This window comes from Python bivittatus, unplaced genomic scaffold, assembly GCF_059951505.1.
Source record: "Python bivittatus isolate LINGU-HERP-01145 unplaced genomic scaffold, Pbiv_v1 ctg000690_np1212, whole genome shotgun sequence".
NCBI lineage: Eukaryota > Metazoa > Chordata > Lepidosauria > Squamata > Pythonidae > Python > Python bivittatus.
Genome location: NW_028277096.1, coordinates 5,917,316 through 5,987,058, shown reverse-complemented (window position 1 = coordinate 5,987,058; position 69,743 = coordinate 5,917,316). Strand labels below are relative to the sequence as shown.

At 42.1% G+C, this 69,743-nt stretch overlaps 2 protein-coding genes, 1 long non-coding RNA gene and 1 other non-coding gene across 8 annotated transcripts in view; 2 read left to right on the top strand and 2 right to left on the bottom strand.

Annotated features, from left to right (window-relative positions):
- TMEM248 (transmembrane protein 248) overlaps nucleotides 1-13,495 on the top strand; it is a 16,001-nt gene extending 2,506 nt beyond the window's left edge. For 3 of the 5 annotated variants that reach the window (XM_025168094.2, XM_007420881.4, XM_007420880.4), the window contains 5 exons: nucleotides 7,319-7,495; nucleotides 8,235-8,520; nucleotides 8,936-9,086; nucleotides 9,570-9,753; nucleotides 10,010-13,495. In XM_025168094.2, the coding sequence (XP_025023862.1) occupies nucleotides 7,337-7,495; nucleotides 8,235-8,520; nucleotides 8,936-9,086; nucleotides 9,570-9,753; nucleotides 10,010-10,246 (1,017 nt within the window). In that variant the 5' untranslated portion in view covers nucleotides 7,319-7,336 and the 3' untranslated portion in view covers nucleotides 10,247-13,495. The remainder of the gene's footprint in view (nucleotides 1-7,318; nucleotides 7,496-8,234; nucleotides 8,521-8,935; nucleotides 9,087-9,569; nucleotides 9,754-10,009) is intronic. The other 2 variants (XM_025168097.2, XM_088152430.1) reach the window with 2 other exon arrangements.
- Nucleotides 13,496-18,784: 5,289 nt separating this feature from the next.
- Nucleotides 18,785-65,470, top strand: LRRC75A (leucine rich repeat containing 75A). The gene is made up of 4 exons (XM_088152428.1): nucleotides 18,785-20,100; nucleotides 37,461-37,589; nucleotides 48,833-48,945; nucleotides 62,986-65,470. The coding sequence occupies exons 1-4, from the start codon at nucleotides 19,798-19,800 to the stop codon at nucleotides 63,584-63,586; spliced, it is 1,146 nt and encodes a 381-aa protein (XP_088008554.1). The 5' UTR covers nucleotides 18,785-19,797; the 3' UTR covers nucleotides 63,587-65,470.
- A 1,713-nt stretch (nucleotides 65,471-67,183) lies between these two features.
- LOC107326184 (uncharacterized) lies at nucleotides 67,184-68,983 on the bottom strand. Its single transcript, XR_001559923.3, has 5 exons — nucleotides 68,882-68,983; nucleotides 68,357-68,459; nucleotides 68,102-68,165; nucleotides 67,728-67,833; nucleotides 67,184-67,352 (listed from the first exon to the last, which is right to left on the bottom strand). It is a non-coding gene; the product is annotated as an uncharacterized LOC107326184 (long non-coding RNA).
- LOC112540926 (small nucleolar RNA SNORD49) lies at nucleotides 68,626-68,696 on the bottom strand. The gene has a single exon (XR_003084962.1). It is a non-coding gene; the product is annotated as a small nucleolar RNA SNORD49 (small nucleolar RNA).
- Nucleotides 68,984-69,743: the final 760 nt, after the last annotated feature.

Genomic DNA, 69,743 nt, shown 5'->3' with positions numbered 1-69,743 from the left:
AGGCAATGGTGAGGGGGAAGAATTGTTCTGTCAGACTTGCAAGATTCTGTTAATGTAGCTTTACAGTAAAATAGAATTAGCTCATCTCGTTGTATTTCCTGTCTGGTCTATCTAGTAAGATTGACATCAATCTTGCAAGTCTCATATTCTCTTCCAAAGGGAGGAATTTCAGGAATGGCTTCCAATCCTCAAGGAACTCCGCTATCCGCCAAGCATCTGGCAGCAGTGTTGTTGCAACACCAGCAGAAAGTGGATGCATAGATGACCAATTTGCAGAATGCCATGATATAACTAACACAACAGCTGGGGCAGAATTTGCCCCAAACTGCTGCAGCACAGCAAATTGCGGCTCAGCCAATACTCCTGTATTCCCATGGGACCTTGATACAGAAGTTCAGAGGGGACCTGTGATGGAATGGATCTACGAGGAGGAGAGTGATGTGGGAGATCAAGGCTATCAGGAAGAAGGGGGTGCATTCCAGGAGAGGAAAGGAGACAAGAGGCAGCACAGTCCGCAGGGGGAGCGTGAGAAGACTAAGAGATTCAGGGTAGTCACTCTCTAGAATCTCACAGAGTATATCCACTAGTTGCTGTAGTATAGATTTAGTTTGGCAAGATTCTGTCTATAAGGTATAAGCAAATAAAGCCGCCATATTAGACTTCACTGCTTCATTTTTGGGCTGGGCCTGACAGGACCAGGATCAGTTCCGGACATTTACTGCTCAATATGAAATGTTTATGGCAGGCAAGCAGATAGATGGAGTTTCCCACTGATCACGCCATAGTAACTTTTGTGCTGAATTTGCTGAATCTAAAGTTGAGGTCCAATAAGAGTTGAGCTGTTTCCTTTAGCAACAGCTCAACTCTTTTTGGACCTCATTTTTAGATTGATCAATCATGTGATCTCAGACAGCGGAAGTCAGTTTACTTCCAAATTTTGGAAGGCCCTCTTGTACTTATTAAATATTAAATTCATTTGTCTTCCTCACATCATCTGGAGTCCAATGGAGAATCTCAGAAGGTTAACCAACTGTTGCAGCAATATTTAAGATCCTGTATTTCATACCAGCAAGGCAACTGGACAGATCTCATACCTCTTGTTGAATTTGCTTACAACAATGCCACACTAGTCCTCTATCAGTATGTCCCTGTTCCAGGGAACTTATGGATTCCACCCATGGGTCTTACCAGCAACCAGGCAAGAAAGCGCTGTTCCTTGTGCTGCAGATTTCCTGCACGAGAGGCAAGCAGCCCAAAGCCTCTTAAAGCTAGAACTAGCAAAGGCCATATACAAAAAAGCAGCAGGTGCACACAGAGAAGAGAGAGCTAGAATTGCAGAAGGGGATTTGGTGTGGCTTTCTATAAAATTTCTGAATTCCGCGAGACCTTCCAAGAAACTAGACTTGAAATTTATTGGCCCTTTCCCAGTGACTAAGCAAATAAATCCAGTAGCATTCTGTTTGCAATTGCCAGCAACAATGAAGGTTCATTCTGTATTCCATCAGTCTTTGCTAGTGAAAGAGACACCTCCCTGCACTCTGCATTTACAGACAGCACCCACCCACTCCATGCTTGTAAACGGGGTGGAAATGTACAAGGTGGAAGTGGTGCTAGGCTCTAAACGCAGAGGGAAGCAGGTTGAATACTTGATACACTGGAAAGGCTACCCAGAGTCGAAGAGGTTGTGGGAGGCAGAAATGGATGTGCATGTGCTGCAATTGGTGCACCACTTTCACGACCAATACCCTGTCCTCGACAGCTACTGGCCTTGCAGAAGTTAGGTGCTGACCAAGATGAGCAGGAGGAGTTCTATGGGGTGGAGGGCCCCTCGGGATAGCAAGAGACCAAGTAGGGGCATGGGAAAAGACCCAGCTCCTTTCACATCATCCATATAGGACATGAAGGGGGAAGACAGATTCCTGATGGAGGTGCAGCTGATTTACAGGACGCCTTCTGTGATATCAGAGTTACCAAGAGGGGAGCAACACAGCTACATTTTGTTCTCACAGCCCACAATCAATTTCACCTGGGAGGGTGGGGGATGAGTCTGAAGGACAGGGTGATACTATGGTATGTGGGAAAGACCCTGGGAGACTGGGCCAAGAGATGGTGCCTAAGAAACGGTCAGATAAGAGACAGCATAGTCTGCAGCTGGATAGTGGGTGGGGCAAGAGGCTCAGAAGAGACCCTCCTTGGGCTACAAAAGAGAGGTGGGGGAGAGAATTGTACTTTCAAACTTGCAAGATTCTATAAATGTAGCTTTACAGTAAAGTAGAATTAGCTCATCTGGCCGTGTTTCCTTTCTGGTCTACCTAGTAAGGCTGACACTTAGCTTCAGTGATCTGTGCCCTAATAGGCTTATGATTGGATTACGGCAACATACTCCATGAGACTGTCCTCAAAGACAGTCTAGAAGCTGTAATTGATACATTAATCTCTCTTTCCAATTGCTAATAGGATTACATAATACCAGTATTGATAGTACTGTACTGGTTTTCTGTGAATTATTGAATCCAATTTAAGGTCTATAACCCCTTAGAAGATTTAAGATCCAAGTTACCAAAGACCATTTCCCCCAGTACCATCTAATCTGTGTACTAAGTATGAATCCTTCTGACTGAATTTGCTAGAGTGTTTCTGTGTCTTATTTTGAATCTAAAGGGAAGACATAATTTGGGAATGGAGAAATTGGGTCACTAGACTTGTAGTGTGCTAGAAGAAAAGATGAGGAGGCCCGGAGAAAAGATAATAGCAGTCCTATTGATTAATGTCTAACTCTATCCAGTGATGTTACTTAGTACAGTCCATATAGCTTCTGTCCAAATTGCTTTAATAGGTCCTGCAGAGTCTTTGCAAAGTGTAGGGGGGGGGGCAAAGATCCCACCTCCAATGGCAAACATTGGCATTTCCTGAGGAAGAAAATTCATCTTGTTGGGTAAATCCAGGGAGAGATAAGATTTAGCATTGTCATCTGTTCAGTAGTGATCTCTTTGTCTCTTTTCTCCTTTTTGTTGTTTAGTCGTTAAGTCGTGTCCGACTCTTCGTGACCCCATGAACCATATTGCGCCACTTTTCTCCTAAATCTTCCTAATATGTACAGATGATGTTGATGACTGACTTGGAGCATTGCTTTGAGAACAAGAAACTCAAATGTTGCACTACTTAACTTCCTTTAACTAGTTAGCTGCTTGGCCACCAGATATGATGCTGGTTTGGACAGTGAGTGATTGCTTGCTTGCATATGTTTGAGAAGTTAATTTATCTTTGAATGCAAAGGATAAGAACTGATGGAAAAATTAGTAAGATTCTGTGCAGCTTTTTCCATGTTCATGTGGCTTCCAATGTTGTAGTTTAATATTCCTGAACATTTGAACTTCAGGATTAATTCAGAAAAGGTTGTCCTCAAGGATGGGGTCTCTTTGCTTCTATAGGCAACTAATAGTTAGCTTAGAGAAAACATTTTCTTACCACTTTGCATATTGCACATTTATCTACAATTTTTGGTAACCTTTTTTTAATGTGACATATTGTGGCAGATGCTTGGCAAATTTACGTATGGATTTCACATTTGGAGAAATAGTTTGGTGTTTATTGTTTATACTATTAAAATACCTGCAGGCAGTGCTAAAACAGCCAGTTTTTGGAGCACTCATCTACAGTGTTGAGTGACAGTCGGCAGCATTGGTGATTGTGCTTTCCAAATGTATATTTTCACAAAATGTCTCATCTGGCCTCAGGGAAGGACAGATTGGCCTACAGAATGCTTTCTGCAGCTCCCATTTGTGCTTTAATTCTGTAAGACTTTGACTTGCTTGCTTGAAATGCATTATATGGGCTGAAGATATAGCTAGGCAAAACCAGGCATCTAGAGTGACATAGAGGAGACAATTGAAGAGCATGCCAAACAATTGTTTTCTCCATTTTTTCCCCCTTCAAGTCAGTGTTGACTCCTGGCAACTACCTGGACTTGTTCCTGCAGTTTTCTTGGCAAGATTTTTGGAAGTGGTTTGCCATTATCTCCTTCCTAGGGCTGAGAGAGAGTGATTGGTTCAAGGTCACTCACTTGGCTCTGTGCCTAAGGCAGGACTAGAACTCACGGTCTCCTGGTTTCTAGCCTGGTGCCTGAACCACTACTCCAAACTGGCTCACTTTCTGCATGATAAGGCTATCCTAATATGACATCAAGAAAGACCTGATTCTTAAGAGGGCAGAAAGCGGGACAAAATGATCTGCAACGTCGTTTCCAATCATTATGCTCTATGATTCTTTGTCCTAAATGTATTTACTTATTGACTGAAATGAAAGAGAAAAGGGACTTTTTAGTCACTATGCTAGAACTCTGGAGTGTTTGTCCTGTGCAGTTTACTTTGCTACTTCCTTAATGGTCTTTCTCAGTAGTATAAATACCTTCTTTTCAGAAAAGGTGTGTTTAATGACCTCAGAATTACAGTTAGAACTGGAGTTCTATTTCTTTTCCTTCCAGTCAACTATTAATGTCTTGCCAGTGCTTTTAGTCTGTTTTACTTTTTGCTGTTAGCTGTCGTGAACTTATTGACTTGGATTTTGAGGCTGCCCAACTCCAAAAAGACGCTGGGCATCTTACAATATTTAAAAATGCATATTTTAAAGAAACATGGCTGCTTGGACAAAACCACCTAAATAACATTCAGAAAAGTTGACAAGGACTCTGCAAAACAGCCTAACCTCAGGCCTGGAAACAGAGCCCAAAGCACCTGGAGAGTGGAGGCTGTACCTGTCTCCCTGGAGGACGCAATTCCAGAGGGCAGAGGCTGGGATTTTTTCGGAAATCTGGAAATCAGGCTAAAGACATAATACAGAACCACCCGCAAGGAAAGACCCAGCCGTCACCGTAACACACACCCAGGATGTGTTCCAAGGGGCAGATGACAGGTTCTTTAACTGACCTTTCCTGCTTGGCAAGACTTGAGTCTCACTCCGCTGTTTGTTTTTGGGTAATGATTGACAGCAGCAGCCAAAGAACACAAAGTGTACCCTGCAAGGTGTGAAAACTCCAGACCCGGAGGGAGGAGTTTCCACGTAGCCTTGTCACCTGGAAAGGTACATTAGTTCATGCCAAGAATGGACTGGCTTGGGTTTTGAAATGGGTAAGAGAATGGAAGGGGAAAAGGGGGAGAAAGAAAGCAGGAAATTGCATATAGAAAGGAAGGCCTTGGTATTAACACTGGGCCAGTTACTCAGCTACTGCCTTGGTGTGCAATTGCTCATATATGATCCTTTCAGCTTTTCCTTTGGTGTCTTGGTTTTTTAAATGTATTTATGCATGCTTTGTGGCTTACATCCAAACAAGAAAGCCATAAAAACGTATTGAAACAGACAATATGTTATACTTTGTGTCATCATCTGATCCTTATTTCCCCCATGAGCAGTTCATACAATCCTGGAATTGCAACATATATCAGAGATCATCTAGCCCAGTCCCCTGTTCAGTGCAGACTTTGCTAAAGTCTTTTGGACAGCAGGTGTTGGGCTGTCTGAGGACATCCAGTGAAAGGGAGCATATCACTCAATGAGGGAGCCTGCTCCAGAGGTGGTAGCTCTCACTGTCAGGAAATTGTCTCGGGTTATGTGGCACCTTCGGCCTTAAGGCTTCTTCACTGCTTTCCAAAATGTTAGGAGGGAAAAGTTCTGCTGAAACCAGAATTCTCTGGTACAGTTCTTGCTTAGGTGTAGCATCTTGAAATTCATGTATTTAACTTTTCTGTTTGAGGAGCAAGGTGGTGTATCTCTGATATTGCTCTGAAAGCAAAAATTGCCTTGGGGGTAGTATTCCTTTTTCTTTTCTTGTTAATACAGCTTTTCTGTTGTTTCTTTTGGATATATGTTAATTTAGCTTTTTAAAGCTTGAACTGTATGCAGTTTTTGAATAGTTTATGCTGGTTACAAAGATCTATGCTGCAAATGGAAGTTATCTGAAATTATGAGATGGACAGCAAAAATAAAGCATGGATTACAAAAACAGCTTTTAATCTTGATTTTTGAAAAAAAAATGTAGACATTGTTGAAGTACCTTAAGAAACTATTTTAGCATATTAAACATTTAAATACAATTTTATCCCTTTGGCTTATGAATGAAGCTTCTCTCCATACCAGGGGTTCCTGTCTATCTTGATCCTCCTCTCTTTTACATCAGTCACCATGAACTGCTGAGTTGATAATAAAGCCCAAGAAGATTTGAGCTCCTCTGCTTGCTTTTGTTGAGTTCTGGGGCAAAAATTGAAGGGGGGCAGTCAGAGAGATTGTGCCTCTTTGAAAATAAATACAAAGCCTTCATTTTTCAGTCATATTTCGGGAGAAGCAGTGCTGTGAAGTAATAGATTTGGAAGCGGAAAATGAAATTTCAGGTCCGTGTTTAGCTTTCTTGCTGTCTGAGAGGTCTTGAGTTCATCAGAGTCTTTTAACCAGGGTAGATGTTAGTTTTCAAATAAAAAACACTGCTGAGCTCTATGAAGGAAGGGCAGAATTTTAATGCTGCAGAATAATAAATACCCTATTTCTCAATGGAACTAAATCTAAAACAAAACACGTGCTTCAGTTTGCTGTATGGCAAAACAGTACTTGTTTCTGCCTTGATTAAAGCATGATGAAGTCCAGAATGTGGACATTGGGAGAGAGCCTGAGTATTTCCAAACCTATAAAGGAGGCTTGTGTGTGGAGTTGCATTTGTTCCTTGGCTGAGTGTGTGCTAACAAACTGCCTGTAATGCTGTTAGTTGGACCCTGGGAAGAGGGTGTCTCCACAACTGAAGAGAGCAAGCAGGGTCCCCTTGGGACTTTTTAAGTAAACAAGAACCCAGCCAGTTGGCTTTGGCTGGAGCAAAGATCCAGTCCATTCTGGCTGTATAGATGAAATAGCCTGTATCCACTGGGACTCAGCTGATACCCTCGCTGCTGCCAGTCGTACTGAACAGCTTGCAAGGCAGGAGACTTCCTCTTTTCTAGTTGCCAGCAATCTCAGCACAGATTGCTAGAGTCAACTTCCTTCCTCACTTTTAGTAACAGAAACAAACGGTACAGTAAAGTAATGGAGATTTCAAAAGCATCTCTCTCATATTTATCTCAAAGGCCTAATTCTGTGTCACTTGAATGCTGTTGTATCTAATGATTAGAAGGACTAGCTATAGGCATGTCCTGGCCAAACATCAGAGCCATTCAGAGAAATTTGGCTTTCTGTGTTCACGTGCGAGATCTCCGTGGAACCTAAAGATAATACAGTTTCTCTTTGAAACCTAAGATAACATGTGATGCTTTTTATAGTTTGTGCTCTTGCTCTTCTGCAGGTGGGCCTGATCAGAATAATGTTCAGCATAAACCCTCTGGAGAACCTCAGGGTTTACATCAGCAGCCGCCCACCCCTGGTGGTGTTTATGATCAGCGTCAGTGCGATGGCCATTGCCTTTCTGACTCTGGGTTATTTCTTTAAGATCAAAGAGATCAAGTCCCCTGAAATGACAGAGGTAAAGTACAAATTGAGTCTGTATCTGAATATCTCGGGCTGGAAACTGTCTATTTGTCTTTTAGGGCTTTCTAAAACTTACCCTCAAGAAAGGAATATGACCAGATAGAGTGGAACAAATTCTGTAGTTTATTGAATGGGAGTTCTGTTTAGGATGGGACAGGAGATGAGGAGAACAATGAGTGGCTTGTATATACCCAGGAGGACTCCTGGTTCACTCTGAGTGTCTGATGGATATGGGCAACCTTGGGCAGAGACAGGAACACTCAAAATGTTTAAGCTGGCACATTATTTTAATAAGGTCAGTCAATCTTGCCTTATAAGTAAAGGCCGTCTGTTTTGCCAGTGCCATTCTAGGACTGATCTTAAACTGTTTAGCAATTCAAATTTAAAATGGTAAAAATAGAAGCATACCTCTGATATTTACAGGTTAATGTATCTTGATTCATGGTTTATCATTGTGCCACATACCTTTTTCCTAGATTATTTTTCCCCATAAATGATTAAAGGATAGTTGTTTCAAATTGTAGTCTTTTTCAAGATGCCCCAACCACTTTCATTTAACCAGAAGTGCAGAATCTTGCCATGGTTACATCTCTTAAACCAAAATTATTGCTGTTATTGGGTGAGATCAGGCTCTCTTGAATTAACCTTGCTATTTGTTAGTATAAGAACATACACGCTGGCTTTGTGAGGGCTGTAATTTAGCATAAGGCACTAAAGATCTGTTTATGTTTAAGGACTGGAACACTTTCCTTCTACGATTTAATGATTTGGACTTCTGTATTTCGGAGAACGAAACGTTAAAGCACCTCATAAATGACACCACAACTCCAGAGAGTGCCATGACCAGCAGCCAAGCCCGGCCTTCCACGCCTTCACCACAGACCCTTGAAGATTCCGGTCCTGTCAATACTTCAGTTGCCATCACTTTGACTCTGGACCCCCTCAGACCCTTTGGGGGCTTTTCCCGGAATGTCACAAGCTTATGTTCTACCATTTTTGGCCACCAAATTGGACTCTCAGGTACCGTTTATTTCAAATGTCATAGTTAAGAGTCCAAAGCTCTACGAGTGAAAGTAGGAATAGCTAAAGCAGATGAAGAGATCCATTTCTACCCTTCTTAATGGATGTTCTTTATTTAGAAATCATCTTTCTGAAAAGTACAAGAGAAGAAAGTGCTTTTATTGAATAGTTCACCACACAATTTCTTGTTTTTCCTATAGGCATCCACTCCCACTATCTTATCATTATAATTGGCTTGCACAATTGCTGAGGTGGGGTTTGATCAACTACTTACTTCACAATATAGTAGTTTATTGAAAGTTGTTTGCAGCCATAATTTTTTCTTGGTTTTAAATGATGTAATGGTTAACAACTAAATTCCTGCTGCTGACATTCCATGCTTTCTCCCTTTCTTCCCCTTGCTCCACTCCAAAAGGCAGAGAAGCTCATGAGGAAATCAACATCACATTCACTCTACCTACTGCCTGGAATTCAGATGACTGTGCTCTGCATGGCCACTGTGACCAAGTTGTCTTCACGACTTGCATGACAGTTACAGCAGCTACGACAGTTTTTCCAGTCACAGTGTAAGGCTCTAACAGTGCTGATTTCTCCCAGGGAAGCTGTTCACTGCAGCCTTTCATGCCTTCAGGTTTGCTGCTTGAGAGACAAGAAGGAAGCAGCTTTTCCAGTTTTTAATTTTTAAAAAGAGTTTGTAATGTGTTCCTAGACGTCATAAATAGGAATTTCTAGTTTATTCACCACCACTTCCCCAAATGAGTGATAGTTATATTTTGCAGGAGTGGAAAGAATGGGGGAGGGAGGAGTGTGGAAAAGAGGGAGCATCCCATTGAGCAGCCTGCAACGTATTCCTGTTCCCTTTTATGTCTGCTTGTGACATAGCAATTAGCTTAGTCTTGCCTAGCAAACAAATAGTGCTTTTGAGTGGATAAGCTCTGAGACAGCGTACATTTACAAACTGGAAAGCAGTGGGGAGGGGATGGTTGACCCAGTGGAAAAAGATAGTGGAGACTGGGATACACAGCTCAAAATTGTGTGTTGCTCTACAGTCAGCCACCACACTGTATTCCGGAAACATACATTAACGCAACCTTCTGGTACAAGATCGTCACAACTGCAAGGGACTCCAACACAAAATATGCCCAAGACTACAACCCTTTCTGGTGTTACAAGGGAGCCATTGGCAAAGTCTATCATGCATTAAATCCCAAATTGACGGTTATTGTTCCAGACGTAAGTGATTTTTTTCCACTTTGCTGTGAACTGTGACTGGGCTTATATGAGCAAGATTTGGAGATGTTCTCCTTAGAAGTGCACATGCTCTGTCCATTACGTCACTGTCCAAATCTTGCCATAATATATGTGTGGGGTGAGGGGAAAAGCCTCTGTTTGGAATAGTTCTGCCTCGGCAATGTCCCTCCACCTCCCAGAGGCAGTTGCATGTGGATTCTCTACAGCCTTAGGAAATGCTGTCTCTTCCTCCATTCAGGATGACCGCTCCCTAATTAATCTGCACTTAATGCACACCAGTTACTTTCTTTTTGTGATGGTCATCACCATGTTCTGCTACGCGGTCATCAGAGGCAGACCAATCAAATTCCGACAAAGCAGCTCAGAGTTCTGTCCTGAAAAGGTAAGTGGCAAAACTGTTTGTGGAGGAGCTAACTTGGGGGAGGGAACCTTAGCAACTATTGTCATTCTGGGAATTGTTCATAGGCAGCTCTAAGCACTAAAGCTGTACTCATGCATTGGCTGAAAAGGATGCTCATGCACCTCCCCCCCAAGTTGTTCCCAAATGGCACAACCTCTTACACATGCAGGATGTGATTTCTCTTATAGCTCGTGGCACAGGGAGACCGGTAGCAGACTCAACAGCTTTTTTGCCTTCTGAATCCAATGGAAGCTACTTGGGACTCCTCAACTTTTTGGCTCTTGCCTATTTTATTTCCGTTGTGTTTTATACAGAATTATAAAATTGGAGTTGGAAAGAAGCTTAAAAATGAACTAATTCACTTTTTTGTTCCCTGCCATGCAGAATGTCATTCCAGCTTGTTTAGATACCTTTGACTTCTGTCATCTAGTTTTATGTTCTTCCTTATTGAAGAACACAAGGTGACATACAAAGATATGTTGTTTTAGTTTCATCACAGTCTTGCAAGGTAGGTAGGCTAAGAGAATGTGACTTGCTTAGAACCATGATGTGAACTACGTAGATTGATCTTAAGGAGTCAAAAGCTCCTATCTAGCATTTCCAAGTAAGATCCATGACTGAAAATCTGAAGAATCTTTGCTAGACACTTCTAGAGGACATTTCTGGAATGTTGACTGTCATGGGCAGCATCACCAAATAGTTGCTATGTTTAGATTTTAGATTTTTTTTAGATTTTATCATACCTTTATTGTTTTTATAAATAACTCAAGGCGGCAACATATCTAATACTCCTTCCTTCTCCTATTTTCCCCACAACAACAACCCTGTGAAGTGAGTTGGGCCAAGAGAGTGACTGGCCCAAAGTCACCCATTGGGCTTTCATGCCTAAGGTGGGACTAGAGCTCACAGTCTCCTGCTTTCTAGCCTGGTGCCGTAACCACTAGACCCAACTGGCTCTAATCTAAACCGATCTATTCTAAACTGATTCTAATGATGTTGGAGTGCTTGTGCACAAAATGTCTGCTGTGGTGGGTGAGGCTAGTTATAAACTTCATACAAGAGAAGCACTATTCTGTTGTTCCCTGCCACTTTTAATTTCCAGGGCTATATGGGACTTGGGGGTATTACACGGAGTTAATTCTTTTAAGCACTTCTGGTTGCCTGAAAGGAGTGAATCTAAATATAAAATTAAACCACAGCTTTCAACAGGGCACTTCATGAACCTAATAGGATATGTCATGGGGGGTGTACGTGTGTATGAGTATGTATATGTATATGGGTGTATCTGTCCAAGGGGACCATGTTATCTGATGACAGGAGAGACAGTTACGGAGTTTAACAAGTCAGGATCTGAGTTACTTTATAGCAATCCATATGTTAGGTTCCATCCAAGGAGTCCCATATGTCATCTGTCTCATTATTTTCCCATTTAAGATCACACAGTGATTTATAATGACTTATACAACTGATAGCTGAAATCTAACCGTATGGTCTCCTTTTTTCTCTCCTCCCCACCCCCCAGGTTGCTTTCTCAGAAGCATGATCCATTGCCTCCTTCCTCCAAAAGTGACCAAGTCTGCAATCACTGTCTGCTGAACCCAGAACTGGGTCCTGATTGGTTACGAATTTGTTATCATGAGATGTTGGATTATTCCAACCAAAGACATTTAAAGTGCCTGTAATGGTTATTTATATAAAGAGTATACTTGGAACAGATTATGCCAATGCAGCTAAGATTATTGGGAACCCTTTTCTGTTTTTGTTGGAATGTTTTGTGTCTGTGTGACTCTGCATCAGAAGGATTGGAGAGGCATGTCTTGCTGCACTGGGGCAGTGTAGATGCCTTTGCGAGGGTCTCAGACAAAGCACCTTATTTCCCCCAGTGGTCTGTCCAGTGTTCCAGGCAGTGCACATCTCTGCTATGACAGTACAGTTCCAAAGTCAGTGATGTGCTCTATTGGAGAGTGTGTGTGTGTGTGTGTGTGTGTGTGCGTGTGTGTGTGAGAGAGAGAGAGAGAGAGATTGCTTTCTCCTTCCCATTTGCACCCTGCTTGCAAAAAGTTCCCAACTTTTCTAGATTAGTTTTTTTAAAACACACACACACACAACAACCACCAGCATTCAATCACATTTTAATACTTGTTAAGAAAGGTCATGTGCTTGTAATTTTAGATTGGAAAAAGCAAGAGGGGCAGTGTTCCAGTTCACATTCCCTTTCTTTTGAAGCAGTACTAAATTTTTTACGTCAGAATAAGCCAATTGTCCATTGTTCATGCTAGCTCCCAAGTTGGAGCTGTTGCCTGCAGAGAAACCTTTTATGTCAATTTGCATATGCAAATGAATTATTTGGATTGCATTGTTTGACACAGTTGGGGTATGTCAAAGACTGGTATGTTTTGCCTTTGCTAGAATCTTCCAGGTTATAGAACACAGGTATTTGGATGTCCGGATATTTGCACCATTTGAATGCAGTAAAGCATTTGGAAATGAAACTCCTCTATCTACATGTGTAGATTAGCTGTTGCTCTTTGAAACTTCAGTTTGGCTTTGGGAGGTTCTAGTGACAGAAAAGGGCAGACCATCTCTGGATAGGGCAGACTATTGCCTTGGTGCATCCTGAAGCACTTCTCTGCAGATTTGTGAAGAGAGTTTGTGAAGAGAGATGACAAACTGTCCGGAGCTGTGAAGAACAGATGAACTCTGTTCAGCTCTGGACATTGCAGAGTTTTGCTCCTGGCAGCTCTTTCCTTTTCAGCCCCTCTCATGACTTCCTGGCTTTCATAATTTTGGCCAGCTTCTCTCAAGGAATGTAGACTACTTTACCATTACTTTGAAAACACTGCTAATTGCCTTAATGACTTTTCCATTTTCTTCTTTGGTACCAGCATCTTTCTGCATTGGCAATTGTTTGCACTTTCTGCTATGATGATTCTCACAGTAGATGTCCTTTTTAAGTGTCTCCATCAAATAATATGTTGCTTGTTTTTATTCAAAGGGATTCCTTAATAAGTTGATTTATTTGCTTGGTATCTTGAAATATTTCCAAGATGGGGGAGATGTCCACATTCTCGTGTTGAACAGTGAGTGGGCTGAAATGAAGAAAGATAGCATTGTGTCTTTGAATAGAATTCTCCCCCAGTGGTTTTAAATGTGCTAGCTTGGGAAGTAGATTGTGGAATTGGGGGGGAAAAGTGCTGTATTTTTACTTTTTGCTTTTATGGTCCATTCTAGATAAGAATTACTGAAGATTCAGGAGTGATTCCCAGGCAATGGAGGGCTACAATGGATTATGGGGTATTGGTGAAAAACATCCAGGCGAGAGGGTACAAACGGAATACCACAGTGGTTGTTCGGATCATATTGATCTTGCCTTTTTTCTTTTTTCATGTTCGCTTATTACTTGAATCAGTTTGATTCTGTGTTTTCTTTTAGAATCTGCCATTTCTGTTAGTCTCTGGCAGTATATGAAGGTTCCCGACTTTAGTTTCCTCCCCCAGCCTCCCACTGCAGCCTGCAGTTTTCTCAGCAGGAGATGTAGAATTAAAATGGCAGGTAATTTGTCTCTGAGCCTGGTGGTCAGTGATTTGTTAATGCAGTTTTTCTCCTAGGTTAATTTTTTGTGTTTGTAAGATGTGGATATTGCTTTGCAAAAATAAAGTTTATTATCATCAATCCTACTGACAAAATGGAAACCTGAAGTGTTTTATTTACTGAGTGTGAGTGGGTTCGTTCTGTTTGCTCATGTTATGGTCTGTTCTTTATAGGTGAGATGCAAATGGATTTCCTTGGAGGAGATTTAGGTCAGGCTTTTGAAAGGAAATCTTATGCCAGCTTTCTCAGTTGGAAAAATAAAACATTGTGCCATGACAGGAATTTTCTGCATATTATACAGTAAGTTAAATTATTATAAAAATAAATATAGATTAAACGCTGTATTAAAATCAGCAGAACTGCACAACATAAACATTAGGAATAGCAAAAGTAATTATGGTTAATGCAGGAGAAATCACAGAATAGCAACAAAGCATTAAAATCCTAAAACACCAAACTGGTTCTTAAAGTGCTGAAGAAAATAAAAAGTTCTTCACCAAGTGCTAAAAATACTATAGTGTAGGCATCTAACAAGACTCTGGGGAGGGAGTTCCCACAAACTGGGATGCCACCATGGAAAAGATCCCTATTTCCTGCCCACTTGCCTTGCCTCGTTGAATGGAGGCAACTAGGAAAGGCATCAAACAAAGATCAGGTACAGCTCTAAGCGTCTTGGTAGACGAAATTGGAATAGTTAGATCAACCCTGTTCTGTAATAAATAGAAAACAAAGAATGGGAAGTAAAATGACTTTAAACGAAATTCCCAGTTGAGCATAGCAGGCATTAGTGCTTAGTAGTTGATAGAGGTGTTTTCAGATCTTTGTCATCACTTTATGTTTGGGACCTTGCAACTTTATCTTTGTATTCCTTTCCATGTATTAGGAAAGCTGAGAATTATATCTGTCCTATTGAATTAACTGCCTTTCAGTCTTTTTCAACAACTCTGTTATTATAAGAATTGTAAACCAGATGCGGTTACAATCTGAGAACCATGGTGTAAAGGTGTGATCTTTCCCTACTGAGTTCTGTCCAGCACTGTATACTTTGCAGCAAGATTAGCGTGTGTGTGTGTGTGTGTGTGTGTGTGTGTGTGTATAAAAGAACTCAATTTTCAGGTCTTGGCTATTATTCCCTGAAAAAAATGCTTTGCATGGATTGGACCAATCCCTTTTTCCAAACAAAGAACTCATCCAAAGCCCCATTTTGGGCACAGAAGAGTGAGCTATAAATGCTGAAACTAGAGAAGGCAAGGTGAGATTTTTCAAAGCAGAGGGTTTTAACATCTGCTCCACTGCCTGCAGCATTTATGGGTCCCATGAAAGTGTATGATTTCTGGTCCGGAATAGTTGGACAACATTGTCCAAGTCCCAAATTTGCTTAGTCAGAAATCCGAGGGAGTAGGAAAAACCTAGTGTATGAAATGGGGGATCCAGATAGAAACTCCTGATTAAGAGACATGGGTACTTTGGAAACTCTGCAGCCCACCTGTGGCTTTGATCCGGATACAGCACCATCATACATGTTCTTTCTGCGTTTCTTCCAAGGGACTTGCTAAATCAAACACTGAACCTATGGTGGAACATCCAAATATCATCTACCTCTGGGGTCACTGGTTATGGCAATGGAAAAAGAACCAAAACTGTTGGTGCTGTGAATTTAGTCAATTTTTATAGCTGCCCACTTGACAGGCAACTCAAAATGGTGTACACAATTAAAACAACACTACAAAAATATAAAACCAGACCTAAAGCAAATTTTGCCAGAGGCAATTCAGCAACCAAAAACAATCCAGACAGGTTCATAAGACCTCCTCACCCAATGCCTGGGGCAATAAGCAGGTCTTCAAAGCCTTACAAAAGACAATGTTGGGGCCATCTGGATCTTAGGAGGAATGGATTCCATAGAGCAGGTGCAATAACAGAGAACGCATGTCCCCTAGGTCCCACCAGATGTCACTGCTTAAATGACAGGACTCTTGAGCATGCCAAGCATATCAGTTTTTATTCAACAGGCAGAGGTAATTGGAAATAGGTGGTCCTGTAAATAACCAGGACCTGTGCTATGATAGCAGTGTTATGTGGGTGTACCAAGGTGCTCCCATAGCTACTCATGCTGCTGTGTTCTGGAAGCTATAGTTTCAAAGTGGTCTTCAATAAACACACTTTAGTGATCCAGATGAGGGAACCAAAGCATGAGGGACTGTGAGTAGGGCCTCCTGATCCAGGAATTGGAGTAACTGATGCACAAGATGGATTTGGGTGAAGGTCCTCCAAGCCATGACTCTCACCTACCCTTCAAGGAGGAACTGTGAGTCTAGGAGTACTCTCAAATTCTATACTAAGTCTGTTAGGGGGAGTGCAACTACATCCAGAACCAAAGATGGAAAAATCCCTGGATCCAAGAGGCCTCAAAATCCAGTTATTCAGTCTTGCTAACCTTGATTCTCAGTCTGTTCCTCCTGATCCACACCCCTCCAGTCATTGAGACAAGCTGGGTACATCTGATGATACCTAACCCTATGCTGACCAATGACCTCATCCAGTGGTGTCATGTAAATGTTAAACAGGCACAGACAGAATCAAGCCCTGGGGTACCCACAAAGCAAGGGTCAAGGGCTGAACCCCTCCTCTCCCCCCATCCCATGAATACCATCTGGAACCAACCCTGGAGAAAAGGAACCACATCATGCCTCCCACTCGCAGCACCAAGCAGGTCCAGAAGGATACCATGACTGATGGTATCAAAGGCCACCAAGAAATCAAAGAGGGCCAGGATGGATGTACCTCCACCCTGGTCCCACCACAGGTGTAATCAATGTTGTCTTGGTACTGTGCCCAGGCCTGAAACTCAACTGAAAGAGATCCAGATAATCCTGGATCTAGAGCCCTCTGAAGCTGCAGCCCAGCCAACTTCTCCACAACCTTGCCCAAGAACAGAAGGTTGGAAATGGCTCCAAAATGGCTTCCTGAGGAGGAGTAGACCACTCCCTCACTCAAGGATAAATTCACCAATGACTGGGAGCCCTTGAGCAACCCAGGAAGGACATGGATCTAATGTACAAGTGGCCACACTCGTAGTCCCGAGGACTCTGTCCATTCCTCAAGACAAACAGGCTAAAACTCATCCCAGATAATTACACCAGACCATGCCTCAGCCAGCTGAACAGGACCTGCATGGGCAGAGTTCAACTCAGAGTAAATCCAAACAATTTTATCCAATAGGTGCCTCAAAAAGTCCTTTCAAAGATCAAATCATCTTCTGACCCATCCCTCCCTAGGAAGGAATGGGCTACTTTAAACAGGGTTGCCAGACAGCAATTCATGGTTGCAAATAGTGGAAAAATACCTGTTTTGCCTCTCTTATTCCCATGGTATAATCCTTAATAAAGTTTCTTAACCCATGTTTGGCCAGATTTGCTCTTTATCTTTCTCCCGAGGTGCGTTAGGTATCTTTTTTCACTTCATCTCCCTGAGTTCCTCTGAAAGCCATGGGGAGGATCCTCTGGGATCCTGGAATTAATTTGGTATTAATATTTTTATACCTCAGTATAGTTTCATAGTTATATTGTATACTGTCATATTGGTATTTTAAAGGATCAAACATTTATTATGACATAATAGTTTATAACTACTGTCCATTAGTTGTGTCAGTATCTGAGTATTCTAAAACGTTTCTTACTGATTTTGAAAGCGTCATTTCTGCAGGCACATTTGACATTAGAATGGGGAGCAAATGCCGGAACTGGAAACTTTTGTCCTATAAAGATGTATGTTTCATGAACACAGCCATATTGTTTCCTGGGACCAACGTGGAAGAGGCCTTTTCAACCTCCCAGTTTATTTAAGATTGCTAAATTTTCCTAGTTCTCCCATCCAAGTCCAATACCGCTTTCTGAAATCACCCAAGGTTGGCTACGTCTTTGTTTCATAAACAAATATTGTACAGTGATGTTCACTGTGATCATTTTGATTGTCTTGGCTCTATACAGTTGGTACAATTGGTTGATTCAAATGGCATTTCCCAGTGGAAAACCAATTCATAATGTGTATAATATGACTGCTCACATTATTTCTGGCTGGGAAACTAAAAGGAGGTCCCATGATATTTGGATTAGCATTTCTAAAAGCATATCTCAGAGAAGCTAAAAACTGTAAGAGACTGAAAGGTAAGTATCTTAGAGAAGACTTGGTGCAGTAGTTAGAGCACTAAACCACACAGAAATGCTGAATGAAATCTAAGAAGATTTAGAAGAAATCTGCTTCTTTTTTTAAAAAAATCCAATTTTTAGCCACGCAAATGGCAAACCACTTCTGAAATTGTGCCAAGAAAACTGCAAGGACGTGTCCAGGCAGCCACCAGGAGTTAACACTGACCTGAAGGCATCAAAAGGTTAAAGTGGTGTTATGGTGGCCCACTGATTTGTCAGATTAAACCATTAAGGTACAGACACAGAACAGCAGACACTATTCTGAAGGAGCTTTTCAGGAAAACTCTTTGGTTTTAACATCCTGCATTATTTCCAGGACCGCAGATAGAACTTCTTAGTTTTAAAAGATGAGAAATAGTAATTTGTCCACAAAATTCCCTGACTTCAGCCAACTTCCCAGCCCAAGCTACCACAGAGGCTGGCTGGTAGGGGAATAAAATTAGCAAGACTTCCCACCTCCACCTGAGTCTCAGAGAAAAGGCAGGATCTGAATGCAATCGATAGTGATACGCACAGACTGGATAGCCTGAGTTCAGTAGGCTAAACTGAGTTTGGGTAATTTTGGTTAAGCATCTCGCGGGGAACCAATAATAACACAGCATGCTGTGTGAGCCAAGCCATCTGATAATATGATTTGGTTCAGCATAACGTATTATGCGAACAGAGCACCTACTTTTTTGTAACTCGGGTTTAGCGGGTTGTCCGAACTCAACGGGACCTAAAAGACCAGTGAGTTATTCAGCGTGCCACCGCTTGCCTTAAGGTCCCCTTGGCAGGCGCCCCCCCCCCCCGAGACGGTGCATTCAGACCCGAGCGGCTACTACGTCCACGCGAAGAGGGAGCTTCAAGGCGCTTTTCAAGCAGAAGGGCAGCGCTCGACAGAGGCCTTCGCTGCTGCTGCTCCAGCCCCACCCGCCTCCCCGATCCAATGTTCGTGCGGCGGGAATTGGCTTCGGGTCGGGAGTTCGAGGGACCGCGAGGGCAGCGGGTGCAGCAGCTGCTCCAGACGCTACTTTTCGGAGATGGCGAGTGGCGGGCAGCCAGAAGGCAGAAGGCATTCGCTCGCTCGCTCGCTCGCTGGCAGCGGAAGCGGAGCTGGGACCCGCTCAGTCGCTCCCTCTCCCGCCCCCGCCTTCCCAAAGGAGATGTTTTTCGGCTCCTTTCGCGCCAGAGAGGACGCGCGCTCTGCACGTGCTCAGAGAGACGCTCGTCACGTGCTCCCGGGCACAACAGGAGGCGGCGGTTGTGCATTTCGCCCCCTTCGGCAGGCGGAGCGAGGAGGATAGCCAGAAGGACGGGCGCGCGCAGGCAGGCAGGCAGGCAGACAGAGACGCGACCAGCCAGGAAGGGGTTGTGACTGGCCCAGCCCAGTTGCAGCTCGAGGCGGATCGTAGCGGAGGAGGAGGGAGACGGCCTGGCTCGCTCGCCGTCGGCGGCTCCAGACGGCTGGGCTGCGACGCCCTTCGCCCGGCCCGCGCAGCCCTCCTCCCGGCTCCGGCGACGCCCATTCTGCGCTCGGTCCGGATGTGCAACAGTTTCCCTGAAGTTGCGCCCGAAGCTAGCGGGCGGGCGCGCGGAAGGTTCTTGAGCGAGAGGGTGGAAGGACGAGAGCAGACAGGCTGGTAGGCAGCCCGCCCCGGGTGAGGAACCGGAGAGGGCGTCCATCCATCCATCCGCTGTGCTGGCAGGAGATGCTCGGAGACGCTGTCCTTTCTGTCCTCTCGGCGCTGCGGCTGCTCCGGTTGGCGTCTCTCTCTCGCGGGCAGCAGCTGAGGATGTCCTCCTGAAGGCCGGGAGGGGGCGAGGAAGGGTGGGCTTTGCTCCAGCATGGGCGCCAAACAGACCAAGGGTTGCTCGCTGTCCGGCTCCACCGGTAGCGGTAGTACAAGCAGCCCCCAAGGTCCCCTCTCCGCCGGTCGCCGAAGGATTTTGCCTTCTCGGGAGCGAGGAAACTTCTTGGCGTCCCTCGTGGTAAGATCGAGTGAAAAGTTTGGTAAGGGGGCTGGCGGCGGCGGCGGCGGCGGCCTCCCCCCATACCATCGCCGGATCGTCCTGATCCAAGATATGCTGAGGATGGTGAAACAAGGCAAGCACGAGGAGGCGACCGATCTGCTGAAGCACCTGCGCCAGGTAAGGGGGTGGGATCCTAGCAGGAATCTCGGGGCCGGCGGGGGGGCGGGGGGGGAGGTACTCCAGCAGTGGTAACAGATGTCTGGAGGCAGGTACTGGAGCTTAGTTCCTACTGGGCATCATAAGGGGTTCTGGGCTTCTTAGCATTTACTTAGCCAAGGAAGCCAGAGAGTTGCTCTAACCAACCCACCCATGGAGTCGGGGTTTGGCTCACTGAAGTGGAGGAGTTTAGGAATGAGAGCTTAGGAGTGGGTTGTGACTAAATTTGCATAGCTACTGGCTGAGAGGCATTAGCCAATATGATATGTGCATCCTAAGGTGGCAGATTGGCAAAGTTCTCCATTTGACTTGGAGCCAGGAAGGTTCTTGGGCATAAGCCAAGGGTACAGTTGAAGGAGGGAGCTCTTGAAGGCATTTTCAGAGGGGATTTGAATGTCTTATTTTGAGTGAAGATGAGCTGGAGGTCCCTGAAAAGAATGCTCTCCACATGTTGTAGGAAGTTGGACCAGTGTGCTTTCACAGATGGTTTGCCATGAGCTCTGAGATGTATTTCCAAGGTTCTTAAGTTGCCACCAGAAGATAATGTATTCTGTCAACTCCAACAAAGGACACATATTCAGTTGTTGTTCACATGACAAACTTATTCATGGTTAACCTAACCATGGTTTGTCCAACCCAACTCCACAAGGTTTATGCAATACATTGGACCAGGAGCTAATTATGAAGCACTAGATACTGTGCTAAAGTGCAGTTGGTTATTTACAGTTTAGCATGTCAGGCAAGTATAGCCAGCAAACCTTAAGACTGATGAATTTTGGATGAATACCCAAGGACTGCCTATTTTTTTACATCTATTCTAAACTGTGGTCTTGAGCTGACTTATTCCTCACTGCCTTGTAATTTCCTGATCTATGACAAGGGAATGGAGGAAAGTCTTGTCCGAAATGATTTGCTTCATATGTGCTGCTTGCTTTGAAGAAACAAGCAGCTAAGTGGTATGAAAAACCTGTAAGATCGAAATAGGATTGTGTGACGAGGTGAGCAAATAAAGAATGACTCCTTTGTCACAAGTCTCTTCAAAATGATCTTTGCATCTGTTCAGTTCTCAGCTCTATCACTGCATGGTCATTTTTATGTTTTCTTGCTCTGCAAAGATATCCAGGTAGGTTGGAATTGACTGGTCCTTCTCATTAAGGAGCTGGTCTCAGTTATGGTGAAACTCCAGCTAAGTCACCTTGGGAGCTGAAAAGAAGATTCTCTTCAAAGTTTCTGACAGGGTTCATGTCTTTTACTAAACCAGATTGTGCTGTGCAAACCAAGCTTTGTGGTGTCTAAAACATACATCTGTGGCACAATGTATTATTCAGAAAAGCATGGATAAGCAAGTTGTAGCTCAGTCATTGTCCCCTTACCGCTGATGGGCTTGGGGACCCCTGGAAAGAATTATATGGGATACTTTTGCTGTATGGCCTTTAAGGGCTGTGCAGAGATCCTTGAAGGGAAAAGTGATTCGGAACACCCGTGGGTGCACATATAGCACCTGTTGGCAGCTCCTTAAAGATGCCATATCTTTTCCTGGGCATACATGGCTGTCCTCTGCAGCTGTCGCACGATTCCAGGAAAAGACAGTTTACAGGGTTTCCAGCAGATGCTTTCATGCATGTTTATGGGTCCTTTGGATCACCTTTTTCTCTTCGAATCTGGACCTCTGCACAGCAATAATAAAGGAAGTGTCCAGAGCCAGGGCATAGCATTTTGTTAGGCAGATGGATTGGAGGAAGGAGTTGAGAGCAGTTGGACTGCACAGTCTGCTCAGTGAGACCCCTAGATGTGGCCTGTCGAGGTGTATCACTTGACCTGGTATGTGAAAAGAGTAGCAATGATCTTAAGTATGTGACTGACTTTGTTCTGCAGCTGGCAGGGAGAAATTCTGGCACTCACTACCTGATGTGTTCCGGTTTTTCTCTAATCTGGATGCAGTGATTCATAGCGTGCAGATTTTTCTGCAGTAGCAAAGGTAGTCCAGTCTACATTGCAAGCGTGTGTACGGGAGAGAGGACTCTAATTTGGAAGATGATTTGTATATTAGGTGGACAGATGGGGGGTTGGGGTGGACGAATCTTCAGCCACACTTGCCAAGATCTAATGCAAATGCCTGTATAACTGTTTTTTTGTTTTCCTTTGTTTTTTTGCAACAGTCGATAGATTAACAAACATGTCTAAATGTGCTGCCCGATGTTTCTTGGCAGTAATTGAATTACATTTGCTGAGAATTAATTAAAGGGAGTCTGAACTGGCCTAGTGAGCCCTGTGGATAACTTGGCATATTTCCTTGCACCGTTGCAATGCGAGGAGCCCCACAGGAATACGGTACATTTAAGCTGGGTTAATTAAATTAATCTCTCCTGTTTGAAATTAACCCCAGCCCCCCAAACCTATGGAAGTTATCATTTTTGGGTGCTGAGAATTCCTGGCTGGATGTTGCTTGCCCCTCTCCCATTTAAAGTACAGTTCCCAGCTTTCTCCAGGAGCAGGAATTGTTTTTAATTTGTTTTGTTCCTTTGGGAAATCTTAGCCAAAGGGTCACCCAGCTTAGATGAATTGGATGTTCCAGAGAGAGAATACAAATGGTAGTATTAACAAAACAGGCTCTGTTCTGGTGGGAACCACAATAGCTGACAGCGTCAGAGGCATCCGGATCTCTCGATTGTCCTGCCGTTAAAACCCCTTTCTGGATGGTCTCTTGAGCTCAGCTTGGAAATGGCTCCTTAGGAAGATGCCTTATTTATTGAGTTTCTTTAAGGAGCAGTTCTAGGATAGATGTTTCCCCCTCCAGACTGCACTAAAATGCAAAAGTGGAATTGAAGACTGGAAATACAATCCAAAAAAAGGCAATTGGAAAGCACTGCCATATTGTTACCAAGAAAACTATAGGGATGTATCTATGTAGTCATTAGGCATCAAGTTCCATTTAAGGGAGTCTTTATTTTAGAATCACAAAAGCTGTAAAACATCTAGAAAAATAACAGGCTGTTTAAAACTCGGGAAAACTAAAAGGCCCATTGCCCCAGAGGAATACCAGAATGTTCCCCAAACCAAACACCATGTCTCAGAAAGCCTTTTCCTCCAGTTGTCTTACTTTGGTTGGTCTCCACTGATTATCGCAATTTGCAGGCATTTTGGTGTGTTATACTGTAAGTATTTGCTCAGCTACGCTGGTCTCAAGCCATGGAAGTCTAATTGCACACTGCTACTCAGAAATGAAATATACTAGCCAAGATTCTGGGGGCAATTGACCAAGATGGGGATTGGATTACTGTATCTTTGTGGGGTCCAGTGGTTGGTAAGCTTGCCATCAAAGGTTCTTCTTTAAGCCTAAGAATTGCTTCCTTTTTCAGTCTACATGCAAACAGATGAGAATCATATATATTAAATTGAATGTATATGTTTAATCACCTATAAGTATTGATATTTATATTGTGGATCATGCCCTTTTCCTTTCTTGGAGCCTGTTGCGGACTTAATGGTTTTCTTAGTCTAAGGCTGTGAGAGAGGTCTGAGTAAGTGTATTTCCTTTTATGTGTTTTTTATTGCATGTATCTAACACCTTTCCATTGAGACCTTGGTGTACATGAAAGGCTCCCCTCATTTTATGCTCATAACGACCCTGGGAGGTGGTTGGGCTGAGGGACAGCGACCAGTTCACTCACCTTGTGAGTTTTGTAGTTGAATCGAGACTTGTTCCTTGTCTTTGAAGTCCAAGTCCCAGCCCTTTAAACACTACACTACAGGGACTCTGTGTTGACTATTAGAAGATGGATTCTGTAGAAATACTTCTCCTCCTTTCATGTAGAACCCAGTCTTGGATACAACAGGTGTTTTAGTATTATTGAGATGAAGGCTAGGAAATGGTTGGGGGGCACATGTTATCATTTGCTAATAAAATGCCTCCGTGGGAGAGGGAATATTTGTGCATTTGCAGAGGGGCTGTCATAGTAAACAGAGCCAGCTACAAAACATTTTCCAAAAGGTAAGACTGCAAGACAGCTCTCCAGCATCTTCCTTCCCTTCTGGCTCACCTTTGTCTTTTTTTCTGAACCGACGAGCACGCTGCCCAAGAAAAGCGCTAAGCTGCAGCCATTCATCAGTTCTATTTTCTAAGAATTCCTGTGGGGGCCCAAATGCCTTCTTGGAAGTAATGCTGGATGCAGTGACTTTGCTTTGTAGCATGCCAAGCTTTCGTTTCTTTTAATTGAAAGATTTTAAAAAAGAAATAATTTGCAGCAAGGAGCTTGCAAATACCATAGAAGGTGCCTGTGGGCAAATTGGTGCTCCGGGGCATAAGTTGCCTTCTCCTCACCTAAGCTGTTTAGAATTCAAGGGGTGTGTGTGTGTGTGGGTCTTTTAATTTTGTTTTATCCTTCAACCCCCCAGTAGTGGCAAACTCCATGCATAGTTGCCCCTTACATGGCCCTTTTCCCTTTATAGAGTGGCCACGGGGCTACTGTAATTCGGTTTTATGATTCCTGGTGTTTGATGGTTGCTTGGAAGGAATAATCCGCAGTTGGAGAGAATCTTTCATGTTTTGCAGGTCTTCTTATACCTGCTGTGATTGCATTCTATTATTGCTGATTACAGCACAGCAGTTTGCCAGCATCATATTTCAAATCTCACCTCTATATTCAATGCTCCTCAAAGTTTTAGAATGCCATTAATGACACAGGTAGGTGTCTGCTAGCTGTGGAATTGGTTCCTTTATTTGTGGAAAATTCCAGGGTGTGGAATGTCTAAAAGTTTGAGAAAACTGGCCCACCCATACGAAGTAGCACCCTGCAAAGCAGTTGGCACATATAATCTTAATATTTGCTCATAGACTGAGAAAGACTTATGCTTGGGCAAATGCAATCTGTTCTTTCTAAGCGGCTGCTGGGTGCCCCTTCCCCTCACCTCTTGGGCAGGCCAGAGTTAAAAAGGTCCAGTCCAAAGCATGTATAATTTGGAAAGCCTATACAGTGTTTTACAATCTTGCCTTCTGTCAAGAGATGAAAATAAAATATTGATTCCTAATAAAATGAAGGGGGGGCAGAGACTGCATAAAAAATATGTTAAAAGGGGAAGGGATTTTTGTTGGCTCTGTTCCATTTTGCAATTATACAATGTGAGACAGAGCAGGGAAATCCCACCATCCTCCAGATGCCTCTTGGAAGATGCTCCCAGTATCTTGTGCGTTAATTCTGTGTTCTTGGGGAAAATTGCTGATGAGCAGGGGGTGAGGGGGAGAGAAGAGAGAGCAGAAGCCCAGCTTGCCTGTTGCTAGGTGGACTGGTTTTCTACCATTCCATTCATCTTGGCTGAAGTCATGCGAAAGTGGTAGCATTTGGAAGCTCTTAGATGAGGATAAGAAGGGATCAGGGTGGAAAGAAAGCTAAAGATAGAACTGTTGAAGCCTCATGAAATAAAAGGATCAGGCACTTAGATGAGGCAGATAATAAGGAAATGATGCTGTGGAAGTGACAGGAACAAATATTGATTCCAGGAGAAGGATTCAGAATTCATCTGAGGTTAAGAAAGGATAGGAGCAAAGTCTTAATTTGAGTGGCGATTTCATATGTACATGTATTCACATGTACTCAGTCTGCAGCTGGACTTGCAGCCACTTGTAAATTAATCTCTCCTGTTTAAAATTAAGCCCCCCAAACCTACGGAAGCCACTTGTGCAGTGAGGATTTGTTTAACGTATAGCCCTAGTTCTCAGCAAATCCACAAGTAGAAACACCAGCCCTGAGGGTTAGACTGCAGGCCATAGAGGGCATAATGGTGGTTTTCAGGGCCAGCATGTATCTCTGGAAGATGCAGCAATTTGCAAGGAAAACAGGCAAGTTGAACGTTAGTCAGGAACTGTTTGGTGTGGGAGTGTGCTGTCTGGACAGATTGTACAGTCTTTCTTCCTTCCTTGGAAGTTTTTCATGGAAGCTATTTCATCTTCCTGTCCCCTTATGTTTTAGAAGGAAACGCATAATATATGTTGCGTAATCCATAGTCTACATGAAAAAATGCAATGGTTGGACAACTGCTTTTCTGTGAAATTGCCAGATGGGCATTTAGGGCGGAAAAGCATGGCTTTCTACTGGAGACTGTACACCAGTTGCATAGCTCCTACCATACTTGAACACAATATAGTTCCCAAGGTGCTTGTTACAATTGACAGTGTTAACAGTATATGGACAAGGAGTTCAGATTAGCATGAAATCTGGAAGAACACTGCAGAAAATACCTATGTCTTGTTGATATAGGGTGATTCTGCTTAGTCATTTCAGAAAGTAAATGTTTTGTACCATGGCACCATCTCTCCTATATGTTGCATGCTCTGCTCACAAAGATCTTTCTTTTAATCCTAAACACTTAAAGACCATATTCTCTGCTGCAGTCCTTGCAGCAAATGTGGGGGAAAAGATGTGTAGGATGAACTATGTTATTCTGTCATTCTGTGCACTTTTAGAGACACCCTTATTTTGTGCAGCTGAAGTCTGAACCATGGCTTTAGGAACCAGTTTGTTCAGGTGTATATTGTAGTCCTTCCTCTTATTTTTTCACACAGCAAAAATTATCCGAAATAGGCTGGGTTTAGAGAGAGTAATTGGCCCATGGTCACTCAGTGTGGTTCTGTGGCCTGAAGGTGGGCGAGAACCCAGTTCTTTCTGTTTCGTGTCTGACTCTCTTTTGAGTAGATATGCAAAAATGCTGCAGTAGGAGCAGAAACTTTAGGCCTCTGCTCCAAAATTTGGTGCATGCAGGTGAACTAATCAAATTTAGATTTGTGACTATATTTTCATACCTTCCCCTCAAATTCTATCTTTCTGAAAGTGCTTGATATCCTTCCCTGCCCACTCCTTTTCTTGTTTCCGTAGTGCCAACATTTCAGAATAGGTTATCTTTCAGTGCTGAACGGACTGAACAGACTTTGCCTGGATGACATAACAGAGAATAAGGGGAATCTGCTGGAATATTGTCTGAATCCCCCCCCAAAAAAAAAAGATTCTGCTGAAGTCACAAACTGGTCTGAGCTTGCCCTTTCCTGTAGGAAGTTGCCCACCAGTTCCTTGTTCTTTCCCCACATATAGCAGACCTCTCTGGCTTCCTGCTTTATCCCGCTTTTTTCACCGGTGCCCAAAAAATGCTTTGTTCCACTCTTGGCTCTGCGTTGCAAGAATCAATTTCCCTCAGTGATTCTAAAAAGGTAGCTGGGTTTGCCTCTTGTGGCAGTCCCCACTTCCCCCTCCAAACCTAAAGTCTTGGAGCATCTTAGCAAATACATTTATTTTCACGTAAGCTTTTGTGGATCGCAGTCCACTTTGTGGAGTGAGGTTTTGTGGATGAGATTTTACCTGTTGCTCATCTGTGTCCGTTCCTTTGTTCTCAATGCCTGTGGAAGGAATAGGCCGTGATAAAATACGAACCACTTCAGTTGCTAGAGAAGATGGGTTTGAGTTGGGGGCATGAGACCAGGCACCTCAGTAAGGATCATCTTGGCATTTTGAAGAATTCCTGTTTTTTAAAACCATCTTCACCTAGACATGCTAGCTTTTGGCTGGCCAGAAAGAATCAGTGAAGGGAAGAATTTGTATTTCTGAGCTGTCTGCATGGATCTGGATTTGATATAATCCCAGGAGGGAGTGGACCATATGCTTTTTTCTACGTCAGATCTAAATCTGCTTTGATAAACATTCTGCTAGGCTCTGCCTGAGAAAAGGATTCATAGGGACACCTTACCTTGTTTGGAACTCTTTCAGAGACATTTCACTGAAATGTAGGAAAAAAGCTCATGGTGTGGGGTGGGCGAGTCTCCTGTGTTTGAATGGAGACCATATACAACCCTCTGCCTTCCATTGCATGCCCAGCTGAGGACAGCTGTAAACAGCCGCACTTACTAAAGAAGTCCTTGCTTGTAAAACGATTTGTGGCTGTAATGAGAATATAACACCCTTGGGTGGGGGAGCCCTTTACTAGACTAACATTAAGGAAAAGAAGAGACAAGCTAGTACATAGCAGAGGGCACAGTTAGGCTGTGTTCACACAACATGCTTAATTGGGTCAGGTAAAGCCTAGAAAATGTTTTCAGCCAAAATGTTAAGCATGGCTAATGTTAACCTTGGCTATTGTTGTGTATGTGGCTTAGTGTATTGCTCAGATGCAGTTCACTTAATGAGGTTATGGTTTAGGAACCTAATTCATTAATGTGATTCAGTGGGTTGTATGAATGTAATCATTGTTATGTCCAGCTACTGTAGAATCTAAAGGGGTGGTCATAAGCTATATCACATGAGCTATTTTAAGCAGTTCTGAGTGCTGTAAGGATGCTCCAGAAACTACAAGGAGAACTGAAGAGCCCTGGTACTGTAATTGGCCCTGGGGCACCAAATGTGACCAGAGTGAAACATACACAGAAAATTGCCAACACTTGCAGAAGTTCAGGAGCTAACCATTTTCAGGAAGTGAAAGAGTAAGTAAATGTTGCTCTTATTCATGCTACAGTTGACTGGGAGGATGGCTTTGGGAAGTTTCTAGAGCACTTGAGCCACCTTCATTTGCACTTCCTACTTCCTGTTGGTTTGTGCGGTGGGGTAGCACCACCATCTGCCACCTGGCAACACCTGATTCTGCTAGTGTCCAACATGCTTTCATCCTCTGCCTCGTACCACGTGGCTTGTTGTCATGAATTCTCTGGTAGGCTTGCACCACAGTATATCTGTGACTGTAAACCTATGCCTCCTATGGAAACAAATCCGGGAGTTTAAAGTATTAGGTGGGAAAATTCTGTTTGCCCCCATAGGCATCTATCTTCCTTTTTGCCCTATGTGACTTCAGAAGGAGCTGCTGATGCTGTTGGAAGAAACCATGATGGTGGGGAGAGAGGCGTGATTTCTGGCTTCTTTGGCTCGACTGTCCTGAAGGGCTTGTATAACTAACAATTAGGTCTTTGTTCTGGAGTTATTTCAGAGATAAGGCCAATGTGCTTTTCCTCCCCAGGCACTAGATCAAATAAGTGACCCAAAATTGAAGTCTTTCAGATGGAAGAGCAAAAAGAAAAGCAAACTTTGGGCGGAAAGCCAGCATCCAATAAAGGATGTACTTGCGTGCATGTATTTCTGTGCATGCGTGCATGCACACACACAAGTACAATAAAGGAAGTACTTACGTGTGGTGCATACACACACACCAGAACAATGCCTGAGCAGTATGCAGCAAATAACATGGCAAGACAAGCTTGCAGAATGAGTAATAATTCAGCCAGTACATTGGCCTGTGCACAGGGGAAGCAGAGGGCGTAACCTGGCACATTCCAGGCTAAGCCACAAGCCTGGCTTGTGGTGTCATCCAAATGTACCCACCAAAAACACATCTATCCCTCTGGAATTGGTTACTATAGTCTTCCTATCTTAAAGCTGATTTGTTTAATACTCCCTCCCTCTGAAGGCTGTTTTCAGCTTTCCTAGCTTGGCTTGGTTTCTTGGCATGGGAAGCTGACTCTGTTGCCCTTTCTGCATAGAGTGATCCTGCTCTGCCTCTGGACATCTAGTAAAAAAAAAATCTTAGAAAGCTGAAAGCACTAACTAGCCAAAGGAGCAGAGTGAGATTTTCTGTTATATCCATGTTGTTGTCTATAGGAAGCTAAGCATATGTTTTAAATTTTAATATGTTCTTATGAGAAAGTCAGTGAATCAGGGTCCAGATGTGATAATCCCCTCTAGCAAATAAATACACACATAACTTTGAGATCCTTTGTTTTCTTGCATCCCCTCTTCCACTCCATATATTAGTAGAAGTTCTGAAAAGTTGCCTGGTGAATTTTTTGGCAGTTGAAAATAAATTAATTCATACTAAACATGAATTTAGTAAAAGGGCTATTAGATCTACTACTGAGAAATTCAGCATAGAGTCCTCTGTAGGACCAGCAAGTTTTCAATCTGGAATTTCTAATTGTTAGCTCAGCCAGTTCATTTGCATCCACTGATGTAGCCAGAGACCTAATTCATATTAAACCCAAATGTATACTCTTGGTGTAATGTGCAGACCCTGGTGTGGCATGGTGTGACTCACCTATTGTGGTAATTCTCAACTGGTATACTCTCCAAATGTGTGGTTTTCAACTCCCAGAATTGCCTCTCAACATAGTCACTGCTGAGTATGTTGGGAATTGAAGTCCATATGTATGGAAGGTGCTCAGGCTGAGAAAGGCCATATTATGTCCCAGTAGTTTTAATTATTGTTAACAGGCCATTATGACTTGTTCAGTAAACTTGGCTAAAAGAAGTCTGTGTGATAGCAACTCAACAAGCTTGCTTTTAGATGTATTCCAGAAAAGCAAATTTGATAATATCCTTTATCATAAGACTAACTCTTCCAGACTAACCCTTGGGTATTGAATGTAATGTGTAATAAATGGAACAAGATGGGCCTCCTAATCTGATTTGAAAGAGATGTTTTGCTTTAATCCTGAAGTGAGCTGTTGCTAATACAGGCATTGTGCCTACTCTAATTTATTAGTGATACAGTACCTAATGTGTAGGTACTGTAGAATATGTAGATTTTCAAAAAGCCAAGAGAACTACTGAAAAGTATTTTTCCCTTGTACTGTTTTAACCAAAACCACACTATTTTATTTATATTTATTTGCCAAATTTATATTCCACCTTTCCTCCAGGAGCTCAAGGCAGTTTATACGGAGACCTTCCTTCATTTTATTTTATTCCATTCCCACAACAGTGACCCTATAAGATAGGCTGGTTGAGAAAGAGACTGACTGGCTCAGTCACCCAGTGAGTTCTCACAGCTGAGGATGGATTTGAATCAGTCCCAGACTAACACCTGGACCACTACACTGTCTCTGCTTAAACTCTGATTATAGCTATGGGTAGCCTTTCTTGGTTTATCATTAGTTTTTGCTTTAGTGCACTGGTGGGCAACCATCAGTCCTCCATAGCTCTCAGAAACTGCCTGTCCAGCAGGGGTGGGCAATGTTTTGCAGGCCAGGGGTTTCCCTTAACATTTATTAGAAGCCTGAGGGCCATAGAAGGTAGATCAATTATATACATTGGATGGGTCTGGGGATGGGGATATTCCTTTGCTTTTTAGACTATGTTGCTCCTAATACATCTTTTTTATTAGAGATTTATGTGCTTCTTGCTTCAAAATGATGAGAACTTGTGACACCAGTAGTGGTCACAGGAGGATACAGAGGCTACAACTTCTTCCTCCTTGTTATACAACTTGTCATGAGTGCTTTTTCCCATTCTAGTAGTCTAGGAGTCATTTCATTGTCTGATGCCCCAGAAGCACTTAGTTTGGGAAAGGAAACTTCCAGTCCTGGTGGCAGTTGTGGCTTTATGCCTACATTCCTTCGTCTTTTCCCACAGTTTTGAGCACTTCATTGTTGACTTGCATGACAAGAAAACCAAAAATCTTCAACACGCATCAGAGATGGGAGAGAAGATACTGTTTCACTCTTAGATTGCAGGCCACTGCTACTTGTATTACCATTGCTCCCCTCTGCATGGCTTTGGTTATTTCTCTTGGTGTCATTTCCACCCCTCTTCAACACTATGTTCCCACGCCTAACTGTTAGATAGTTTTCATGGTAGGAGCACCTCCTGGATTGAAATCATAAACATACAGTTGTTTATTTGTATCTGATTGATATCCTGCCTTTCTGCTCTGGTAAGCATTCAGTGTGAATGCTTGCCAAAGCATGATTAGATATTATGGAAGTAACCATCATATGTCTACCATAATATTGAGCAGCTGGTGAACATTTGAGAGCTTGGTACAATTGGTGTTCTTTGTGGAATTTGTTTTATGTTTCTGACTGACATTGTTCCTGATGGCAATTTAGCTATCCCAACTTTGTGAGGAAAGTCGTTGCAAAAGGCAAAAATATGCAAAAAGGCAGGATGTAATTAAGCTTGACTCTCTTGGAATTTAATTAAAGGCATTTTTAAAAGTGTCTTAGTGTCCTTCAGAGCAGCCCAGCTTCAAAGTTTCCTGTTAAAGTGCTCTCCCATCTACGGTTTTGTTTCCTAAATGCCATTTTAATTTAATTATATGCCTAAGATGTTTTTGCTCAAGCATTCAAAAACTTGTGGGATGAAAATTTGACTCTGTTTTCATGTAATTTGTTTTGGAAGCTTTGAAACAGCTCAGAAGAAATTAATGAAAGGGACAGTTTAAGAGGCATTATCTATAACTTTGTTTTCTTTGGGCACTTCAGATTGTGCTTAACACCACACAGTCCTTGTAAGGTCTTCTGATGATAAGCTTGAATATATTCTTTAGCAACAACATTTGCCTTCTCAGAACACATTTTCCTATCTAAGCTGATGGGCTGATCATCTGAGATTTCAGTTTTTAAAAATGTTTTCTTCCTGGTAATAGAGAGATGCAAAATGTGTAAGCTATAGAAGTTATGTATTTACTATTGTAGTTTGCCAAATTTGACCAGATTTTACAGTTGTCATTGCCTGTGTTATTTGTGATCCTCTGATTTAAGTGTTTTACTTGATTTATTATTAAACTAATTTCCATCTCATTGCAATAAAAAAGACCCTTGGTGGACTGCATACTATAGAATATAAAAAGACAATTTAAAACATCCACAGTAACATCTAAAACTACACCAAAACTTTATAAATAATGGCAATAAAAAACAGCACCAAGCCAAAAACAACCGCAAAGACAATACAACTGAAAGTGAAACATGGCATCATAAAATCAGGGGAAGACTCCAAAACAATTCCCTCTTCAACAGTTTTGAAATGTCAACAAAGAGCGGGCTGGTCTAATCTCCACCCAGCGGCTGTTCCACAGCATCAGTGCTGCAAAAGAAAAGCAGCACCTTCTCACTTCAGCTCTTCTCCCCCTGAAAATGTGAGATTGATAGCAGGTTCTCCTGTTTAATCTGATCAGTCAGGCTGGTACTGATTGGGGTAGGTGGTCTTGTCAAAAATTGTACCTGGAAACCAACTGGCAACCAATGCAGGGTCTGCAAAACTAGTGTTATGTCCTCCCAGTGCCAGGAACCAGAAAGTATGTGATCCACTGCATTTTGGATCAGTTGCAATTTCCAAGTAGTCTTTAAGGGCAGCTCCAAGTAGAGTGCATTACGTTAGTCTAGCTGGGGTGGATGGATGATGAGGGCAAGAGTCACTGTAGCCAGGTCCTCCTCCCCAGGGACTGTCACAACCAGTACATCAGCAAAGCTGAGCATAGGCCCTTCTGGCAACCACTTCTCCTTGCTGGTCCAGTGGGAGCTGTGAGTCCAGAAGAATCCTCAGTTTGTGAATCTGCTCCCTCATGGGTAAAGCTTGTCCATCTAGGAACAACTCTGGCAGCATCTAAGAACCCCAGTGTATCAATAGCAACTTACCAAGGATCAGCTTCAGTCTGTTCTCTCCCCTCCAGACTCTGACAGCTTCCAGACATCAGGAAACTTTGACAGCATCTCTCTCATGGTCTGGAGTAGCAATATAGAGTTGGATAACATCAACATACTGATGATACCAAACCCTAAACCATTGAATGGCCTCTCTCAGTGGCTTCATATAAATATTAAAAAGCAGAGGACAGAGGACTCTTGACACACCCTGTACATCAAGTGCCACTGGGCTGACTTCTCCTCCCCAACTTTCTACCTCTTGACTGCAGAAGCCTTCCACTCCTTCCATATTAATGGTCAGATGACTCTTAAATTTCAATATTGTTTCTGTAGTTTTAACATACTGCTAATGGTGTAGATTTTGGGAAAATTTGAATTAAAGAATTCTCTCAAATCAAGTTAATTTCCAGGTGAAATTTACATCAGCAAATTGCCGGTTTGCACTGTAGTTCCCTCACGTATCTTCTAAGGATAACCACTTAAGGAAAAAATCGTTTAAAACTGCTATCTTAATCTAATACTGTATTTGCAGTTGCCATCTGTTACTAATACACTTATGAAACATGGAAAATATTTGGGGAAATACTTCAGTTCTAACCACTGCACATTGTCCGCTTTTGCCTTTGTTCATATTGTGAATGTACATTGTACAATAATTGACCTTGAGCTTTATGGTCTTGTCTCCTTTTTGCACCATCCTAAAGAACATCAAAGGGGACGCGGTGGCGCAGCAGGCTTAATGACGCTGAAAGTTGCCGGCCAGAAATGGTCGATGCTTCAGCGGTTCGAGTCCAGCCTTCGCGTTAGCAGGGTGAGCTCCTGTTCCTCCCCAGCTCCTGTCAACCCAACAGTTCGAAAACTCACGTGAGTAGATAAATGGGGACTCTCACTCCGGTGGGAGGAAAAATGCTGGTGCAGCGCCTTGCAAAAGGAGTCAGGAGCAGTTGCCGGTAAGCGCAAAAAACCACACACGCCCGAAAAGGGCGCGAAGCAACAGAAACCCTGCCTCCTGCGCTCGCCAGCTGGGCTCTGCCCTAGGAAGGAGGCTCTGGCAAACCACTTCCAAAACAATTGCCTTGAAAACTGCAAGGACTCGTCCAAGCAGTCACTGCAGAGTCGGTAACGACTGAGAGCAGATTAAAAAAAAAAAAACAAACATCATGTGCCTCTCAAGGCAGTTCAGAAGAGTAAAGAGAACTTGTTTCCTAGTCACAGTGGCCTGTGTTGGCAAACCAACTCAGTAGCTAATGCCTGGCCTTGCCAATTCTCCCCACCATGGAAGAATTTCAGTAAAGAAGCTGTTACGTAAACCATCTTCACAAGTCTAATCACAATGCAAGAGATCATCATGGGGGCCAGTAGCAGTGTGACTGCCTCTGAAGGGCATCTGCTGGCAGACTAACGGGCTTCCTTGTGCAGTCAGTTGGCCGCTGTGAGAACAGACTGCTGGACTAGCTGGGCTAGGGGTCTGATCCAGCAGGGCACTGCATCCAAAAAGCAGCTTGTACTATGTAAGCAAAGTTGCCATCATTCTCTTCTGCTTTATAGAATGGTTAGCTGATGAGACAGTTAAAAGCAGGATGTTTTGTAAAGAGACAACCCCCTGATTGCTGCTTCATACTACATTATGGGAGGAAGCAAGATCTTAGGCTGTATGTTGTTGTTCCTGCTGAATAACCTCCATTTCTGAGAGTTTTTGCAAATGGCTTGAACCAAAATTGCTTTGCCTAAAAAAACAAACACAGTGGGCCTGAAGGGCTTGCATCAATAACTATAATGTTGCTGAAGACTTCCAGAAAATTATCTGTCAGTTAAATAGGCATAAAATAGTTGCTTTTTGAATTTTGTCAAGAATCTCCTCATACACATTTCATTTTTAAATGTTCCAAATAGACTCAATAATATGTTTGCACATGTAGCGCAAGAGGGGAAGTTGGCCAGTAATGATAGCTTATGTACTCACTCTGAAAGGCAAATTGGCCCATTCAGGTCTGATTTGCTTTGTATTTTGCTCCATGCAGGAGGGAGAAAATTTGCCAGGACTGGTAAGAATGGATATGGAAATGATCTCATTGCTTGATGGATATATAGCTGTTTCTAGCCTCTGCCTGAATTGATACCATTCCCATGGGTAAAGCTCTGGATATACAGTAGTACTAGTGGTATAGAAGAATCAGGATCTTAGACCAGTTCAAAAGGCTGAATAGTATTGAATTTCTCATCAAAAGTAAGTTAGGCTATGTAGTTCTGAAGGAACTCTCCAAGTGCAATCCCCGCCATGAACAAAGACTGTTCCTTCCCACTTCATCTTAAACCCAAACAGTTGCTGAAAGTCTGTTACCAGACTTAACTGTTCACCTTGCCATGGAAGCCTTGCAGAAGAGTCAGACATATCTGCTCAGGTTGTTTTGCCTCTTCAAAGCCAACATTATTTCCTCTTGTAGCAATGACAGTGGCTGCTTTTACATTAGTCTTGGTTTGGACTGCAATCCAGAGAAAATTGAAGTGCTCTGGTTGGGAAGGAGATGAACTCAGGAATAAGGAATTGCATGACCAGGAAAGGGATCTTGGAGTCACAGTGGCAGCTCACGGAAGATATATACTCAGTGTTCAGCTGCCTTAAAAAACACAAATTCCATACTTGGAATCACTAGAAAGATAACTGAAAACAGAACTTCTATAAATCTGTGGTTCTGGTCAACACAGCTTAAGAAGAATATTAGAGCTGAAGAAGATACAAGAAGGACGAGCAAAATTATCAGGGGCAAGTCTTCTCCAAGGGACGAGTAAAGCAACTAGAGCAATTTACTTTAGAACAAAGGAAGGTTAGTGGGGAGACATGATAGAGATACGTAAAGTCATACATTGCATACATAGTTAATATGGAGAGAGAGAATTTTTTATCCCTCTCTCACAATGTTAGAATCAAGCTAATCCACTGAAACTTGAAATTTGACCAGAAGGTCAGGACAGATATATATTAATTCCAATCACTCTTCCCAGCCAGTGCTTTCCAGATATGTTGAGATTTATCTGGCCATGCTGGCTGGGGGATTTGAGGAATGGCACTACATTTGGAGGGTCTCCAGCTTGAAAATGACTAATATAAGCAGTAAATAAATTAAATTATAGCTTATTCTGCTTCAGTTACAGAAATGCAAAGAGAACAGAAATGCTCATATATCTAGCTAGGACCTACGTTGTGTGTGAGTCATCCTGCCATGAAAAAGATCCCCATTACAGGAACAACAGTAGGTCTGTATGGAGTTCTTATCTTCTCATGATGCCTGTTTAGGCACTCTGTGCAAGGGAAGCTGCCGAATTTGCTAGAAGAGGGAAAAGCGAGTGATTGGGTATTAATGCAGCCCATAGAGAAAAGTTCATTAGTTATATTTTTCTCTGTGAAGCTAAGGAGTATGACTTATGAGGGAGGGAGAATACTAGCCAAGACCCTTCCTTGTTCCAGACAATTCCAGTTCAGCTACATAGAAGCTACATTCATACAACATCCTTAACTAGGCCATTTAGTATCCTGGTTACTTTCCAGTGGGGTAGTATGTTAGTATGTTATGGTTCAGTATTGTGTGACCAGAATATGGGTTAATTCTATAACCAGGATAAGTATACTGCATGATTGCAGGCTGAGTGTCATCTATGCAAGACATCACCAGGGCCCCCAAGTTGGTGGGTTGATTGACCAAACCAATGGCATGTGGCTCTTTCCCCATCTTCAAGGGCGTGTGTGTGTACATGTATATGTTTGTTTGTATGAGTTCTTATTTCTGGAGAATCTCAAACCCTAAAGAGTTGGATGTGGTGGAAATGGGACTGTGACTGTTTGTAGGGCTGTACCCATCAATATATCCAGTCACTGAGGAAGCTAAGTATGCACAGATGTCTCCAAAATGCTTATTTACTTGTTCCTCTGCAGGATTTGGGAATGGAATCAACTTCATTGGACGATGTCTTATATCGCTATGCCAGCTTCAGAAACCTCGTTGATCCAATCACCCACGACCTGATCATCAGCCTTGCCAGATACATCCACTGCCCAAAACCAGTAAGTGCCCACTTGCAGTTGTTTGGCCTTGTTCAAGGAAAGAGTAAAACTGCTGCCTGGCCCAGAAGGGATGTTAGAGGTCACATCCCTTAGCAGGAATTGCTAATTGATTCCTCTGAGAACTGGCTCACATTTTGCTCAGCTTTCCACCTTGCTTAGTGGAGAATCAGAAACTGATTCTGGGGCTGGGTTTATAGGATGCAGAGAACTGTCCAGGAACGTTTTAAAAGCCACTGGTGGATGCAGTGTTGGGAGAGGAGTATTTGCAATCAGGGCTGCTGAGATTGGAAGTAGTTGTGATTAGATGGGGCAAAAAGTTTGGGCTCGTGATGGAAAGTCTGTTGGACCAAAATGGATGAAAAAGATGAGCTTATGTTAGAAAAAAGGGCATTGACACAAGGGAGGAAAGACTCTAACTATGGTAGCTAATAAAAGTTAAGTTGTATCCACAGAACTTACTTAAGCAGGTCAGATGAAGAACTACCAGTTACATCCCACAACATACTATGTGCAGTTATCATTAACTTTGTCGTTATGTATGGATTGTTTACCATAAAGTGCAAATTCAGTCTGTCTTGTTAGTTTATGGTTTGGTGTATTAACTAGGTTAAATTATAAATCAGGATAAGTGCGTGTGAACTCAATCATTGTGTCATCTTGATAAGCCTTTTCATCTGACATCTAACATTCCACAACAAGAGTTATCACAGTAACTCTTATACAATCCACAGAAGTTAGGTGGCAGCATCTAACTGACCTTAGTTGATTTTGCAAAGTTAAACAGGGCCAGACCTATTTAGTGCTTAGATGGAAGACCTCCAAGAAATACCAAGGTTGTAGGTTAGCTAGATTAAGAAGTTGAAAAAACATCCTAAAAAAAAGCAATTGGAAACCACTCTTGAACTGTTGCCAAGAAAACTACATGAATGTTCCATGAAGTTACCAGATGTTGAGCCTGACTTGGAAGAGAATTTGCCTTTGTTCAAACTGCAAAATATCCGGGGGTGTATGCAAGGCACACGGCTTCTCTGTGGCTCTGACTGAATGGTTTATGCAGAAGCAGACCTAAATAGGGACGTTCCCTCCACCCTCCTCCTTCTGATATCTGAGCTCAAGTCTGTTCTTAGCAGAGTTGTCGTTGTTGTTTAATGGGAGCTGCGCATTATTTGCCATTGGGAATTCCGTGCTTGTATTTGTTTTCTTAATGGGTTTATTTCCCCCTTTTTGGGATATTGCATTCCTTTCTCTAGATACTCATTGCTTGTTTTCTATAATGAGATTGTATTTCTCATTGGAAATTTTTCACAAGCGTCAACCACCTGCCTCCAAAGGATAGTCTAGCTTTTCTGCAACTGCTTCTGAAGGCAGGATTTGGCCTTTTCATGCAGGAGAGAAACTCTAAGGGTTTATCGCAGCCTGGTTCCAATTTTTTGATGCCTTGTTTGGGCCTCGCTCATTCTATAATTGCTCCTTTTTCCTATAGACATTCTTAGAACATAAAACTAGTAATTGGCTGCAGCCAAAGGCTGTTGCTGGAACTGTTCCATGCACACACATCTCCCGAAGATATCTAGGCAGAGGTATGCTCTGGGGCTAGGAAGCAATGTTGCCATTTTCTGGGGAAAGACCATTTTGTCATGTCCATTCTGGCAGCTGTTTGGTGACTAGGCAAGCCTTCCACAGCAGCCTTTTGGGAAGAGTGCCTGTGACACACTTTCAACACTCTCAGAATGTTTGCCAGCCTCAGAATGTTGCCTTAGACCAGTATTTCTCAACCTTAACAACTTTAAGATGTCTGGACTTCAACTCCCAGAATTCCCCAGCCAGCTATGCTGGCTGGGGAATTCTGGGAGTTGAAGTCCAGACATCTTAAAGTTGCTAAGGTTAAGAAACACTGCCTTAGACCAAGGAGATGTTCCCGCCCAAGACACAGATACATACTGGGTTAGCCTGACCTTCTCCTGCTGTGTCCATATAACAGGTGAAAAAAAGCTGCTCTTCTGTGGAGAAAGATATTCCCTTCATTGTTTTATTGATGTTTTGGAAGAATAATTGCCACCTGAATTCACTTAATTTAAGAATATAATGGGGGAATGTGACTAGGTAACCACTGTATTGATTCTTTCCCTCTTGGGCAATCCTTGGTTCTTCTACATTTGCAGAACGATGATTGGAACTTTTCTTCTTCCTGACAATACTGAGTGCCAATTACATGGAAATGAGCTTTCCCTAAATGCTTGAAATATTTTTTATTCTGTCCTACCACAAGGACTAAGCGCATAAGTGCTGAAGAGCAAATTGAATTTGGGATAAATGAATGACTTAATACAGCAGGTGCCTTTAGATGCTGTAGAGCAGGGTTTCTCAACCTTGGCCATTTTAAGTTGTGTGGACTTCAACTCCCAGAATTCCCCAGGGGAATTCTGGGAGTTGAAGTCCACACGTCTTAAAATGGCCAAGGTTGAGAAACCCTGCTCTAGAGCAGAGGGGGGAAAGCAAAAGGAAAGTTGCACATGGGGCACGCACAGCAAGTAGGGCACGATTTTTAGAAATTGGCATACTCTGGTAAGACATTTCCAAGCTAAGGCATATGATAAAACCTGATTGCTAGGCAATCCTATGCATTCCTTAAGCAGAAATGTATAATAATGATTGCTAAAACTCATTGGTTTAGAAATGAGTTCCACCAGGTTTTTTTTTTTTAATGGGCTTAGTTTATTGAATAGTTCAATCACTCTTTATTTGACGGTGCTGCATTCAGATGATAACTAGAAATTAATTGCACCCATTGCAAATCTCTCAGGAGGTTGAATACAACAGCTACCCTAAACAAAGCCATTTCTGGGTAGTTGAATTACTATTTAGCTTTAGAAACTCTCCCATTTTTCCTAACAGTGTGGGTAATAGATGTTTGCAATGTGAAAATGATACAAATTGCAATACTTGACCAGCTGGATTATTACTCAAATGAGTAGTTAGCTTTAGAACAGCACTTTTTTGGGCCCGGTGGTGATCTTTGTCTCCTGTAGCATAGCAATATTTTTACCATGCTTGATCTCAAGGCAGATTTCCTCCAACCCCCATGGTTTGTTACTTAAACAGGAAAGCAGACCATATGGATTTTTATTTTTGTTTTCCCATGGGCTAATTAAGGCTTCATTTTAAAGTAGAGTGTGTTCTCTTTCCTTTTTTTTTTTTTTTTTTTAAGGCATACTGTGATCCACATATGAGGCTGGTGGATGTGAGTCTAGAAAGAAATGATTATGCTTGGCAAGATTAGGGAAAGTAGAAAAAAGGGGGAATGGATGGATGAATAGAATCAAAGAGATTTAAGACTGTTTTGGAAGCGCTACAGGTTAGTGCTATATACTAAAAACAGGTTGAAATAGTGAGCGTTGGCCCATTCAGTCACCAGGAGTGGAACCCAACTTAGTGGCGCCTATTTAATTATACTGTATATCATTCTGTTTAAAAAAAAGAAAATGGAATCTTCAGTACATGTTTTGTATATATTCACAGAAGCGCCAGGACTTAAATCAACCTTTTAGTATGTTAGGGCTTGCCTCTGCTATGAGTGCAATTGCATATAGCAGGGTTCCTCAACCTTGGCAACTTTAAGACGGGTGGACCTCAACTCCCAGAATTCCCCAGCCAGCCTTCTTAAAGTTGCCAAGGTTGAGGAACCCTGGCTTATAGAGAAGGAATCTGCTTATGTTGCTGACTGGACTATTTCTCTTTAGGCTTTGGCAGTGAGAGCATTGAACACTTGCACTTGGATGTTCAGGAAGAACATTGTATCAGATTTTTAACTCTCATTTTTAATCATTGTCTTTCTCAGCAGTTCTCTAGCCCAGAATTCTGGGAGTTGAGGTCTAAGCATCCTAAAGTTGCTAAGGTTGAGAAACACTGCTCTGGCTCCTGCAATGATGGAAAATGAGTGCAGGAAAATGTAAAGACAAATACACGGTGTCCCAAAAGTTTTAAAGCTTAAAACTGCACTAAGACTTTTAGGACACTCTGTAGAAGATCCCAGATTTTGATTCCCATCAGTTATGAGTTGCTCCATTTGTTGTTGCTTTTATCATAAAGGGGAGGAAGGAATGTTTGCATTTACTCTGATTTTGAAAAAGGTAACATCTCCCTCAAGTTGAACTCACCTCCTGGTGACTACATTTTCTTGGCAACTGGCTTGCCATTGCTTTCTCTGGGATGTTTGTGCCTGTCTAGTCTACTCTACAATTTGGGGATTTCCTGATGGTTTCCTGTCCATTAATCACTGGATTTGACCCTGTTTAGCTTTTTCAAGATCAGCCAAAGTTGGTTAAGTGCTGCCTGTCCCTGACTTGACTTTGATAGGCATCAGATATTATACACTCTTTCTCCTCTCTGTTTTCTCAGTATTTCCACTTAACTCTGAAATGTCAGGTGCCAGTTCAGTGGTGGGATGTTCACAAGATTATTGTTAATAAGAGGAGATGCTTGTGATGGCATTGTTGTGCTGATACATAACACCAGGTTCCCAGGTGCTCCTGGCAAAAGGAACTAAGTCTGTGTCTGTGTCCCAATAAGATGTTATAGGATGGGGATCTGGAATTTCTTGAGGTATCTCAGATCACAGGCATTTGTAGAAACTTTTTCCCAGGAAGTGGTAGAGCAAAGTGGCAGTATAAGATACAATTGTAATTTGCGTGTATAACAATGTGTTTCAAGTTGCTTATATGTTAGCTTTGTTGCTTTGTGTCATATTCCATGACAGATATGCAGTGTAACAATCTTAAGAACGTACTGGATATGTTTGGTGATAAATTTGACAACTTCTCTTGATATAAAATAGGAACGTGGGAAACGGCTTTATGCCTAGTCAAACAATGGCCCTTCTGTGTGGGTGCTGATTAGAATCAGTTAATCCGAGGTCTGAGACCAGAGTGTTTCCCAGCTCTGTCTGGAAAGGGCAGGCATTAAACCTGAAACCTATTGCACGCCAAGAAGAATCTCTGTCATTGAACTAAAGTCCATCCTGAGAACATCGGGCAGTGTTTCGTCAAGAAGAGCAGTAGAATCTCTCTTTTGTAATGGAGAGGGGAAGAAATAGATGCATTTGACCAGGATTCGGAGCTCACTTTACTTTCACTCTGTGGATCAGCTATAGTCTGTATAGGAAAACTAGTTTTTCTCCAAATATTTACCTGTGAATGTGGGGGAGTCTTTCACTCACTGAGAAAAAAAGAGAAGACTAGAAGACAATACCTGTTGAAAACAAAGGGGAGGTGAAAATGACTGATGACATTACTGCTCAAAAACCTGGATGCCTTTGAAGAACAGCCACCCTTTGGGAGAGCCAGCTTACCTGCTAAATTTTAACCCTTTCTTCTTCCAGTACAGCCTTCCTCAATTTATAGTCAGCAGATATGCTGAATACATAAGGAGAGAGTATACAATACTGTTTCACTCCTTTGTTGATCTAGAATCAGTCTGTTTCTCCATGTTCTGTCTAGACTGTGGCTTCCTGTCCTGTTGCATGAGGAAAATGAGATATTCTGGGATTCCCATTCTCCTAAGGACATTATATATCTTCACACAGTCAGCAGTCTAAGGCCTTTCCATATTCAGTGAAGCTGAACTTCTATATGCTGCATATGCGTATGTTGTGTGTGTGTGTGTGTGTGGAATCTGGATTGGAAGGAGATGAATGTGATCTTAAAATTGGAAGAAGAAACATCAATAACCTGCACAATGTTGCTGCTGCTGCTCTGATAGCCAAAAACACAAAGGATCTGCAAACTCTAATAATAAAATTCAAGGAAAACAGTGGAAAAATGGACTAAAATTAAATATAAAAAAGACCAAACAAATGACAATAGGTAAACAACCAGCCTTGGAATTGACAATGAAGATATCATATTGAAGTGGGTAGACAGCTTTAGGATCAACCATTAACAGTAAAGGAACAAGCAGTCAAGAAATATGCCACAGACTAGCACTTGGTAGAGCAGCCATGAAGGCCTTGGAAAAGATTTTCAAATGCCATGATGTATCTATACCTATAGAGATCAGAACCTTGCAATAAATCCCTTGGGACACTCTATGGAAATGAAAGCTGGACTTTGAAGAAGCCAGATAAACAGTAGTGACACTTTTGAACTTTGGTGTTGAAGAAGATTCCTCAGAATACCATGGACAGCCAAAAAAAAGAAAAAGAACCGAATGGATCATCAAATAAATCAACCTAAGAGTTCTGACTTGAGGTACAAAATACAATTATCCCACTTTGGACATATTATGCAAAGACCTAGCTCTCTGGAGAAGGCTCTAATACTGGGAAAAGTAGAAGGAAAGAGACAAAGAGGATGATCAGCAATGTGGATGGACTCAATTACAATGGCAATGGATACACTATTGGAAGACCCAAAGGATTGGGTTAAGAACAGTTCCTCCTGAAGGAAATCTATCTATCTAGTCACTAAGAGTTGACAACAGCTTGATGGCATTTAATCAATCAATAGGATATATATACACACACACACACATACATGCACACACACATACATGCATGCATATATACATACCTGCCTAGAGCTTTAGTGGCAGCACTAAACTGAATGTCACAAGCTATCAGAACTGGACCTCTGGTTAGGATTTTTTTTATTTTTAAGTATGGATGGGAGTCTAGCTAGAAATCTTGTGGATGTACATCAAACTGGGAAGTTGAAAAAATCTGAGAAAAGAAAGTAACAATAAACCCACTTCCATCTAATACCTGAAAAAATGGCATGTCTGTGTAATCACCAAGAGTCAAACATGTCTCAGATATACTGTAGCATTTTTTTAATGTTAGGGCTTACACTATTGTTTCATCTGTTTCAGACCTCAAAAAATGTGGAAGACACTGCCTTCAGTTTCTAGTAGTCATAGTCGGAAGAGGCTGCTAGAGCTTTAAACAAGGGGCTTGTGAGCCTCTGGTTGTCCATGCTTGATCCACAACACTCTGCTGCTTTGCTATCATATTTTGGACACATTATGTGGAGACTCAGCTCCCTTGAGAAGTCCATTATGCTTGGAAAAGTTGGGAAAAAGAAAAGGACGACGTCCAGAGGCAAGATGGATGGCTTCAGTTACAGCAGCAGTGAATGTACCAGTGAGAGATCTAAAAGGCCAAATTGAAGACAGATAATTCTGGGGAGAATCTATCCATGTGTTAAAAGTCGACATGACTTGAGGACACTTAATTAAGTGCTGTTGTGTATCAGTGCATTTGAGCAAAATAAGAGTTGTTGGGCACTAGGAGGGGTAAGCTCTAAAGCGTATATGAGTAGGAGGTATTATTTGGGAGATATTACTATCCACAGCTGTGCCAAGTGCCTAGAGAATTCAGTCTCAGAATACTTGAACTCGCTAGCTGAAGGACTTCGAAATTGCTTAGGGTCATTACAAATTGGGAACAAGTGTCAAGGATGTATGCAAGAGAGAAAGATTGGTGAGTGGCTGCTAAGCTTAATTTTAAAAAGTACCAGTAACAAACAAACCTTGAGAATAATATTGGCATGTCTTATAATTGTAAGCCAAGTTCTCCAAAACGTCAATTCCCTTTCTCCAAAAAACTTCCTGATCAGGTTTTCAACCCATAGGTATATGCTACTAGGCAACCTACAGCAAGGGCCTGCCTTGTTATGTAAAATAGGTCACCATGAATATTTCACAGGACCTGATAAATAATTCATGCCCAAATTCAGTAGGGGGTTGATCCAATAGAGTAATTAATTACTTCCCTGGGAGTGGATGGTGGGCCCAGGGAATCTGGCCTTCGCCAGCATATCCTGCTCATACTTCTCCCACCCACCCACCAACGTATTTCTTTAGAAATAGACTGAGAAGCTGCCACTAAAGTTGGGTTTTTTGTTTCTGCATGAAGCTCAGGGCAAGCAAGCTCTCAGCTAGGGAACACACATTTTTAAATTTTTGAACATGTTACACAGTATTTCTGGGCATAAACCAATGCTTTTCTGAGCAGCCAAAAACCCCTCCCCTCCCTCCCTCCTGGGGTTAGAACTCCAGGTTCCCAGAATGGATTAAATTCCCTAAGAATGTAGGAAAGTGACCTGCCAAAAAGGAGATTTCCTAGCATAGCAGGGACTTTTAAAACCTTTCTATGACATCTCTTTCCAAGAAAGGTATTTGACTTGGAAATAAAGGCAGTGGTTAATTTCAGCTTTACAAATTCCCTGTGATGAGAACTCGGATGGATCCGGTCCAAAGTGGAGGATACTAACAACAGTATTTGGCCCTAAAGACCATGTTTGAACAGCAGAAACATTGCTGAAAATCAGGAAATTCTGCAATGTTCATGCTACCCCTACCCAAACAATATTTGTCTTCCAGACAGTTAGCATGCCATAGGTGAAGAGCACGGGTACTACAGTTAGTTGTTCCCAACCTAGCAAAGAGATGAGGCGTATGACTAAATCTGGGTGGGAGAGGTTCCTCTCTACCCCTAATATGGAAAATCAGGCAGACTTCAATGCGTGCCTGGAATTTTACTGGCTGCAGCTCTGTAGCATTGAGTTCCCAGTACTGATAACATTCCAGCACCCATTTTTAGTTGCGACACTTGAAGATGATAAATTAAAGGAGTGGAGGGAGGCAGCTTAGGAAGTGAAGACTGGGAGGCATAGAACTAGCATTCCCCCAGGGGCCCTTCGCTGGGGCTTTATCTCTGGGAATTGCAGGTCTTAAATAACAAGTTCTGTCTACTTCCCATTGAGCAAGATGAAAGTGAGCCAAGTTGTTACAATGTTAACTTTCAGATTCAAAACTCTCTGTTCCTGGTTTAACATGGACAGCCCTGGTTTTCCTGAAAGTGTTCCAAAGCAGTTTTGACCCTTCAAGAAGGGTTAGGAACCTCAAACAGCCCTACTTTGAGTGGGAAACACTTCCAGAATGGTGAGAACAGCATTTGAAAACGTCCAGTAAGGTTGGAACAACCTAATTTAAAATCAAAACAACCACAGACAACTTGAAACTATACAAATTTAAAATGTTTTCCACATTCCCAGGACTTAGCATTTGCAGCTATGTATCTCACTTAGACTTTTTAATTCACTTTGAATACTCAGCTCTGATTCCGTGATTAAAATAGGAAGCATTATCCCCAGGCATTATTTGGACGTGGGACAGTTAGCAGAAATGGATCTAGTGAGAAAATGATGGCTACTTTGTGCTGTGGAGAGATTTGGCAATGATAGTTCCATGTCTAAATCAGAGAAGAGTGTCAGTGTTGGACTAGGACCTGGGAGGCTCAGATCCAAATCCACACTCAGCCATGAAGGCTCTTGGGCAGATCATTCTCTCAGACCAACAGGATCGTTGCAATGGTGAAACAAAAGTATGATGTATCCCATCTTGGGCACTTGGAGGAACGACAGGATATTAATCAGCAAATAAATACTAATAAAAAGTCTGCTGCCTTTGGGTCAAAGCAGGTTCTGTTGGAGGAAACTGAGCTGAATCCTCAGCATTAGGATGTGCTCTGCTAAGTTTTTTTCCCTCCATCATTGGCTTTAATAGGATGTTGCTTTATGCCCATTTGCTTAATCTCAGACTTGTTATATTGGAAGTTCTGCTATTTGAACTTGTTTTTTTGGTCAGGCAGCCCAATCTATTTGTCCCGTTTGGCTTGGGGACTTCTATTCCACCCTCTCCTGCTCCGATACAATCGGTGTCTTTGATTTGATTGCAGCCACACAACTGCACAGCTATCTCCCTCTCCCTACCACATGTTCTTGAGCAACTGTGTATTCCAGTCAGAAGGCACCGCTGGGCCCTGCTAGCCATGTTTTGGTGGGGTTTTCTTTGCTCGCGTCCTTTTGGTAGGGCATCATTAGGAAAAGGTTAAAAAGATGATCTGATGATATTGTCATGGAGAGTGAGGACAAGGTTGATATGGACTGTAGTTAATGGAAGAGGAACTAGGTCAGCATATGAGAGGCATAGCCCCTCTGGCTGCTCCTCTGGTTCTCTGTTGCTACTTCCTTGGCAATGGATGGCGGGGGCTGCCAGATCAAGAGGCGTGCCCAGGCGTGCCACTGGCGATAGCCTGTGGATGTATGCAGCTTGGAAGGGGACGCACCTCCCCATCCCTCCCAGAGCCTGCCTGAAATAAAGATGTTTATCTTTTGAACTCGCCATGTCCTGGATTTTTTGCCTGGGATCTGCTGTGTTTCCTCTGACTGCTTTTTTACAAGGAATGTGAGAAAATGTAGCGATGTTTGCAGTGCAGCACAGCAGTAGAATCTTCCTATAAGTAAATGAGGCTGTTTCGTTAGTAGATTGCTTTACCCATCTTTCTAATGGGCTCTTGGAGAGGTCTGCACAGAGTCTTTCATTGCACACAGAGGGAGTTCTGGCATGTAGAATTCGCCCTGTGCATAATCCACCATAACCGCCATGGTTGGTAGCAGGGTGAAATCACAGCAACTTCTGTGTGAAAGATAGCGAGCCAAGCCAAGTAATTGCACTTCCTGAGTCATTGCTGAGGCTGTGGGCTAGAATTCTTCTCCAGTGGAAACATGTTATGCATACTAACCTTGCTGCAGAGCTCCCTGAATCAATGACCGAACAGAGCTAAGCATTTCTCCATTACATGCTGCACAGTGAGTGAAAGCCAGATGGAGGTAGATCAGTTCTAAGAACCTTGTGTCATTTTAAGGTAACAATGGTGCAAGCAAGGTGTTGTCTGATCGACAGTGGTGCTCGCAGGTTCAGCACTGGCTATATCTCACTGGGCTTGGCTGGGGCAATCTGAGGCTGCTGCTTAGCAGACTAAAAATCTTAATCGATAATCAAACCTTGGAAGAAACAGTGGCAATAGCAAGAGATGGATCGACCATATTGGCTCAGATTACCAGATTAGATTGCCAGAGTTTGAGTACCTGCAATAAAACTGGGAATTTATGTTAAAATTCTAATTGGTCTGTAGAAAAGTGGCATTGATAACACTGGGGAGAGAGGACTTGCCAGCTTCAAACCCTTTTCTTCCCCCCATTCAGTCAGCTAGGAACTGGTTACTTGTTTATCCAGAGAGTGCTGAGTCTTGCAGAAGCTATTCTGTGTCTAGTCTCCTTTCCCTCTATCAAGATAGCTTCTCAAGAAGTCCTGCACATTATTTACAAAGACAGTCTCCTTCAGGCTATTTCCTTGGCATGGGTTCCTTGTCAATAAGTATTCTTCCTCTTTTGTTCTTGCTGCAGGAGGGGGACTCACTAGGGGCTATGGAGAAGCTCTGCAGGCAGCTGACGTACCATCTGAGCCCCCACTCTCAGTGGCGACGACAGGGCATGGTGAAGAGGAAGCCACAAGCTTGGTGAGTGAAAGTGGGATGGCTGGAGACCATCCTTCTGGTCACAGCAGCAGACTGAAGCCTTGAAAATGTGAGGGGTAGCACTAAACTCTGTAGAGAAAGGAGTTCAAGACATTTTAAATTAGTCTGTAGTTGATCTCAAATGCAGCAGCCTGCAGGTTGGTGAATAAGTCACAATACCCAAATGACAACTGTGTTGTGGGCTCTGTGTTGGTTTCCTAGATGTTTCCAGAGGAAATCCAAAATCCTGGTTTTACCTAAAAAGCCATATATAAACTAATTACTTGGCACCCTCAGGACCTCCTTTTCCATGCAGAAGTGACCCCTTCAGTACATGCTGCCTGGCAAAGTCTATTAGTGGTCCCAGTATAGGAGGTGGAGGGGAGGGGGGCTTACAGTTAGTGTCTTTCTGTTGTAGCCCCTACACTTTGGAACCAGCTTCTTCTCAAGGCCAGGCTAGTGCCGTCCTCATGGCCTCCCACAAGCTAGTAAAAATTGGTTTGTACCTGAGGGCATTTGGGGAATGATGCCATCTGTTTCTTGCCTGATGAATCTGTGATTTTTTTTGGCTTTAATTCTGTTTTCTCTGGCTTTAATTTATTCACTGGGCTTATAGGCTCTTTGCATCATAGTAGACTCTGAATAGCACACATACCCAATATAGCAATTGGATTAAAACAGCTGTAAAAATAAAAACCAAAATACTCCAGGCATCATTAACAAACACTTCATATACAGATATTCTCCTACAGGAAGGAACAAGATAATGTATCAGGCCCCAAAGGCACATTGTAAGAACCAGGTCTTTATAACTTTTTGAAAACTCAGGAGTGTGGGGGCCAATCTAATTTCTGGGGACAGCAACTGAGAAGGCCCTACTTTGTGGATCCTGCAGATAACAGTTTATTGCTTACAACAGTATACTGTTACAAACCACTGGGAGTCTATGTAGATTATGGGAGGGTTATGATCAAGTCTTAATCTCTGAGGAAGAACCTTTTGAATATGGGACTTGGGATACTGTTGGCTGGATTTGCACTAGGTAAATCCAGGTAGACTAGGTAAAATGGGCTGAGCACTTTGAGTTTCGGTATGTTGTGGGAACTCAACCATTGCTGTAGTGTATTATAAGAACCATTGGCTTGCTTATTTGAGGGATAGCAAAAGCATACACTTCTGCAGGAACTAAACAATGTCAGGTTTCAGATGGTGGTAAGTAGCATGGCACAGGGAAGCAGGGCCTGGATGACAAAGGGCATCTGGGAAGTGGCCAAGTTCTCTCTCCTTGCTTACATTTCCCAAGTTAAGGAAAGCTTTATTCTGGGATAGACATAGTATTTTGCCTTCAGCGCTATTACAGGGAAGGTACTCTAACACCCATACTAGAAAGGAATTTACTCACATGGGACAGCTCAGTATGTCTTATTTTACTGTAGCATCTATAAGGACTTCTGCAACACTTAATGTTATACTCCTGCTTCATCAGTACCCTGAAAGAACAACTTTTTTATGAGTTACTTTTCTCAGACTTCAAATCTTTTATAACCCAAATTGTAGCAAATACTGTGCAGCAGAAATGAAAATGAGGCAACAACTAGTGCAAGGTCTCCCATAGTTATAATCAGCTTATCTGTTGACTACCTCAATGTCGATAAATGTTTTGTTTTGTTTTCTAGCATTTAATATTCCTGCACTTGGCCATAATGGAGGAGGAGAGGGGGGGAGCATATTATGTGAACCCAACAACCATGATTTCTTAACCTGAATTTGAGGTGTTGCATGCTGGGTGAAAACAGCGACTATGTCTTAAACTATATTCACAGTAGCAAAATAGGCAGATGATTGACTCAGGAATGGCTTCCTTGCTTTCCCTTTCATGTCATGATTGACTGTCGCCTATTAACATGGCTGAACATGATAAAAGAAAGCAAAGCTGTATCCCCTGCCAAGAAATTGGTGGCAGACACATGTGAAGGAAGGTGCTCAATTCCTCTGATATGAGCTGAGCTGAGCTGAGCTGAGCTGAGCTGAGCTGAGCTGAGCTGAGCTGAGCTGAGCTGAGCTGAGCTGAGCTGAGCTGAGCTGAGCTGGGCTGGGCTGGGCTGGGCTGAGCATGTCTCCTTGAGTTTACTTGAAACTGCTGCTGTTCTCTGTGTTCCTGTCTTCAGGCCAAAACGTCTCCTGAGATTGGTGAATTTATAACCCAAGACAGGGAGTAACAATTCCTAGTAAAGTGACAAGTCCTCATTCGAGGAAGCCCAAACTTTGGCCAAGCCTGTAGACACAAGCAATCTAACAGAAACCGAATAGATCCTCAGGCAACACAAAAAATACCAAATTCTCTCCACGTTCCAATTTTAAAACAGAAGGTTTACAAAGGATTAAGGTAAAGATGTGTGAGAAATTGGAAAACAGCTCGAGAATGCAAAAAATGCTCTATTGTTAAGCAAGCTGTCAGAGGGGTAGTGAGCAAGCTTAAAGAAATGTTCATGAGTCAGTGAATTGCCCCGTTTTTTTCTTCCTTAGAATTGGGTAGGGTGGAGTATTGGTGGAATATTGGCCATATAGGCAGGATGGAGTATTGGCAATGACAATATGGGAGAATCTGCCAGCCAGGTTTACCTCTGCTGGTGGCTTGTCCAGTCCAAGTGACAGACACAGAGATGGGATGGTAACACACATTTTCGACTCAGGGACCATTATGAATGGATTCACTGAGCAGAGACTTCTCATCATGTCCTGCTAAGCAGCAAGTGGGCATTTTTATTGGTATTATCCTTTGACAAAGTGGAATTGCCAATCAGGCTGAATTTCCCAGCTCGGCATTCTTTATATCCCCTTTCCAAAGCCTCTTGGTTTGTACCTGTTAAGGGAGGTATCACAAAGGAGAACCAGTGCAGTGGGCAAGGCCTTGGAGTGGGACCTGGGAGAACCAGATCTAGATCACCGCTTGAGTTTGTTGGGCAATTTTGGACTAGTCACATTCTCTCAGCCCTTACAAGATGGTGGTTTGTGGGGTTAAAATTAGGGGGGAAATCTCATATGTGATGCCTTGAGCTTTTAGAGCAGTGTTTCTCAACCTTGGGAACTCTAAGATGCATGGACTTCAACTCCCAGAATTCCCCAGCCAGCCATGCTGGCTGGGGAATTCTGGGAGTTGAAGTCCACGCATCTTAAAATTCCCAAGGTTGAAAAACACTGTTTTAGAGGAACAAAGTACAATAAAGTATAATACAGAATTAAAGTATAATACAGTATAATAAATTAATAAGAGGCTAAAAGCAGCCAGATATCTCCCCCTGCAGGCTGACCACTGCTGGTTAAATACAGACCTTTCCTTCCTCCACCTTTGGAAGATTGGTTAGGTAGCTTGTCTCTTTCTGTCGCTCTGCCAGAACATGTTTTTTCATTCATTGCCACGATCTGCGCAGCCCTTGCCAGACAAGGAGGGCTTGCAGATGGCTGCCCTGACTCCTTGGATTTAAACGCCTGAATGGCTTGAGACAATGCTATCCAAAAGTTTCTGCTGCTCTTGTATCCAGCAATTACCATTTCAGCTAATTTAATGTCTAACAAAAGGAGGGAAGAGCCTCACAAAGCCTGGTCCATTGTGGAGACCTGGCTGGGCTTGAAGTTTGGGGAAGCGTAAATTAAAGAGTTGGGTTGTGTGTGTTAATTACCAGTCTCACTCTCCATTAGCTGTTTTGTCAAATTGTAATGGATTTGATTATTTTCATTTAGAGATGCAAGTCCCCCAAAGGGCTTTGCCCTGAAAGTTGTTAATCGTTCAGGCTGTTGTCTCTTTTGTCAGGTGTTGGTTTTTGTCAAGGCCTGGGGGAAAGGAAGCCTGGGGAGTCAAAGTTAGGCAAGTCTCAGGGTTTGGGTTTGTGTGGTTTTTGTTTTAATTTATCTGTTCAGTCGCATCTGATTCTTGGAGATTGCCTGGACAGGTCCCTGCAGTTTTCTTGACAGGGTTTTTTCAGAAGTAGTTTGCCATTGCCCCCTTCCTAGGGCCGAGAGAAAGCGACTGGGCCAAGGTCACCTAGCTGGGTTTGTGCCTAGGCAGGACTAGAACTCACGGTCTCCTGGTTTCCAGCCTGATGCCTTAACCACTAGACCAAACTGGCTCTCACTGACTACATCAGGCTGGCTCTGGATCTGTAGAACCCACGTAAAAGGCCAGTTAAAGATCAAGCCTAGGCAACCTTATGCCTCAGGGAGTTGCTTTGGGCTTCAGAGGTGTTATTGCCTCATCAAGACCCTTTGCTTCTGCTTTGCATCCAGTAGTCAAAAGAAGCTTTTGTGCCTAGGTTGACAGGGGGAACTGCCAAAGGGAGTTGCAGAAGCACTGTGAAGAGGAGTGACATTGCTCCTGGACGTGTGGTGGAGACTTACTTCACAAAGCAGAGATGCTTTGCATGAACCTTCAAAGCGAAACATCCCTTTGAAGCTTTGCGCAGCTCTAGGAAAGACTTAATGGCTGCATTCACACAGCATGCTTGATTAGCTTTAACCTTGGTGATGGTATTGTTGTTTAGCATATTGTGCAGTCCCAGACTGTTTGGCGAGTGTATGATTTGTTGCATTGTTTAAATTCAGAAAATGGGTTCACTTAGGCACCAGATTACCAAGTTGTGTGAACCCAGCCCATAAGTGCTTCCTGTATACACCCCTATGGGATTGTAAAATAAGTGCATTCCCAGCATTTTCAATTGCTCTTTTTAAAATTGTAAGCAGAAGTGTCCACATGGTATGGTCAACCTGCAGCTGCCATTTTGACTTTTTTTACCATATCCTGCAGGCATTTCTGCTTGTATGTCTTGTTTGGTAGACATGAGCCAGTTATCTTCTAAAGCAGTGTTTCTCAACCTTGGCAAGTTTAAGATGGGTGGACTTCAACTCCCAGAATTCCTCAGCCAGCATGGCTGGCTGGGGAATTCTGGGAGTTGAAGTCCGCCCATCTTAAACTTGCCAAGGTTGAGAAATACTGTTCTAAAGGATACACCTTTGTTACTAATCTGGGCAAATTCCATACCTGTGTCCTTGCCCCCCAATTACTAGACAATAAGCAGTTCTACATGCACTTCTTTTGACCAAGTCCGCTTAATATTAGTGAGAATTATCTGTGAATATGCTCTAATAAGGTTAAGATTTGATGTAACTAATCAATGCTCTTTCTTAGGTTCTTGAGTTTATTTCTTCAAAGTCTTTTTTGTTAGAAGGCTTTTAGAGTAGAAGTGTAGGTATTCAGTTACTTATTAATATTAAATCTGCCAAGAAGAGCAATGAGATTTGGACAGGGGTCTGGAGGCTAAATCCTATGAAGAGCGGGTAAAGGAACTTGGTATGTTTAGCTTAAAGAAGAGAAGGCTAAGGGGAGATATGATAGCAGTCTTCCAGTACATGAGAGGATGTCACAGGAAAGAAGGAGTAGATTTATTCTCCCTGGAACCCAAGGGTAGGACAAGGACCAGTGGGTGGAAGCTTTACAGTGAAGGATCCAAACTTGAACTAAGGAGGAATTTCCTGATTGTGAGAGCTATTAAGCCATGGGACAGCCTGCCTCCTGGAGTTGTGGGTGCTCCATCACTGGAGCAGGTTTTCATGAAAAGACTGGACTGTCCTTTGTCCAGAATGGTCTGAAGATTCTTGCACTGACGGGGTGGGATTAGATGACCTCAAGATCCCCTTCCATGATTCTTAAAGTTTTTCTGAAAGGCCAGCAGAGTCAGGGCCAACCTAACCTCTGATAGTATATTTCAAAAGGCAGGTGGCACCACAGAAAAGGCACACTTATTTTGTCCTTGCTTTCCTCCACTACCCCCAGGAATTCTGATTAAGAATTGAAGACTTTAAAAAGCATAAGAGAAAAAGTGGTAATTAAGAAATGAACTCTGCCAGTGTCGACTGCAGTATGAAAGCAGTTCTTCCCCTTTCTGCCAGAATCTACTAAATTGGATTTTGTGTGCTGGAAGAATGTTCAAATATCACCTAGTCCAGCCCCTTGCCAATTCACGATTTCTAGTATTATCGCATCCCTTGAAAGTTGGCAATCAAGCCTTTTCTTAAAAACCTATAATGAAGCCAAGGCCATTAGTTTCAAAGCAGCCTGTTCCATTGTCAAACATCTTGTATTGCATGGAAGCTGTTTCTAGTGTCTCATCTAAATCCCTCCCCATCTGAACTCCTAGTTTTAGGTTCTAACCTTAATTCTGTGGAACAACAGAAAACAGATTTGCTTCATAATCTGTATGAGAGCCTCTCAAGTATTTGAAGATTTGTTTATTAATCATGTCTTCTCTGAGTTCGGTTCATCTGGCTCCTTTAACCTTTCCTTGTAGGACTTCATTTCTACTCTCACCACCTCCACGGTCCATCTCTGAACTTAATCGACCGTGATAATACTCTCTTTAAATGCTAGTGCCTAGAATAAATAGTACTCCATTGAAGCCTGACCCAAGCAGATTCAAGCGATCCAATTTTTCTCACAGTCTGGGCAGTGTACCTTGTTACTGCACCAAGAAACATACATCTGAGTCAAGGTTTGTCTGAGGTTCAGTAAAACCAGTACCTCTTTTCTGCATGTACTTTCAGGACAGGTGTCACTCACCTTGAATTTGTGCATCTATCTGGATGCAGAACTTCATATTTTCTTCTGTTGGGATACATGTTAGGTTTGGTCCTGTTCTGTGGTCCATAAGGATCACAAAGTATTTTAAACTCTTTTCAGTTCTAAAGTATTTTAAACTCTCCCCAGCTTTGTAACTTTGATGAGCATTCCTTCTAGTCTTTTATCCAAATAATATTTAATGTTTCTATGCAAAACAATCCAAAGTTACAACTTCAGTTTGGCGAGGAACCATTTCTGAACATTTTTAAGGGATAATAATGTTTATTACTGTTCGCTGCTCAGAGTTGTTGTTGAGGTGGGCACTATATAAATTGATTGAATAAATAAATAAATCTGTCATCAGCTATATATCTGTTCAACATTACCATTTCTAGTCAGCATTTTACAAGCCTGCCAATGGGGGAACTTGTTGACAGTCTTGGTGAAACTAAAATATATTTTTTCTTGGCATTCCCCTGATCTACAAGATTATTTCTTTTATTAATGGCATTTAGTGAATGATGTTCCTAGAAAGTTTTTTTTTTTTTTTAACTCAGATGCCATGTTAAATATGACAAAGAGGTGCTGTTAAAGATCCTTAGAAAAGGAGGTGCTTACTCAGTCTGTATTGATTTGTACAACTGTTGTTCTTGTTGCTACATCCTTGGGCAGGTGGGGAGAAAAAATTACCCTTTGGGGATACCGTTGAGTGTAGCTGAGCAAATTGGTGGAATTGAAACGGCAGCTATAGTCAAACTAAATCCAAAACAATTTAGCTTTATGCCCCTTCTTTTTGAAAGAAAAGCAGATGTGGGACTCTCAGTTCAAAGCAGAATTGTGAGGGAAGGAGCTTAGCTTTTCCACCTCCTTCAAAAAAATTTTCCTTTTGAAAAGCCCATCCTCCCTGTTGGATGACAAAGACTCTCCCGCATAGGTAAAGCAGAGTGTTGGGCCAGATGACCTTCAAGTTACCTCTTAATTTTCTGTGAAAACATTTAGTGAAGTCTGGCAGTCAACAGAATTTGTTAACAGCTGTTCTGTTTCCTACAGCATGCCCCCCCGCCAATGCACTAATCCAGTGCTTCCCAAACTTTTTCCTTCATTACCTAAAACCTCTTATTAGAAGGAGGGTGCTGGTGGGTGCATGCATGCCAGCAAAGGGGGGAAGGAGGGTACAGTCCGTGTGAACAAGCAAAGGGGGAAGGAGGGCACAGTGTGTGCAAGCAAGCAAAGGAGGGAAGGAGGGCTCTGTGCGTATGGCATGTGTGTGACCAAAGGGGGGAAGGAAAGTGCGGTGCGTGCAAGCAAAGAGCCAGGGTGGGTGGGGGAGGCTTACCCAAGTGACTTGTGACCTCCCCTGCTGGCTTTCCCATTGACTTTGCTTGTGGGAAGCCGGCAGAGAAGGTTTCAAATGGTGATCCCATGACCATGGGACGCTGCAACTGATTGTAAGGTGCGAGCTGGGTGCCAAGCACCCAAATTTTGTTCAGGGGTGTTGCAATGGCCAAAACTTTGAGGGCCGGTCGTAAGTCCCTTCCTTCAGTACCATCGTAACTTTGAATGGTTGCTGAACAAATGGTCGTAACTAGAGGACTACCTGATATTATAAAAACAATGTCATTGAATGATCTTTATGTCATTTCAGCAAATTACCATTGGTAATTTCATAGATTTTCGTCTTAATAGGAATACTTTGGGAGATTTTTGAATATATTTTAGTACACATGGCAAACTTTAAGTCAACTTAAATGTCCTTGTGATGGGTAATGGGTTCATGTATCGTTATCCTAAGAAAAACCACTTTTACCCAATTTTAGGTAATTTATCCAGGTTTGGAAAGCACTGCACTGATTGATTCTTGCAGTTGAAAAGTTTCTTTGTGCCTCCTCAGCATACAGCAGTAGCTGTGTATCTCTGTACATAAAGAAGTAGGATAGAATGAATGTTAAAGCGGTATTTAATGGTTTGCTGCTTCTTGCCTGGAGGAAGGCGGTGCCCTACAGATTACAAAACACCAGCTGAGGACCCATTTTTCTTCAAAATGTTTGCCTCTTTGTGTCTTGTAAATGAACCAAAGCCTGTTACATTTCTGTGTTACAGTACAGAGTGAATCTGTGAAGGCATGGTCATAAACCATTTTGTGGCTTTTTCTGTGTTTGAAAATATTTATCTCTTATGTCCTGACTATCTTATTTGTGTGTACACACTGTTGAAGATGCTTTTAACCTTGGGTATAATAGAGTCACCTCTTCCATAAAGCTGAAGCTTCTTTCTGACAGCTACTGCTCTGTGCAAAGGAAAATTAAAAAGGAGAAATGCAGTGTGCTGCTGTAGAGCTGTAGAAATCAAGTGTATAGATTGGAATATGTGCATGAATCTGTCTCTCTCTCTTTCATTATTCTTTTTAAGAGATGTTGCTTGTTTACAGAGTAAAATGTAAGAGGCCAATTGGCTCCTATGAGAATGATCACAATTTATTTCTTTTATGCCTCCCTCTCCTGCATCATTTTAATCTTAGTTTAGATACATTGAAAGATTAATTTCTATTTGATTTTAGAAACCAGCCTTCTGCTCTAGTAATTGCAAACATTTTGAAGCTTCCCCGGGAGAATACATTCTAAACCTTGGAAGAACATGGACAAGCAGATGTTTATAACTTTGGCATTTAGTTTTTAGTTGTCAACAAGGCAACGCTTTATTTTAAAAATAATGTTAGCGAACAGTTCTTCTGTTTGCGTAGAATTATAATCTGAGCCATAAATACAGCAGGAGCTTTTCCCAAAGTTTTCAACAGGATATGTTCCACATTTCTAATTAAATACAAAGAGGTTTTAAAATAAACCATACAGATTAACTACACATGTTTACAGTGTATAAGAAATCAAATCTAGGAAAACAATACTCTTTAATATTTCATTTTAAGATAAAGGCCAGGAACCCTCCAAATATTATTAAGCCACAACTCATAAAACCCTAGCCAACAGAGAAAGAAGCTAGAAATTGAAGTTCAGTTAATAATTTAGAAGGTCATAGGTTCCCTATTCTGCTTTGACCAGTATTTCCATGTGAATATTACTACTCATTAAACATTTGAGACTGTACAGTAAAGATAACACCACATTATAGAAAACCAAAAAATGTAAGAAGAAAACTCATACAATTAAATTTGAGAATTACATTAATATTACATGGTGACAAAACACTATACTATGTTTAAAACCCTACTACTATATTAAAAAAAAATTGCTGCTTAGATGAAGTTTTACTGTCAGTCATTGTACTGCTACCAAAGATCCTTTTCAAGTACCTGCCAAGCTAATCTATTAAATTGATGGAATCTACAACAATTTATGATAATCATAAATAACAGGCAGGTTGCTATAGAACAAAGTGATCCTTTCAGATATCTTAGCCCCACACTGGATGTTTGCCAAGGAACAAACTGGTGAAGCTGATCTACAAAATGCATTTGAGGTTAACTATTATTCCAACAAAGAATAAATGGAATCTAATGTACCAATGAAATGTCCTTCTTTTTGGCCTTACGTTTCCATAAATCATACATAATTTATAGCAATTTACTTATAATATGTGGTTAACATTCTTATATTTAGTACAGTAATGTCTCTAGATATGTAAAGATCTTCATTTTTTCAGTTACTGAATTTTACAAAACCTATATTTGTGCAGATAAACATAAAAGCATTTCTATATTACTTTTTTAGAGTTTTACTGTGGTGTCCTCATATAGAATCTTGTGCACCTTGTCTTGTAAGCTAAGCAGGGTTGGGCCTGATTAGGGTTTGAATGGGAGACTAGAAGAAGAAGAATATAGCAGTAGCAAAACTTATATATTGCTGAAAAGAAAACTGCATGTATGTGTCCAAGAATCCAATAGAAGTCAAGTCTGACTTCAAGGAAACTTTACTGTTGATGGGTTTAGATATCTGTGCCACTTTTTCAGTGATTTGGGCTATTTTTGTCCTAATTTAAATTGAACTGAATATACTTTTTTCACTGCATCAGACTGGATCAGAATTTTGAAATTGTGAAAAACCTATAGAAATAATAAAAAGCTATTTCTATGTGAAAATTTTGGCATTTTGCATTTCTTTTGATCAGAAAATATAGGCAGGAAGGTAGAAGGGAAAAATCCCTTCTGCATTGAGACCATTCATTCTTATTGGTGTCATTACATGAATAAGATAAATATTTTACGTCTAACAAATTTTGATCCTTGTCCAAGTTTCATCTGTGTGTGTCTGTGTGCGCACGCCTTCGAGTCAGTCTTGACTCTTGGTGACTGTGGGGACTAGTCCTTGCAGTTTCATCTTTGCCAAACTAAAAATAGGTAGGAAGCTGTATATATTTACGTTTTAATATGGGTGTTTCAGATTGGCACAGTCTTAAGTTAGCATGAACTACTTACTGGGCCAAAGAGAATCTTACACGTCAGTGTACTGACATATTCATTGGTTGGAAGATAAGATAGGTGATGTGCTTCCTCTTAATGAACTAGTTTAAATTGATATACACTTAAGCTTTGACAGACAGAGCATGATCGTTAGCATAGTCTTATCTAACAACAGTTCCTCTAATCAGTGTTTCTCAAGCTTGGCAGTTTGAAGATGTACGGACTTCAACTCCCAGAATTCCCCAGCCAGCCATGCTGGCTGGGGAATTCTGGGAGTTCAAGTCCGTACATCTTCAAACTGCCAAGCTTGAGAAACACCAATCTAGATGCTATTGATTACAAAACCTATCAGTCCATCTCAGGGATGATGGGAATTTGAAACAGTAAAAGGGATAGAAGTTAGAGGAAGTTACTGTAATAGTTTGTAGGATTCTTCCTCTAGAATGGTAATAGGATAAAGACCATATTAATGGTGGTACTATGTGTTCTCACAACATGCTAATCCATAATAATTTAACACAGTTTTCTCAAATCAATTTTGGGAGTTTTTCCTTTGCCTTAGTCCACACTACATAGCAGGCTGAAATCCTCTTGTGGTTCAGATTATTGTGCAAACTCAGTTTCTTCCTAGAGAAATATATCTGGCATCTTACTGGGTTTTTCTGTGCCATTCAAATAACTTTTCTCTACCACCTCCATTTTCCTTAGTTTTAAATCTATTTTAGGTAGACTGTTTGTACAGTGTTTTTATTGATCTTTTAAATTTTTTATTCTATTGGTTATTCCATTATGATCATTTTTATTGCAAGTCAGTTTGGTACCTTATTTAAAGCTAGGATATAAGGTGCAAGGGATGGGAGTCTCAGGCAGTGAAAAGACAAGTAAAATGAGGTTTTGCTCCTATTAACTAGGTCTCTGGGCATATTTACTAAAAGCCGTCTAAACTGAACCCTCCAAAAAGCGCTGGTAAAACTTTGTGGAAATGTGTTATGAATCAGAACACTGTAGTCGGTCTTCTTCCCCATGTTGTTGTGTTTCCTGCACTTGAAGGTCCCCTGCTGATATCGGTTGAAGATTCTAGAGAGGTTTTCATAACGTTTTCTCTTGATGTACTCTATTTGCATTTCTGAATTGCTGCTTCTGCAAGCAGAATGATGTTTTATGATCCTCACCTTGTTGCAATGCAGTGGTTTCACTCCTATTCGCTAAGGTTTCTCCCCCCGCCCCCAGGAAGGGAGCTCTGTGCCAGCCCATATGTGTGAGTACTCTATATGAAAAAAACATCTAGATGATTTCATACTCCTTGGGCTGTTTGATGGTGGTAATTTCAGATTTCATGAATCAATAAAAGGTTATGCTAAAATAAGGTTATGCTAAAATAACAGGAGAAAGAGGGTTGCCAGGAGAAGACAAGGGAAATAGTCTCAGCAAACCTTGCACTCCCTTATTCATAGAATTGGACCACTGTGTCCCACCCTATTGCTCAAGGCAGAAATCCAAAATGAAGCATTCTCTACAAATATCTGTCTGGACTATGCTTGGATATTCAGTGATGGGACCTCACTGTTTTGTTTGGTGACTGGTTCTCCTGTTGAAACTGCTCCCTGAAGTTCTTCTTAACATTTTATGGAAAGCTACCATAAGCAAGCCCTTATTGTGTGTCCTGCACTCTTGGATGATAAGAGATATTTTGAACTTCAAGTATCACCCCTTCAAGTATTTGACATCGGTATCCTATCTCACCTGTCTTTTCAAGGCAAAACATAGTTCAGTGCCATCCCTTTTGCTGGATCCTTCTTAGCCTTAAGTAATTCTGGAATAGTGGTTAAGGCATCAGACTAGAAACTAGAAGACCGTGAGTTCTAGTCCCACCTAGGCATAAAGCCAGCTGGGTGACTTGGGCCAGTCACTCTCTCTCAGCCCTAGGAAGGAAGCGATGGCAAACCACTTCTGAAAAAACCTTGCCAAGAAAACTGCAGGGACTTGTCCAGGCAGTCTCCAAGAATCGGACATGATTGAACGGATTAAAAAAAAAAATCCTGACCCTACCCTGTGCCTCCCCTGCTGCCTCTGTTAAGCTATATGTTGTCAGATGCCAGCTAAGAGCATTAGAGACATAAGCGGCTTTCCTTGGATGGTTCTCTATTTTAAACAGAGGCCACTACCTATGTAATGGATGGCATGAGCGGGGAAGGTTGTCAGGAGGGGGGAGAGGCATTCCAGAGCAAGCACCTCCTCAGCCCACAACAAGAGTGTGGGAAGACGAAGAGGATGAGGCTGGCCCCTCCCTAGAGTCTCACGGGGTATATCCACTGGTTGCTTTAGTCTGGTGAGATTCTGTCTATTAGGTGCAAGCTAATAAGGGAACTGAACTGTACTGGATTGCCTCATTGTTGTTCTTGGGCTGAACCTGACACCTCATAAGCTTCGTGTGTTTTGGTATGCCCTGTTGGTATGAATTTTGTTAAATAATGACTTCCCAGGATGGTATGGTTTTGTCTGATCCTTCTCATATTCAACCTCTTTCCACCCTCCATGTTTATTATGTGTCTGCATAAGAGAGATTATATATAGGAACAGCTTTGGATATGTGGGCTGCCTGTTATATAAATATTGTGTTCACAGAACAAATGTTCCCAAAAAAAGACCAAATGACTGTTATTTACATAACATTGTAAGCATGGTTAATTTTAATGTTGCTTTGTATTAATGGGTTGGCATATGGTGCAAATCCAGCCTGTTTACTTAATGGCACAGTGTATTGTGCAAACCCCCAAAATGGGCTGGTGATCAAATTAAGCCTATTGTGTGAATGTAGTCATTGAGTATTATATATTAACAAAATTGCCTGCAATCTCTCTTAGAAACATGATGGATTTACAGTATTCCATTTTTTCCCGTATGAATTATTATTAAGTGTTGTCAGAATCATTTTCCCACAGACAGAATTGACAACTTTTAGAGCTGATAAATAAACTGGAGATGGATCAAAAAGCTTACCTTTTTTGTTCTTTTGCAGTTTGAAAACGATCTTGGTGGGGAATCCTCTGGACAACACAGTGGACTTGTCTGGCATCCCTTTGACTCTAAAGGAACTAGACAGGGTTATCTCATACCTCCAGCACAGCTCTGAGTATATTGAAAATGTGGAGCTTTGCTTCACAGAGCTGACAGATGAGATGTTCCTCCAGCTTTTGCCAGTTCTCAGTGCCCTACCTCACCTCACAACTCTTTCCCTTAATGGCAACAGGCTGACAAAGGCCATCCTCCGGGACCTGACTGAAGCTCTGAAGGACACCAGAAATTTCCCCAGTATGACTTGGATTGATCTGGGCAATAATGTGGACATATTCTCTCTGCCACAGCCTTTTCTGGTCAGCCTTAAGAAACGAAGCCCTACCCAAAGCAATCTCCCAACTATTCTTGAGTTTGGTGAAGGTCAGGTGAGTGACCTTGAGAGCCAAGAAGGTCTTTCGTCACAGGATGAAGACCAAAATGATGGTGCCCTGGATGACACTAAGGCCAGGCAGGTATGGACAGGTGAAGCTATTGAGGTTAAGCTGCTGCCAAATGAATCTACAAATCAAGAACAGATTTCTACTGGGTTGTTTCAAACATGAAATACAGTTGCCTCTCACTCGCCCAGGATGTGCCAAATGGATCCCTTTATAACAACAAAGAATCTTGGCTAGTTTATGCTGATGAAGCTCTCTTGTAATAAATTCTTTAATTCCTTAACTTGCAGGGCCAAAAAGAGGAGACTGAATTGCAGACAAAATTGGCTGCAATTCACATATTAATGATGTGCTATGATTTGTACCATTATATGGAATTATATTGGAAGGGGTTATTGAGGCCATCATGTCCAACAAGTTGCTCAGTGCAGTATCCAAATTAAAGCATCCCTTTAATTCCTGAGACCTTGTAATTACCACAAATATGATTACTAATTGACTCTTTGGTTTGAGAGCATGAGAGACACAAAAGAAAATGCAATGCCACTATCGAGCCTGTTTTTTTTTCAGGTTAAACAATTTCTAGTTGAATACACTAATCAGAATTTTCATATTAGGTATACAGATAATCCTGCACTCATTAGAGTTTTTACTTTCCAAATGAATTATTTTGAATAGAAGTTTTAGGGGGAAAATTCCATGCCTGGATAGAAAAAAAATTAATCCCATGGATTAAACAGAGACGTGTTAATCAACTCATCAAAACAAGTTTGAATGTCTCACTGTTTTAGGAATAACCGCTGCCAAGAAGGTAGTCATCACTACTGTACCTTCTGCATTTCAATTTCTTCCAACCCATTTACTGTCTCCTGCCCCAAATAAGCCATGGATGCGTATAAGTTCCGGTCTCAGGACAACATGCCATGAATCTGATGAATTTGGTTGTAGTCCATGAGTTTTATTTGTAAAATCTTAAGGTGCTACAAGACTGTTGGTTTTCAAATGTAATTCATAGAAGACAACAGTGTGAGCCAGCAGGGCTGAAAAAATTGTACCCTCTGAACTCTTACTCCCTCTAGAATGAAATAAGAGGAAAACCCACTGGCAACAGCTGTGTAATTTTTTTCTTCTACCACTCCACTCTACACAAGTCTAGCCACTTAACAGGACAAGCAAGACACTATGTGTTGGTGGACGATGGAGTAGATTAGATCGGTCCATAAAGCAAACAGTACAAATGAAAAACATCTCATTCCTTTCCGTTTCAATGGGCGTGAATCAGTGGTACTTAAAAACATGTGCCTTCCTGGTGGGCGATGCCTTTTCTGCTGAACAAGCCCTTGCTCTAGGCACCAGAGAACGAAGCAAGTGAGCGATGGCCGTTCCGTGCATTTGTTGCAGTTGTGTAAAGTTGCTGTAATTTATTATACAGACTTTGTGGAAAAAGTATGTACAGCTGCTTTCAGTTACTCTGGATTTTCATCACTGTGACACAGAAGAGACAGTAGAATCTATGAAATTCAGCTTAATAGTCTCAACTTTTCCTAATGTTCTTGGATACCTGGATTCATTAAATGCTTGGGGGAGCTTTAGTCAGCAATATTTTGCAGCACTTGATCATCATGAGGTAAATACTGGCTTTGTTGCTTTTCTGAATTACCCATGAAGAGTCTTACCCAAGTTAACTCTCTCATCCATTTCCTTGTGAGCTTTCAATGCTGTAGTTTTGGTACATCAAAAGCACTTCATCCTGATAGGTTTGGGGAGCACCTGGTAATGACTGATACTTTGAGTTGGCTCTGCCATATTAGTCTGCCTTAGGGATGAGGGGGGATGTCTCTTCATAACCAAAAGGATCTGACCAATTTGATCTTTTTCCCTAAAGCCCTACTGCAAAGTTGGCTATTGTGCCCATTTTCTTTCATGCATGTTCTTCAATAGGGTCAATCTGGTACTTCATAGACATCCACAGCTCCTTATTGTCCTAGTTTGCATGTAGCCAATGCCTTTTATATGCTTTGTCAACAAATAAAACTTGTTTGAAAGATAGTTGTTTCTCCTGGCGAAAATGCATGTTGGGGGAACGGGAAGCTACAGAGTCTTGTGCAAGTGCTGAATTGGGCTGGGAATCATTGTGTTGAATTATACAGGGAGGAAAAGTACCAAGCGTAATCATGCATATACAGGTAGTAATGTAGTTACACCTTCCATCAAGCTCTTACCCATGGTCACTTCAACCCATTTATTCAAAACAGTTTGAGGGCTTCCCAAGAGGCTTGGTTAAAGTTTGCTTGGCTTCTTTGCAATTTATATCACACAATCAGTCTGTACATTAAAATATGTGAATTTTCTTAAAAGGGGAGATAAAATAAGGCACTGGTATTGTCAAAGTGCTTCCTGCCAGAATAAAAGTAACATGCTGGCTAAACCCTCAGTCGCAATATGATCAGAAAAGCAGGAACCATAAGATGTAAAGCAACTCAAAATTTGCAACTGGGACTCATTTCTCCTCCCATGGAGTTGGTCTAATATCGCAAAAGGCTTTTTAAAAAATGCCCATATTCTCCACCCACAAAACTTTAGGAAACTGGCCCAAGTCAAAATTCCAGGGAAAAAATTAAGAGAATAAACATGTCAATGCATGTGTTTATAAAGCAATGATTAATTTCACCCTAAAGTCAGGCAATAGCTTAACTGCATCTGCCTATAAATATTTTGTGCACCTCTTAATAAAAGCCTACTTGTACCAGGTAGCAATATCCAAGCTTTTTCATGCCTCCCATCTTTTTTTGCTACCTCTGGGTACAAGAGCCAAGCAATCACAGAAGGAACATTCAGGAAAGAAAAACCCATCTTCCTGGGAGCCTCCTTTCAAAGCACAATTCTTACATTGATAAGCATGACATAATGGCAGAAGAGTTGCCATAATCCACTTGAATCTCCAACATGGGATACAAAATTGTCAGCAAGGCAGAACAGTAGTGTTAGCAAAGTTAAAATTTTCAATTTCTTTAGCTCATATATGATGCTTAATTGTAATGTAACTTTGTTTCAACTATTCAAGTGTTATGTGCAAACCTAGCCATTTTGGCTTCAACCAGAGCTAAAAATTCAGTTTTTAAATAGTATGCAAGCAGCCTATATTTGTTGAATTAATGCGAACAGTTCAGCTGCTGTTATTTTTTTCACATAACCTGGATAGAAAGATGGGCATTTAAAAAGACTAGAAGAGTTTGTTTATTTAGCCTTTTACACCAAGTTTATTGCATATAAAACAGCTGCAGAATTGTTGCTTATATAACAGGCATACGTATATAAAAAAACTCTTAAGGGTTACAGAAAAGGAAGAGAAACTGGAAATGGTTGGAATAGTCTGCTTCTCTTTTAACATACCAGTTTCACTATAAGGTGCATTTGCATATTGACCGGTACTCCTTTCCTTGACACCTCCTGGCGACTCATTTTTCATAGGGCTGCCCTTGAAGGCCATACAGAACCTTCAGTTAGTACAGCATCTGATAGATTTGGGGCATATTTAGGTTCAACACTCCCTAACCACATTATAGGAGCTGTACTGGCTAACCAGTTGGCTTCTGGCTACAATTCAAAGCACTGGTTGTCACTTCTAAAACCCTAGATGGCTCAGGACCTGGATACCTTTGAGACAGCCTGTTTTAGGAGAGGTGCAAGAGGGCTTGTTAAAGATCCCTTCCCTGAGGGAATGCCATCTACAGGGATTTTGAAACTTGGCGCTTTCAGTGATTGTATACAACAAAGAGAACAGAAGTTGGCCTGTAAGTTTAGTTCCACAATAATGCAGGAAAGAATCTCTCTGTGCCCCAATATGTAGGTCTCCAGAGGCGCTCAAGAGAAAAGTGGATACTTCCAGTAGTCTTTGAGCGCATCAAGTTGTAGTAATATCTGTACAATCCTGAAACAGATTTTACATATAAATTAGTTAGCAACCTACCAGTACATTTAAGCACAAATCAAAAGGACTTTCCACTCATTTTCTACTTATTTGTATTACTAACAGCTTCTTATATGAAGTTTGTAAATGTTCATTTATAACACACTTGAGGGAAAAGGGTGATATTCCTAACCAGTATTTTTGGCCAATTAATTAAACCCATATCTATCCACATATCCCTTTGAAAATAAGATGCAAAAATCAATCCCAAACAAAATACATTATGATTCCAGCACTCCAATTTAGAGATTTTGTTTAGTATGAGTATGCTTACTTTCAAATTGCCCAAAGTACCAGATGGGTCTCAGCTTCACAAAGGGTGGATTTGATACATACCTACTTCTGAGGTGCATCTTGGAAGCATATTCTTCTCTTCTAAACCTCTTAAGATCTTCTACTTTCGTTTCTCAACTTTAGTAACTCATCTCCAGTCTGATTTTAACTGTGAACAAGGGCAGTACAATTAGTGCACATCTAACAAAAAGTCTCTGGGCAAATCTCAAGGAACTTTGTTCACTGCTTGTGTCTTCTCTCAAATAGGATAGTCAGGAAAAATCTTGCCTTGTCCAGATTTTTATTTGCCTAAAAATCCAGAACAACCAAAGCTGGTTTCTTAGCAGAACTTTTGATATAATGGTTTGTTCTGGGTTTGAAATACTTATGTGTTTTGTGCACACCCTTTCAAGCCAAAGACCATCCACTTGACTTACATCTTTCCAGCCAGGGTGCCATTTCAATCACAACTGCTCATCTTGGAGGACAGCTTCTGGCTCCCTGAAGAAAGGAGGACAGGCTTGTAACACAAGTGTTTGGGAAACAATAGTTTTCCCTTCACGAAGGCCGCTCAGAAAGAACCATCTCAACAGCAAGAGTCTGCCGGTAATTCCAGCATGTATAAGGTTTTATATCATCATAGTGAGCCTTCATTCCATACTACCCAACTTCAGAGGCTTTTTTATGTTTACCTTTGGTTGTTTCTTGGGCAGCTCAACCCTTAAGACGGAAGAGGCAGACTGACATCCCCTACTGCTTTTTGAGGTGGGATTCCACATGGCAATGGCAGAAAACCTGCAATACAATCCACAAGATAGATGAAAGTATTTTTAAAATATTTCTGTAGTGAGGGTGGAAGCCTGTACCTATCCCCTCCTCTCCTTTTCTGTCCGGACTGATGCTAGGCCTCTCTTGGGAGGGAGAAAATAATGGCGGGGTAAGGGAGGGAAGGGCATGTCGCGGTCAGCCGCGAGGAGTCTTTCGTCAGTTTTCGCATCTGACGGCACTTCCTATCTCGGCATCATCACCCCGCGAAGGCAAAAGAAAGACGGGGGGAAAAAAATTGAAGCCTCGCTCTCGGCCTACGCGAGGCGCCGCAGGCCCACGCGAAGCACAAACAGCAGGGAGAATGTTGGCTCGCAAAAGGCCTAGAAAAGGAAGGACCAGTCACCCCCGCAACTCACACCCTTTTTCGGGGGCATCGTGAAATCTCTCACCTTCCTCCCACGACTCTCACAGCAGCGACGAAGCTCGCAAAAGAACGAAGACACACCACGCGGTCTCTTTTAAGGAGAGGACAAACCATTCAGCAGACGGGGGGGGCGGACCGGGAAAAACGTGGCTGCTGATTGGTTCGAATATACCATTTCGTGGCTGCAAAATCGTGGGGGGGGGACGGAGGTGGATTGAGAGCGGGAATATCTTGGAGATTTCCGGGTCAATAATACAGGGCGGGGGAGAGCGAACCAGGCGTGGCTGCAAAGGCTGTGGTGGGACGGGGCTTGATCCCCCGGGATGTGCTTTTCCTCGCGGACCATTGCTGAGCGCGAGAGGAGCGGCAATAGCTAGTGGTCGCGACATAATTGTCTGGATTTTTTTATTATTATTATTTTTTAGCGGTGTTAAATTAAGAATCGGGATTTCCCATGTTAGAAAAGCCCAAGCGTATCTAGGAGAAGCAAGCGGCATTCAGATTGTCCATATCTGCATACAAGATGCTATTACAATCACGGATCAAACACTTTTGGGTGCAGCCGTGATTCAAAATAGACTTTGACTTACTGCGAAGGTCTTCCTGTTCACCCAAGATGGATCTGGCTGCTGGTGGGGAAGGGTTAAGTCTACGGCGTCTGACTAAAAGGCAGATCTTAAACTTTTTGCCACCCCTCAATTGCATTAAGTGACTTCAGCTGAAAGATGCCTAAGGAAGTTTTATTACTCAAAATCCAACTACACAGAAAGTGATGTAGCTGTAAATCAGCAATATGCTACCTAACAGTCAGATGGTTCAGTATTCATTAAAGAGCATAAACATTTCCTGGGGTATCTGTAAAGACCCTTATGAAGTCCTTGCTAATG

Coding starts and splice junctions, on each gene's coding strand:
- LRRC75A (XM_088152428.1), top strand. CDS start 19,798: ATGGGCGCCAAACAGACCAAGGGTTGCTCGCTGTCCGGCTCCACCGGT. Junction 20,101..37,460: donor TGCTGAAGCACCTGCGCCAG/GTAAGGGGGTGG, acceptor GTTCCTCTGCAG/GATTTGGGAATGGAATCAAC. Junction 37,590..48,832: donor ACATCCACTGCCCAAAACCA/GTAAGTGCCCAC, acceptor TTCTTGCTGCAG/GAGGGGGACTCACTAGGGGC.